The sequence below is a fragment of the Bos indicus genome, chromosome 16, assembly GCF_029378745.1.
Source record: "Bos indicus isolate NIAB-ARS_2022 breed Sahiwal x Tharparkar chromosome 16, NIAB-ARS_B.indTharparkar_mat_pri_1.0, whole genome shotgun sequence".
NCBI lineage: Eukaryota > Metazoa > Chordata > Mammalia > Artiodactyla > Bovidae > Bos > Bos indicus.
This window is the reverse complement of record NC_091775.1, coordinates 52,610,514-52,671,331: the sequence shown is the minus strand read 5'-3', so window position 1 is coordinate 52,671,331 and position 60,818 is coordinate 52,610,514. Positions and strand designations below refer to the sequence as shown.

Genomic DNA, 60,818 nt, shown 5'->3' with positions numbered 1-60,818 from the left:
CCTTGTCTACAAAATGTTCTTAGCACAACAGCCAGCATGATTCTGTTAGTTCATACCTTTCCTTAAACCCTCAGTGGGCCCTAATCTCAGGGTAAAAGCCTAAGTCCTTAGAATGCGTCCAAGGTCCCTATGTGCCTCTGACTTTTCCTTGATCTGGAATGTCCTTTCCCTGAACACCTCCATGGCTTTTTCTCTCACTCCCTTTAGGTTTACTCAAATGCCACCTCAGTAAGGCCTTCTTTAGCTAATTTATCTTTGTCAGTTTCCTTCATTTTTCTCAACACCGACACATCCTAGTATATTCTTCATTTTGCTTTTGTATCTCTTATCTCTTCCCCATTAAAATGTAAGCTTCATGAGAATACGGGTTTGTCTCCTTTTCACTACATCTCCCAATGCCTAGAACTTTGCCTTATGCATAGCAGGCCCTCAGATATGTGTTGAAGTAATAAATCTGTGAATACCATTAGGCTGACTCAAAGGCCCATGAGTGGAGTGACAAAAATGACCTGAAACCCAGCCAGGTCATTGAAGTTAGTGTGCAGGTTTAGGGGTTCGAGCCTGGGGTGACTGTTGACCTTGGGTTTGTGTGTGCTAAGTCACTTCAGTCATGTCTGACTCTCTGCGACCCTGTAGACTAGCCTGCCAGGCTCCTCTGTCCATGGGATTCTCCAGGCAAGAATGCTGGACTGGGTTGTCATTCCCTTCTCCAGGGGATCTTCCCAACCCAGGGATCGAACCCTCATCTCTTACATCTCCTGCATTGGCAGGCAGGTTCTTTGCCACTAGCACCACCTGGAAGACCTTGAGTTTAATGTGGATTAAGATGGGTGACAGATTCCCTGGCAGTGGTTAAGAGCATCTTCACTGCCATGGGCCCAGGTTCAGTCCCTCATTGGGCAACTAAGATCCCACAAGCCTCCCAGTGTGGCCAAAAAAAGAAGGAAAGATGACATTATGAGGTTAGTAAGTTTGCCGGCTTCCCTGTGAGGTAGTATTTTTATTACACCCACGTCTAAGACTAATTTGGGACTGGCAAACAGCACCTCTCCATAATGGTTGTACCGACTTGGGCCATAATTCCTCATCCATTATCTTCCTAGAATAGAAAAGGCCCAAATCACATGTAAAGAGAAGCAGCCTTTTATTTGGTGCAAGTTCTCTTTATGTGCTTTTACTTCTATGGTCAGCTGAAAATTTTTCTGCATCCCTATTGAATTAAAATTTAATCAGAAGATACTAAGTCAATAAACACTGAATGTCATGTGCCAGACACTGAGTCGGCACTGTGAACACAGCATTGCATGAACTGAGCAAAAGTGCACATTCTGCAGAGCTTACGTTCTAACAGAGTCTGAAGCCTGATCACGGACAAAAAAACACAGGTAATAATACATCCTAAAATGAAAATTTGGGAGGTTGGCATGCTATAAGGGACTAGAGGCTACTTCATGTGGAATAAAGCCATCAGAGAGAAAAGTCTTCTGAGAAGCTAACATTTAAACTGAGACCTGGCTGACAAGGAGGCTCCTGCCCTGTGAGGCTTTTAAAATATTTATTTGGCTGCACCAGGTCTCAGCTGCATCTTATGGGGTCTAGTTCCCCAACCAGGGGTCAAACCCAGTCCCTGTACTGGGATCATGGAATCCTAAGCACTGAACCACCAGAGAAGTCCCCAGGTGAGAATCTTGGGTGTATTGCATCAGGCTAGGCTGAGGAAACAAAGAGGCCAGAAATTCTAGTAATTTATTACAAACCAAGTTTTAATCTTGCCTGTGCTATCTAGTCCAAACAGGTGTTCCTGGTTGATAGATCTCATCCAGGCAGTGCTTAGGGAACAAGGCTCTTCTCTCATAAGTCTGACATCCCCTTGGCTTCATCCCACTTGGTGGAAGAACATGGAGGAGGAAGTGGATCACTTTATTTCTGTTCACATGCCCTGGGAGAGAACTTGATAATATTGTCATGCCTTCCGCAAGGAAGGCTGGGCAATACACCAGCACTGCCTGGCTACAGTGCTGTCACTGTGGAGCAAGCAGTTCTGGATGAACAGCCCAAGGCCTCTGCCACACTGGGGAAGAGCTTTCCCAGCAAAGGCCCTGAGATGTGAACACACAAGCTTGTGTAAGAAGCAGAAGGTTGGCGGGGGCGGGCACACACCAGCGGACAGATTGGAGATGAGTCAGAGACAGGCTGAATCAGATCAGCTCTGGCTTTGGAGGCCTGAGAAGAGAATGGATGTTATTCCAAATGCTCTGATGAGAAGCTGTTGGAGGCTCTGAAGCAGGGAGGTTGAATGACATCCCAGTTTTCACCAACACATCTTGCTGGCGGGACAATAAGGAGGAAGGGATAGAAAGTTTAACTTTTTTTTTCAGCTCGCACAACGTTAGTTCCCTGCCCCAGGGATTGAACCTGGATCCACGGTAGTGAAAGTGCCAAGTCCTAACCACTGGACCGCCAGGGACTTCCCAGGTGTTCAACATTTTAAAATAACCCCGCCTAGATTTAAAGTTGCCTTGTGTTAGCTTACCCAGTCCTAGAGTTGCAGATTGTCTGCACGTGCAGGTACCAGAGTTAAGGTATGGGAACCTGGACCATCGCTGTTTTTTACAATTAGTCCCTTCTGTTCCCTTCTTAGACAGAGAGCAACTTCACAAGCCTAATGGCCAAGGAAATATTTACTCCCTCCTCTGGGAATATAAATATATTTGCCTTGAGTTGGGGGGAAGGGAGGAATTGGTCCCTTAAACCATCTTCCACTTTTTTTTTTAACAGTCTTGTCCAATTGTCTTTTAAGGTTATAGTTGCTGGAATTTTTTTCTGTTTCCTCTCTCAGGCAGTACACACCTGGAAAGAAGAGCAGAGGAGCCCTGGTAGTCCAGGTCTGTGGTACTTCTATGATCTTGCCTGCCTTCCCAACTTCTTCCTCATCTGACAGTGTTCGGCAGTATATTTAGGTGCAGACAATATTATTTAAAAAAAGAAAAGATCATTTTTCCTGTGTCACTGGTTTGGAAACTAAGATTTTCCCAGGGCCCTAGAGTGACTCAGTTGAGGCTTTTGACTCTGGATGCCTCAGAGTCTCATGCCCTTTCCACATGATCAGTAAAGTCTTGTGTAATAAATGAATAAGTTTCAGTTTTGAACTTGAATGACTCCCAATAAGAGGATGGACAGGCACCCTCTCTTTGTTCTCTGTCTTTTCACAGGCAAAAATGGATTCCATATTTGAGCTCTGGTGCAAGCATGCCTGCTCAGTTGTGTCCAACTCTTTGCCACCCCATGGACCGTAAACCACCAGGTTCCTCTGTCCATAGCATTCTCCAGGCAAAAATACTGGGGTGGGTTGCCATGCCCTCCTCCAGGGGAATGGGATGCCATTTTCTCCTTCAGGGGATCTTCCCGACCCAGGGATGAACCTGCATCTCCTGCTTTGGCAGGCGGATTCTTTACCACTGAGCCACCTGGGCCTAGGCCAATTATCTGCATGTGGACACACACACTGGACTCCCTCCCTTTCCCTGCAAGAAGTCTTAAGAGACTAAAATCGACCTCACTTATCCCATCCATTCACATACCTATACAAGCCTAAGGAATTTGCTAGGTAGTAAGGCTGTAAGTTCCTCCTGAATGTTGTCAAAAATTGAATCTGACCATTCCCCAATGCATGAAGATAGAAACAAGCCAGAAATGCCACCGCCTTCATCAGGCCTTTTAATAACAAGTGATAATCACACCTTTTGAAGCTGTCATGTGCCCAAGCCATGAGTAAACTTCATAGGAAGGTGGCACCCAGAAGAAGATGCTGCCTGGATGGTGGCTTGTTATTATTAAAAGGAGGGAGGAGTCTCAAAGCTAGCTCATTCCTTGCTGTGGGCTGAATAGCTTCTCAGAAGCTGGAGTTGCATCAGACACGTTGGGGCCTGTAGGCACCCAGTCTGGGTGGAGTGGGAGGGCAGTGCAGCAAACCTACTAGACCAACAGGTCATCCGAGCCAGCTTTCCTCCTGCTTGCCACAAACACCTCTGGACACCAAGTTCTTTCATTCCAAATTCAAAGTGATGCTTCCTCTGCCTCCAGGTTTTTCTTCACCTGTCCAGTGACTGCAGCCTCAATCCCCACCTGTCATTCTGCCCTCTTCTATGCTCTACAGAGGCTGTTATCTCCTATTTTCCTGACCTCAGAAAATACCCTGGGTTTAGGGATTTTGCTTCTTTCTCTAAAGAGTTAGACCAAGTCCCTGTAGGGTTACCTCCTAGAATTGTTGTTCAGTTGCTCAGTTGTGTCTGACTCTGCAAGCCCATGGACTGAAGCATGCCAGGCTTTCCTGTTCTTCACTATTTCCCAAAGCTTGCTCAAACACATGTGCATTGAGTTGGTGATACTATCTATCACATCCTCTGTCGCCCTCTTCTCCTCCTGCCCTCAATCTTTCCTAGCATCAGAGTCTTTTCCAATGAGTCAGCTCTTCTTATCAGGTGGCCAAAGGACTGGAGCCTCAGCATCGATCCTTCCAATGAATATTCAGGGTTGATTTCCTTTAGGATTGACTGACTTCATCTCCTTGCTGTCCAAGGGACTCTCAAGAGTCTTCTCCAGCACCACAGTTCGAAATCATCAATTCTTCAGTGCTCAGCCTTCTTTATGGTCCAACTCTCACATCCATACATGACTACTGGAAGAAATATAAAGAGATCTTTGGCTCAGAAAAGGGTAAAAATGGTTTCTGGGCTCCACCATTTGCTTTATGATTTTAGGCAAATTACCCTTGTCCCTCAATTTCTTCACCTGTACCAGAAATGTTATTCAAGGATTTGTGAGACAAATGTATGGAAAGCACTTAGCTCAGCTCATGGCACACGGTCAGTACTCATCACTTTTCATCATCATCATTGGTGGTATTAAGAACTCTTGTCCTTGATCCTGATCCTGCAGTGGTAATAAAACACAGCAATCTGTTTCTCCCTCCTTTTCCTTGGCACATACTTTTTACCCCCTTATCCAGTCTCATAAAAACCAAAAAAATAACTATTACGATCTTGGGTCTCTCCTGGGAAACTGAGGGATGGAGAGGTATCATTTTTATGTGTATTGGGCGGGGTCCAGCTAGGATAGGCTGTACAGTCAGTGTTTCTGATCAGTGTTGGAGTGACTGAGAGGCTGAGGGAGGGGCAGCCTTAGGAGAGAAGAGTGAAAATCAGACACCTGTAGCTGAGAATTGGGGTATCTTGAGAGTAAAAAGGGTGCCAATCATCTTACAATATATACTTACATCAAATCACATCATATACCTGAAACTAATATATGACATATTTCTCAACTTATAAAAAGTGAAAAAAAAATACAATGAATATATATTGACCAAAAAAAAAAAGAATAGAAAGGAACTAATGAATGTATCAGGAATATACTTACTTGCGGACCAAATGAATGAGTGAGCCAGGTAGGGCTCTGAGAACTCTAAAGTGTAAGTGGCTTGCTTCAAAATACGAATTTGGAGAGGCGGGTGTGTGGGGAGAAGGGGAATCGTTATGGTGGGCTTCGGGGCTGAGGCTGTTAGGTCCTCAGGACATGTGGACCAGCTGAAGAAGTGGGATAAGGGTGAGAACAGGCAAGGGCTTCGGGACTGAAGATGAAGTTGAAAGGAGAGAGTGTTTTGGGGGTGGGGAGGAGCACCGAGGACCCGGAGTGGCCTAAAAGTTGGAGACTGGGCTGTGAGGGTGGGGAACCCTGGGCTGGTGAGGGCCAGTTGGCAGGGTTCTGTGGGCAGGTCCGGGAGGGGGTCTCCATGCTGCCCAAAGCCAAGGGGCCTGGGTTTCTGGGCTGAGAGCCGGGGTCTGAGCTTTGAGGGGTCTCGACTGTGTGGATCACAATAAACTGTGGAAAATTCTGAAAGAGATGGGAATACCAGACCACCTGACCTACCTCTTGAGAAACCTGTATGCAAATCAGGAAGAAATAGTTAGAACTGGACATGGAACAACAGACTGGTTCCAAATAGGAAAAGGAGTACGTCAAGGCTGTATATTGTCACCCTGCTTATTTAACGTATATGCAGAGTACATCATGAGAAACGCTGGGCTGGAAGAAGCACAAGCTAGAATCAAGATGGCCGGGAGAAATATCAATAACCTCAGATATGCAGATGACACCACCCTTATGGCAGAAAGTGAAGAGGAACTAAAGAGCCTCTTGATGAAAGTGAAAGAGGAGAGTGAAAAAGTTGGCTTAAAGCTCAACATTCAGAAAACTAAGGAAAAAAAAAGAAAAGAAAACTAAGATCATGGCATCTGGTCCCATCACTTCATGGGAAATAGATGGGGAAACAGTGGAAACAGTGTCAGACTTTATTTTTGGGGCCTCCAAAATCACTGCAGATGGTGATTGCAGCCATGAAATTAAAAGACACTTACTCCTTGGAAGGAAAGTTATGACCAACCTAGATAGCATATTAAAAAGCAGAGACATTACTTTGCCAACAAAGGTCCATCTAGTCAAGGCTATGGTTTTTCCAGTGGTCATGTATGGATGTGAGAGTTGGAATGTGAAGAAAGCTGAGCGCTGAAGAATTGATGCTTTTGCACTGTGGTGTTGGAGAAGACTCTTGAGAGTCCCTTGGACTGCAAGGAGATCCAACCAGTCCATTCTGAAGGAGATCAGTCCTGGGTGTTCTTTGGAAGGAATGATGCTAAAGCTGAAACTCCAATGCTTTGGTCACCTCATGCGAAGAGCTGACTCATTGGAAAAGCCTCTGATGCTGGGAGGGATTGGGGGCAGGAGGAGAAGGGGACGACAGAGGATGAGATGGCTGGATGGCATCACCGACTCGATGGACATGAGTTTGGGTGAACTCCGGGAGTTTGTGATGGACAGGGAGGCCTGGCGTGCTGTGATTCATGGGGTCGCAAAGAGTCGGACACGACTGAGCGACTGAACTGAACTGAACTCAACTGGGGCTAAGGAAGGGGAGGCTACCGGTGGCCTCTGGCGGGCGGGGGAGGGGTCTCCAGGTCCCGGGGGTCCGACCGGAGGGTCCTCCCCCGGGCGGGAAGGGCCTCCAGGGTCTCTGAGGAGAGGCCAGGGCGCCTGGGTCTGGAGGCCAAGGGGGTCTCCCAGTCCCCGGTTTCCCCGGCGCGACGCGGCGCCGGCGTCCCAGCCCGACCATCGGCCTAGGCGCCGCCCCGCCTGACATCAGTTCCTGCCGCCGCCGCCGCGCACAGCCTCCTTCCCCGCCGGCCGCGCTCCGGAGCCGCCGGGCCGCGGCGGAGCGAGGGGCCGGGCGAGGCGAGGGCCGGGCGGCGGGCGCCGGGCCCCGCGGCCGGCACGACGGAGCCCCCGCACGGCCGGCGGCAGCGGTTGGCGACGGCCCCGGGGCCCCGGCGCGGGAAGCGGCGGCGGCGGGGCGGCGGCGGCAGCGGCGCCATGGAGCCGCGGGAGGTGAAGGACCGGATTCTGGAGAACATCTCGCTGTCGGTGAAGAAGGTGAGTGTGGCCTGCCCGCCCCGGCCCGGGCCCCAAGGCCAACCCGGCCCGCCCGGCTCGGGCCCTCGACCCCACCCAGCGCCCCCTTCTTTCCTCGGGTCCCTCGCCCGGGGTCCTTCCTGTCACCGGGGCTCAGGACACCGCCCTTCCCCTCCGCGACCCCGGGGACGAGAAGCCGCCGGGAGCCCCGGGACGATGGAGAAGAAGCCCGGGCGGCTCACGTGAGCGCCCCTGCCTCTGAGCTATTTTTACAGAACAAAGTTGAGGTCAGCGTCCTGGGAGCTTCCACATAGCCAGGCCCAGGGGCCCTGCGTCACTTAGAGGGGCTGCCACTCGCCAGGACCCCCTCCTCTGAGCGTAGTGGCAAAAAAGCTCTGGGAGGGCCCCACCTGCCGCGCATCTCTGGGCAGCATCGCTGCATCCTCCATCCGCCCTGTGCCTGCATCTCGGGGAGTCCGCAGTCAGGGTGACGGCCCGTGACAAGCAGCTTCCAGCCTTCCCAGTTCGGGGTGACATTGCCTCTGGTCCTGGGAAGTTTCTTGAATAATCTTGCCCAAGGATGGCAGTTTAGAAGAGGCTCACTTCGGAGCTTTGATTGAGAACTAAAGTACTTTGCATTTTGGACAGAGACCTATAGAACTTGGTGACACCGGTGTATGGTGCTCCCTGCAGGAGAGATCAATGTCCCAATTCCAAGTGGAGAAAAAAATATGACCTATTAAAGGCATATATTAATAACTATCTGTTTGAAGAAGTCAGCTCATCTGAGAAAGGGTCCCCATGCCAAAAGGTAGGATTCATGTTCACTTAAAACCAAACCAGAATTGACCATCATTTGAGGAATATTGTTGGAGTGTTTTCCTAATTTGACTTCCTAGTTCACCCTATAGTCTCAGAAACTGGGGTAGGTTGTGGGGGGGATGATGTGAGGGGTAAAAGAAGGCTCATCAGATTGATTACTTCCAAAATGAAGAGAATTCATTAAATGAACCATTATGTTTAAATAATCATGTTCCCCTCTATCCCCACTTAAATTCCTCAAAAGCAACATAGACCAGCAATTTTACCGTTCATAAAGATCGATGTGGCTTAAAAAGAAAAGGAGATTCAAAATGTGCTCTTACTATAATGTTCCTCTAAAAGTAAAACTAAAAGCAGCATTGTAGACATCTGACAAAAGTTTTAGTTTTCCTAACTTTGCTTATGCAGTAGGGCATTGTTTTTTGCTTACTCAAGGAGCGTAGGATGAGCAAATACTTTGTCTAAAAGCAATCCATCTTTGGCAATGAAGACAAAAGAAAACAATTGACCTTTCTAATCTAATCTGGGCTGATTGTGGCTTCAGGTAGGCACCTTTCTAGTCTAATCTGGGCTGATTGTAGCTTCAGGTAGGCCACACATTTTGATTTTCAATCTCTAATTTACGAATAAATGGGGAAAGTCCGGGTAGAAGGAGGTTGGACATGTGCATCAGCATGAATCTTTTGAGAGCAGGGATCTACTCTGTAAATCAGCCTGCCACTTACGAAAGAGTTGGGTGTGTTGGCCAAGATTCTTATCATTGTATGTGCTTGGACAAGCATGACAAGAAGGTATGTCACACACTAGAAACTGGAAACTTGTCCCCAGGTACATCACAACAGGAGGCTTGGCGAGTGTCATGTTTAAGAACATGGATTCTGGAGTCTGGCGGCCTGGGTTCAATCCCGCCCTGCCGATGAATAACCGTGTAACCTTAGGTAGGTTCCTTACCCTCTCTGTGCCTTGGTTTCTCATCTATAAAGCAGGGATAGAATCAGGGCTCTTGGGAGTATTTGTTGAGAGTCTGTGTGTAGAGTGTTTAGCCTGGTGCTTAACCCAGTCTTCAAAAGTTGTCTTAGTCTGTTTGGGCTGCTAAAGCAAACCACCGAAGACTGGGGGGCTTATAAAACAACATAAATTTATTTGTCATGATTCTGGAGGCTGGAAGCCTGAAAATACTGAGTCCCAGCATGATGAGGTTCTGGATTTCCCTGGTGGCTCAGACGGTAAAAAATCTGCCTGCAGTGCAGGAGACCTGGGTTCGATCCCTGAGGTTGGGAAGATCCCCTGGAGAAGGGAATGGCTACCCACTCCAGTATTCTTGCCTGGAGAATCCCATGGACAGAGGAGCCTGGCAGGAGGAGCCTTACAGTCCATGGGGGTGGCAAAGAGTCTTACATAACTGAGTGATTGATCAACAACAAAAAAATGGTGAGGGCTGTCTTTATGGCTGAAGACTGCTGACTTCTCCCTGTGCCCTCACATGATTTGGGGGGAGGGAGCTCTCCTTGGTCTCTTATAAGAGCTCTAATCCCATTCTTGAGGGCTCCACCTTCAGGACCTAATCACCTCCCAAAGGCCCCACCTCCTAACACCATCACATTGGTGGTTAGAATTTCAACATCTGAATTTGGGGAGGGGCGTACATTTGGGCAGGAGGAGAAGGGGGCGCAACAGAGGACAAGATAATTGAATAGCATCACTGACTCAATGGACATGAGTTTGAGCAAACTCCGGGAGATAGTGAAGGATGGGGAAGCCTGGTGTGCTGCAATCCCTAGCGTCACAGAGAGTCAGACACTACTAAAAAGCAAATACATTCAGTGTGTAGCATAAGTGGTCGCTTCTTCTGTTTGTTTGTGGTCAGGCAGTTCTTCACTTTTACAGGGTCTGAAGATGGCTGAAGGCCTAAGCACCTAAATATTGCTATGTATCATTTAGACTTGTTACCCATTTCCTTTGTATGTCGTGTTTCAGAAAACTATTTTGATTCTCACACATGAAGGGCATTTGGTTTTCTGAGTCAGAGTATCTGCTTCTAATAGGAATCAGTTCAGCTACAGTGGTAGGCTTTGAGGGCTCACAGTCTTGGGGTCAGATTTGACCTTGAACATCAGTCTCACCTTCATTTTTATATGTCACCATGAGAGTTGCTTTGCTTTTTCTTCCATGCTACCTCTGGTAAGATGGTCTGACCCGTCCTTTTTAAGGATGTTTCATGAATAAAATGAGGTTTGGGTTTCTGCAAAAAAAAAAAAAAAAAAAAAACCACATGTGTAAGCTATATTTACACAGGATATTTGAGAACTTTTTATTGAAATAGAATATACCTATACTTCTAAACATACAGTTGAATGGGTTCTCACAAAGTGAGCACATCCATGTATCCAGCACCTACGGCAAGAAACAACCATAGCCATCACCCCAGAAATGATGCCCCCAAGCGCAACCACTCTCCCTAAGCAGCATTGTTGTTCAGTCACTCAGTCGTTTCCAACTCTTTGAAATGCCATGGACTGCAGTACACCAAGCTTCCCTATCCTTCACTATCTTCCAGAGTTTTCTCAAACTCATGGCCGTTGAGTTGGTGATGCCATCTAACCATCTCATCCTCTGTTGCCCCCTTCTCCTCCTGCCCCCAATCTTTCCCAGTATCAGAGTCTTTTCCAGCGAGTCAGCTCTTCGTATGAGGTGGCCAAGTTATTGGAGCTTCAGCATCAGTCTTTCCAATGAATATTCAGGGTTGATTTCCTTTAGGATTGACTGGTTTGATCTCCTTGCTGTCCAAGGGACTCTCAAGAGCCTTGTTGAGTTCAACTGTTCTCACATCTAGATTTTGTGATGCTGAACATGCCCTGTAACACGAGAGATGCAGTAGCTGATATGAAGGCAGGATTTGTGGGGGTAGGAGAGAACTGGAGAATTTAATAGTTGGCACAGGTAAATGACAATGATAACAATGAAAGGCACGTTCCTTATGAAACGTCTCAGGTGCAGATGATAAAGCTTGTGGTTGCCAATTTGTTAACAGCTAAAGAGAGACGTCCAAGTCAAAGGCAGTGTTAGCATTTTGAACTGGCGTGTGGTCTATTAAGTAGCATCTTCTCCAGGGGAGGGGAGGCTGTGGTTTTCATGAGAGTTTTGTTTTGTTTCTGAGGAGCATGTCTGTTGCATATGCTTGCAGTCTGAGCAAAGGTTCTGTGCTGTCGAAGGCAGTTTTTACCCTCCAACAGTTAATATATTGGTTGGAGGAAGAATTTTAACCAGGTGAAGAATTAATCACCAGGAGAAGAAGCTTCAGAGAAGGCGAGCTTGTACAGAGTCTTGACAAATCAGTAGAATTCAGAGACAGAGAAGAAGTGAGCATTTAAGATAGAAAATAGTGGGCATTTAACGTCCCCAAGGATGAGATGGTTGGATGTCATCATCAACTCAATAAGCAAACTCCAGGAGATAGTGAAGGACAGGGAAGCCTGGTGTGCTGCCCTTCATGGGGTTGCAAAGAGTTGGACACAACTGAGCGACTGAACAAAAACGACAAAGTATCCCAAGGCAGCAGGGACGTCCCGGTGGTCTTCTGAGGACAATGAGGAGACATACCAGTCTCAAGAGTGCTGAGAGTTCCCTTCACTATGGCTGGAAAGTGCTTTCCGTGGAAGCTGTCCAGCATGGTGGCTCCAAGCGCAAGTTTCAGAGCACACAGACCTCGCTTGGGGTTTGAATTAGATTTGTCACTGACTCTGTTGACCCTGGCAAATTACTGGACCTCATTTAGCCTCAGCAATCAGAACCTACTCACAGTTCTAATGAGAATTAAATTGCAGGAGACGATACACTCAGACCAAAATATCTTAGAGCACAGTATCTTGCACATAACAAGGCCTGACTAAGATATTAGCTACCGCTAGCACTGGCAAGTGTCTGTGTGAACCCTGCCGTTTTTTCTCTGGGGTAGTTTTCTAAGTCTTACACTACACTTCTGTTTCTTCACACTCACGGTTTGTCAGACTTTTTCCTCTAAGGCCAGATGGTGAATATTTTCAGCCCATGTGGTCTTTGTCGAAACTCTTCAGTTCAACTCAAAAGCAGCCACAGACAATCCATACATGTATGGGTGTGGCTGTGTTCCCCTAAGCCTTTTTTGCATATACAGGTTGCAGGCTGGAATTGGCGCAGAGCTACTATCTGTGCACAGAAATATCCTCCCTAGGGTAGGCTGGGGATCATGTTCAGAGAAATTGGTGTGATGGCTGGTTCCATATAGTTAATGAAATCTGCATTGTCTCTGGATTTTTGCACCATGCCAGGTTTGTGGAACCAATGCAGTCACTCCCGTAAATACTACCGGATGTCCATGTAATCCTGACTTTCAAAAACTTTTGCTGATCGCCTTCTGTCCTAAGTGCCCTCAGCCCTAAAAGGGTAGAAGCGAGCACAGCAGACAAGATCTGTGGAGTGGATATTCCAGTAGGAGGGGAGAGGGATACATTAGCAGACAAAGCAATTCAAGGGCTTTCCCGGTGGCTCAGCTGGTAAAGAATCTGCCTGCCAATGCAGGAGATGGAAGCAATGTAGTTTTGATCCCTGGGTCGGGAAGATGCCCTGGAGAAGGAAATGGCAACCCACTCCAGTATTTTTGCCTGGGGAAATCTCATGGACAGAGGTGCCTGGCAGGCTACAGTCTGTGGGGCTGCAAAGAGTCGGACCCAACATAGTGTGCATACACACAAACCAATACAAAGACCTTCTGGTTGTGATGTGGCTTGAAGGCCAGGCAGGATAAGGTGGTGAGCAGGAGGGATCTGCTGGAGGGAATGGGAGGGTTGGGGGGCAGTCAGGGAAGACTTGCCTCAAGAGGTAACATGACTTACGGGAGGGACACTGACTGGGATGGTTGAGTGAGACCTTAGCTTAGGAAAACGAGTAGTTGTGTTTTAAAAAACACACAAATACCTCAGAAGTGTATAAAATAAAAAGTAAGTGGCCCCAGTTCTCTACCTCCTCAGCTTCAATTTGGATCGCCTTAAACAGGGTGAATAAATGAATTTTAATGAAGTAACCCCTCTTTGAGAGAATGTTCCCGGGCTGGGACACCCTTCTCCTGCAGAGGACGGGCCAAGTCCCCACCGCCCTCACTCTGGGTGGATTGCCCCTCTGGGGTGGGCTCTGAATGGCCTTCTATTTCTGGCCAGACACACACCCTGTGCAGAGCAGGGGTCTCCCAGTTGGGGTCTGCAGATACTGGTCTTAGAGCTACAGCTGTTCAACCTCGCCTGGCCATGCAGCTGGCTCCGGTGGTGAGGCCTGTGTCATTCCTGTTTTCCACTCCTCCAGAGAGGTTAGATCTGCTTATACATTAAAAATGAGCTTGAGCATGTCATTCCCAGAGTGGGCCTGGTAGTTAGATCTATGTGGGGATTACACTGACCATTCGGTTTCAATCAATAGTTTTGTTCTCTTGGCTTCATGGAAAAACCCTTAAGAGTTTGAAAATCTTAAGCATTCTGAAAACCCCTAATGACCTGAGTCACCCTGGCAAAGAGCTTAATAAAATAATAAATATCCACACACACATTTTATAAACAGAAATGCTAAGGGCTCCCCGTCCCCTGTCCGAGTCCTGAGGTCACTGGTAGCTGTCTCTCTGTTCCTGTCCTCTCTCACAGCACAGAGGCTCCCTGAAGAGGGTGGGAGGGGCCCAAGGGCCCGCAAGCAGGAACCACTTAAGTGTACCCCTGACCCCCCGAGTGACCCCACCCAGGCCCAGCATGAGACGCCAGTGAGAAGTGGTCACTGCTCTTTCTTAGCCCTGCCTGTTCACTTCACCATGGCTCTCCTTTTATAAGACGTTAGGGCTCTGTTTGAAGCCTGGTAACATTGTGGTCCTTGCCGCCCCGTCACAGGCCACCCCAGGCCCTCTCTTTCTCCGTGCCTTGGCTCTAGCATTGGGCTTGTCCAAATTGAACGGCCCTGTGTGATGACTGGAGGCCACCCAGAAACAGGTCTCCATCTGGCAGCAGCAGCCCCCTTTAGTCAGGGCAGCCCCCAGCCATCTGTAGTCACAGTGGACACTCCGAGTGTCGGATGGAGCAGTGGCCATTTCTGTGGGTCCCCCTCAAACTCATCTAGCTAGAGCCCATTGTGGAAAGAAATTCCCAGCAAAACTGGAAGCCTGCTGCTGGCTGACGGAAATGTCAGGCCTAAAAACTAAGATTGAGTTAGGGTAGAATGGGCAAGACGTTTCAATGTGGAAAGAAAGGATCTGATATTCGGGGTGTGAGCATTGTGGGAAGAGAAAGTTGGCATTTGTAGGTGCCCGGGGGCTCTTGGGTGAGTCATTCTCACCGTTCAGGTCTTCACTGCTCATCTCTGGCATCACGATTTGCCACCATGGCAAGGAGAGTGTGGTGCCCCTGAGGCTGGGGGTGCCCTTATGTCCTAGGGGAGCAAACAGGGCTTTTCCTCCATAGATAAAAAGCTCTTCTGGGCGACCTCAATGCTGATGGAGCTGGGACCCCACAGTGCAAGGTTGGAGTGGGCGACCTTGGGCCCAGAGCTCTCTTCCCTGGGGTCTGACCTAAGGTGACCATCCCTTTCCAGCCCTGTCCTCCTCCTCACCGTGGCTTGTTTGTGGTGTGAATGTCCTAGAACTTCAGTTTGAAGCAGGAGAATAAGGACAGTTTCTGGGAGCGTCCATTTGGCTGGAGCTGAGAGGTCAGGTCATTGTTACAACCACCCAGGGTCATTGTTACCAGCAGGTCATTGTTACCAGCAGGTCACTGTTACAGGTCATACCACAGGTCACTGTTACAACCACCCAGGGTCCCGAGAGCTTCTCTGCCTTTTCAGCAAAGCAGCTGGCCCTGCACCACAGACATTCTTCCATCTTAGGTATTTGTAGTTTATCTTTTTTTCCTTTTGCTTCTAAGTATTCACAAACATTATAGAAATGTAGAAGGAAGAAAGTATTCCTTTCCTAAAGACTACCCTCCTCCTTGGGTGTCTGTACTTGAGAGCTGGAAGTAGAAGATTCTAAAAAATCCAATAATATGTAAGAACAAGGGAAGAACTAATGTAGACTTGGAATCTGCATGTAATTTTTGAAAGTAGTCAACCTCTGTTCACACTTCTACCCTTTGGTGTGTGTGTGTGTATCTTTTAATATAAAAATTGATTATATATTTATACTTATACTCTAATAAATCACTGTAAGTTCTTTGTTTTGGGGGGGTTGCAGACTGCTGACCTGAAGGGGAGTGAGCAGAGCAGAGGAATTGTTACACTTAATGCATTCAGTCCCCTGGATGTCCTTTAATAACCATTATGGGTTTGTAATCCATGGAGTTCTCAACACACTTCCTAACCCTATAGTTACACTTTAAGCCCCTAAAGTCTCTGACTGTTGGATTTGCCTGGTGGTCCAGTGGTTAAACATCCACCTGCCGGTGTGGGGGACATGAGTTTGATCCCTGGTCTGGGAAGATTCCACATGCTGCAGGGCAACTAAGCCCATGAGCCACAACTGCTGAGCCCAAGTGCTGCACCTGCTGAAGCCCCAGCACCCTAGAGCAGGAGACTCTGCAACAGTGAGAAGCCCGTGTACCACAAGTGCAGAATAGCCCCTGCTGGCCACAACTAGAGAAAGCCTACACGCAGCAGTGAAGACCCAGCGCAGCCATAAATAAATAACTAAATTATTCTTTAAATGATAATAAAGTCTCTGACTGTATCACACAGACCTTGGGAGGAGGCAGGAGTGTCCTCCCAACTTAAGTCGTGGTTTAGATGGTGACTTGATGGCCATTTTCCTCAGCAACAATCTGGCTGTCTGGGTGGGGGAAGTACTGCTGAGGTCACGTTGCAGGTACAGCAGGGGAAACGGGAAGTGAAAGATGAACCCAGAGCCAGCGAAGGCTCCCAGGCTTTGAAAAACTCCTTCCTCCTCCCACCGGTGCCACACACAACCCTGAATGTGAGCACTCGGAAAACAGCAGGGTCTCCCCCAGCTTCTGCCTCCAGCGCAGCAGCACATGGATGGTGGAGAGTCCTGCATGCCCTGTGTCCTTTCAGGCCCCTGCTTGGCTTCCAGGTCTCTGGTGTTTGCCCAGGGACCTCTTGTGAGGGCCTCTTGCATCTTCCTCTCCACTCTAAAGAGGGGCCTTGGGCCCTCCATCGGGGTCAACCCTGTGCTGAGTTCAGAGGCAGAACACGCAGGGTACCCAGGGACACTGGGACACTCCCTTGCCAGCACGGAGGAGCATTTAACTGCTTCTGGAAACATATTCTGTCAAATTACCCAAGAGATCTGTGCCCAACTAGGCCAGTTCCCAACTGCTGTCATTGTTCCAACACTCCAGTTCAGTTCAGTCACTCTGCCGTGTCCTACTCTCTGCAACCCCACGGACTGCAGCTCACCAGGCTTCCCTGTCCATTGCCAACTCCTGGAGCTTCCTCAAACTCATGTCCATCGAGTCAGAGATGCCATCCAACCATCTCATCCTCTGTCATCCCCTTCTCCTCCTGCCTTCAATCTTTCCCAGCATCAGAGTCTTTTCCAATGAGTCAAGTCTTTGCATCAGGTGGCCAAAGTATTGGAGCTTCAGCTTAAGCATTAGTCCTTCCAATGCATATTTAGGATGGATTTCCTTAAGGATGGACTGGTTTGATCTCCTTGCTGTCCAAGGGACTCTCAAGAGTCTTCTCCAACACCACAGTTCAAAAGCATTAATTCTTTGGCGCTCAGTTTTAACATCCTGAAAGTGAAAGTCGCTCAGTCAAGTCCGACTCTTTGCCACCCTGTGGACTATACAGTCCATGGAATTCTCCAGGCCAGAATACTAGAGTGGGTAGCCATTCCCTTCTCCAGGGGATCTTCCCAACCCAGGGATTGAACCCACGTCTCCTGCATTGCAGGTGGATTCTTTACCATCTGAGCTACCAGGGAAGCCCTTAACACCCCAGAGAAAGTACAAAAAATGAAATCCATGGATAATTCAAATACCTGTTTTTTTATTTTTTTGGCCATGCTGTGTGGCTTGTGGGATCCTAGTTCCCCAACCAGAGATCAAACGCAGGCCCCCTGCAGTGGGGGCAGAGTCCCAACTACTGGATCACCAGGGAATTCCCAAGTACCTGCTTTTTTTTTTTTTAATAATTTTATTCATTATTTCTTTTTGGCTGTACTGGGTCTTCACTGCTGCACAGGCTTTTCCCTCATTGCAGTGCATGGGCTTCTCTCGTGGAGCGCAGGCTCCGGCGAGCGGGCTATAGTAGCTATGTCGCACGGGCTTTGTTGTTCTGCAGCATGTGGGATCTTCCCAGATCAGGGGTCAAACGTGTGTGGCAGGCAGATTCTTTACCACTGGACCACCAAGGAAGCTCCCCAGCTACCTGCTTTTCTCAGCTTTTTCCCTGCATGTCTTTGAATAGAGCTGCCAGTAAAGCAGAGAGCCTGCCAACTCTGGCAGAGGGGCTAATAAGCAGTGATTTGGGAGGTGGGAAAGAAAGCTGTATAATTAGGTATATTTAGTGGTAAATGAATGGTTAAGAAGCATTGATTTCACCCAACTTGCTTCAGGAACAATGCAGGCCCATGGTAAACAAACAGCATACCCTTTATGTAGCCCTACAAGTAGGGGGTGCCAGTCAGTCCTATGATGCCACCAGCCTGGGCACAAGCCTTTCCCGGGAAGGGCCGTTGGCTACAGGACTGGGTTTTTCATGCCCACTGAGAAACCAGGCCAGTCATTTCTGAATCGCAGGCTTTCTGATTGGTTCTTCTGCGGGGATGATGTCTGGGTTAACAGTCTATTATAATTGATTGTCATTTGGAAATGAGCTGTTTTCAGGCTAAGGTAGGGTGGGATCTCAGGTGAGGGATTAAATGAGGACAGTGAGTTAGAATCATTGTGGTTGCCCGGGATTGGTGGGGCAGTGGGCACCAGTGGGCCTTGGCCTCTGTTGACATTATTCTCATGTTGTCTAGGAAGGAAGCAGCTGGGACATTCCCGACATTGTCCCCCAGCTCCCAGCTCCCATTCCACAGAGCCCTGGGAGTGGCCCAGCGCCTCCTGCTCTGCCCTCCTCAGTAAGACACTGGGATGAGCACTTTCCAGATGGTGGCAGCAGGTGTCCCTGACCTTTGCTTTATCCCTGAGGGAATGGGAGCAGAAGGGGCTCCAGTAATAGCTCCCTCTGTGGTGTCCAAGCACACCCGACCAGCACGCTGCAGTGAAGCAGGAGGACCGCTAGGCAAAGCCAGGAGGTCAGGGCCTGTCCTTACCTCTCGACCCCAGCCTCCCTGCCCGGGAGAAGAGGGTTCTGGCTAAGTGGTCATTTCTCTGATTTTCAGCTCATTCAGTAAAGTTCCATCACTGAGACCCTCTTCCTCACTCACTGTAACTACCCCCATACCCCCCTGAATGAGAGGCTCCAGGAGAGGAAGATGCCATGAGGCCCCCTGCCTCCAAGAGGTCCCTGGGCAAACACCAGAGACCTGGAAGTCAGCCAGCAGCCTGAAAGAACACACAGCAGGCACAATTCTGCTCCATCCTGGTACCGCTGCCATGGGAGCGGGAGCTGGTACCACTGCCGTGGGGCCACCGCGTCCCGCTGCCGTGGGAGTGGGAGCTGGTACCCTGCCGTGGGGCCACCACATCCTGCTGCCGTCGGGCCACCGCGTCCCGCTGCGATGGGAGCGGGAGCTGGTACCGCTGCCGTGGGGCCACCGCGTCCCTCTGCCGTGGGAGCGGGAGCTGGTACCGCTGCCGTGGGGCCACCGCGTCCCTTTGCCGTGGGAGCGGGAGCTGGTACCGCTGCCGTGGGGCCACCGCGTCCCTCTGCCGTGGGAGCGGGAGCTGGTACCGCTGCCGTGGGGCCACCGCGTCCCTTTGCCGTGGGAGCGGGAGCTGGTACCACTGCCGTGGGGCCACCGCGTCCCTCTGCGATAGGACAGCCACGTGTTTTCTAGGTCTCTTCCGCCCTTAGATTCCAAACTTCTTCATCCTGGCCCGCACCCAGGCTTGCCTTTAATTCCAGTGGAGCGTCTTTCCAGAAATGCTGTTGGCAGTAGCCTCTCATTCCTTGGATCATGTAAAGCAGGCATTATTGTTCTTAAGAAGCTTTGCTGAGACTTAGAAGACTCTAGCCTGCCTGCCTTATTTATTTATTTCTATTTATTTTTGAGAAGGTGGTGATAAGCCCTGGCCGTCTCTTCAGATCCATGAGAGGCAGTATCTGAAGCCAGAGCAAACTGCTGGTGCAGAATCAGGGTGGGCAGCCACCGCAACACTTCTCCTGCCATCTCTGCCAAGGACGAGCCCTCCTTGGGTCCCTCTCCCTGGGCATGTCCAGGCATCAAGATATGGGGCCATTCTGACCCCAAAGGTAATAGATGGTATCATACGTCCTGATGTCTGCCTGTCCTTGGAGTGTCTGCCTCGGAAAGAAGAGCAAGTGTTCCTAAGGACCACAGGCATGGTTTGACCCAGCAGGAGACCCTCGGTGGCTAGAATCCCAAAGGCAAGTCAGGCAGAAGCCTCTCACTCCCCACAGGCCTCGTCCATCGCCCTCAGTGCACCCACAACCCTTGAGAGGCAGCCCCAGAGATGAAGTGTCCCAGGAGGCCCTGTAGCTCATGGTGGCTCTGAGCCTGGGTTGAGCTTGTGTGACCAGGACCACCATCGGCTTAATAGGTAAAAGGTGCTCTGAGGTCAGGTGGCCCACCCTCCCTTCAGTTGGGTTCTCTTCTGCTTTTGGATTTCTACTTCCTAGACCTGGACTGAGGACGCTGCTCTAAACACTCTCGTCTAAATACATCTGGTCTCCATGGAGCCACTAGGGTGGCTACTGTTACCTGGCGACCTCCTCCCTGGCAGCAGGAGGGACTCCTGTGTTTGAGGTCTGTGTGTGCTGAGCGAGGATGGAGCCCCAAAGTGGTTGGGCGGTTCACGTGAGCATGTCGTCAGCCCTGGGTCTCTCCAGCCTCGCAGACTCTCCTGGCTTTATTGGGGCAGGGGTTTTATCCTGCTCTGAAATATAGGAATGGGATGCCCCCATGCCGCCCTACCCCCTCCACCCTGTACAGCCTGTGAGTAGCCAGCCGAGCAAAATTCCAGATTCCCTGTCTGTTTGCTGGGCTGCATCACAGCCTCTTTGGTCTTGACTGACCAGGGAGAAAGATGGGAGGACACTTGTAACCGGCTCATTTTCTTCTGGCTGTTTTTAACCTGTCAGAGCTGCCCTTAAGTTAGCTATCAGGGACCAATTCTGGAAGGATTTCTTGATACCAACCATAAAACTAAAAATCATTTCATGGCTACGCATCTATGAGAGAGGCAAGGCCGAGAGGGCCTGGCTGTTTCAGCTCGGAGCAGAGAGTGGGACTGACCCTAATTAAAATGCTCTGAGTCAGGCATTTCTTGGCTTGCAGGAGTGCACCACCCCCACGTCCCCTTGGCCACATCTCGTGATTGCCCGTCGTCGTCCCAGAGTGCTCTGCAGGGAGCGCCGGCCTCCCAGCCATGAGGGTCTGGGGTGGGCTAAGCCTGACTCTTCACGGCCTGGGTGCCTGAGCACACCAGGAGGACCCAGAGCAGCCTAGCCAGTCTGGGTGTGGTCTGGGAGCAGGAGTTGGAGATGAGGCCTAAGTTCAAGGACTCTCAAGAAACCATGGCTTTAAAAACAAAAGTTACTTTTAAATCTTACTGTTTCTCTCTTCATTCTCAGGGGACCTTGCTTATTTTTATAAATTTTCTTCTCATGAGAATTTTTTCCTCCCCCCACTATCAAGCTCACCAGCCCACCTGGGCTCCCATCTGTGGCCACCCCTCCCCTGGGCTGTGGATCCCACCCCATCTTTCCTGTTCAAGGACTTGGCTCCTTTACTCCACCCCCATTTTCTGGCCATCCTGTTGGCAAAGCTGGTCAACAAAGTTTTCTGTATTGCTGTCTCCTCTTTTTGCTTCCTTCTTCTTCCTCTTCTTTTCTCTCTTCAGTTTTTCCTCCATGTCATCATACATCCTGTTTTCAAGGTCCAATTGCCCCATCGATGTCAATTTACAAATACCTCATTTGCTTGAAGCAGGATCCAAAAAAGCTCTGACTCTCCCTGGTGGACCCCTCCCAGGCTTTTGTCTCTACCTCTTCACCCCTGTTGCTTTTCATCAAGGTTCGCGCCTCTCCCTTTATGTGGGAACATGACCTGATGGACTGATCACTCCCTCCCTTTGCAAACTGTCTTCACTTGGCTTCTGGAGTACACACTGTCCAGACTTCCCCCCTGCCTCGCTGGCTGTGCCTTCGCAGTCTAAAGCAGTGATCCTCCACCCTGGCTGGGTGTTAGGATTGTCTGCTGCTGCTAAGTCACTTCAGTCGTGTCCGACTCTGTGTGACCCCATAGACAGCAGCCCACCAGGCTCCGCCGTCCCTGGGATTCTCCAGGCAAGAACACTGGAGTGGGTCGCCATTTCCTTCTCCAGTGCATGAAAGTGAAAAGTGAAAGTGAAGTCGCTCAGTCGTGTCCGACTCTTAGGGACCCCATGGACTGAAGCCCACCAGGCTCCTCCGCCCATGGGATTTTCCAGGCAAAAGTAGTGGAGTGGGGTGCCATTGCCTTCTCTGTAGGATTGTCTGGGGAGTATTAAAAAGAATTGCTGGCTCCTGGGCCCCGCCCTCAGAGTTTCTGCTCTGGTTGATCTGGGTGGGGGGCGCCTTTGCCTTGTTCTTTTCCTCCAGTTCCCCACGTAAACCTGTTGTGCAGACTGGGGGAGGGCCCGTGGTCCGACATTGGAGCACCCTGGCTCCATGCTCAGATGCTCCTCTTTCTTCATTCCCAAGATGATCTCATCCAATTCCACAGCTTTAAATACCATCCAAAGACTGACAGCAAGCAATGACCTCTTTCTGAACTCCAGACTCACTTATACAACTGTCTCCTTGACATCTCGCTTAGATACCTGATAGGTATCTTTTTAATTAATTAATTTTCATTTTTGGTTGTGCTGGGCCTTCATTGCTGCATGTGAATTTCTCCAGTTGGGGCGAGCGAGGACTACTCTCTAGTTACAATGTGCAGGCTTCCTGCTGCGGTGGCTTCGGTTATTGCAGAGCACAGGCTCTGGGGTGTGCAGGCTTCAGTAGCTGCGGCTTGCAGGCTCTAGAATACAGGCTCAGTAGTTGTGAGTAGTTGCACAGACTCAGTTACTCCTCAGCATGTGGGATCTTGCTGGAGCAGGGGTCAAACCTGTGTTCCCTGCATTGCAAGGGAGATTCTTAATACTGGAACACCAGAGAATACCACCACCCCCCCAGCCCCCGCCCAACACATGGATATTTGGAACTTATTGTGGCCAATGTAGAGCTCTACCTGATCTGGAAATGGCACTGCCATTGAGTCACTCAGACCAAAAACCTTAGCATCCTTGGCATCGTTTTTTCTCCCCTACCCTACATCTAATCTATCAGTAAGTCCCCAGGGCACCACCTGCAGAATAGATGTTAAATCCAACCCTTTATCACGTCCACCACTACAGCCAGCTCCCAGCTTATCCACCCACACTGGGATAGCCTCTCAGCCAGTCTGTCTGCCTCCACCGTGGCCGTCCAGTTTATATAGACACCATATAGATGCTAGAGCAGCTTTGTATATTGAATTATAACATTTCCCTGTTTTCAATAATTTCCCATCAAACTAGGAATGAAATGCAGATTCTTTTACAATGGCCCGTATGGCTGCACGTGCTGTGGCCCTTGGCTGTTCTCTAATCTCATTATCACTCACATCGTTGCCATACCAGTTTCTTTAGTGTTGCCCCTGCCTCAGGACCTTTGCACCTGTTGTTCTTCTAACGAGAGTACTCTTCCCCCAGTTACCACTGTTGTCATGTCCTCAGTGAGACCCCATATTTATAGCAGACTCCTAACCCCTGCTTTGTTTCTTATGGCATTATTAATCCTTGGCATTACATTATATATTTGCATATGATTTACATTATACAAGGGCAAGGACTTCTGTGGAAGAATAGCATTTGATGGAAATTACCCGGAGGTCCAGTGGTTAAGACTCCAAACTCTCACCACTGAGGGCCCAGGTTCAACCCCTGGTCAGGGAACTAAGATCCCACAAGCCACATGACACAGCCAAAAGAAGAATAGCATCGGTATATACATGGCAGGTGCTCAGTAAACCTTTGTTGAAACATTTGAATCTTCAAGGCTCAAGCCTCCCCTTCTGGCCACTGCTAAACTGAGCATTGGGCAAGAGGCACTCCTGACCCAGCCTGTGACAGGTGTGCATTCCTTGTCACCTCTGCTTGAGGCTCTAGACCAGAGGTCGGGACACTTTTTCTGTAAAGGGCCAAATAGTAAATATTTTAGGTTCTGTGGGCCATACAGCCTCTGTCGCATCCACTTAGTTGGGCCCTCATAGCGCCAAAGCAGCTGTAGATAATGCAAAACCAATGGGTGTGGCCATTTTAATAAAACTTTATTTGCAAAAATAGGCAGACTCGCTGGCCATAGCTTGTTGACCCCTGCTCTAGACTCCTACTGATTCTGAAATTTTTGGCCTTTTCCCCAAATTTTCATGGGCATAAAAGAAGTACTCGACAATCTGATGGGCGGGATGAATTTTTTCCCAGAAGTGGGGAAGGCTCCTCCTGGAGCAGCTCTGGCTTGTTTAACCGACCATCCACTTCCTCACTACTGGGAAGATGCCCATGTGGAGCAAAAGGACGTGGAGCAAAAGGACGGGAGAGTATGTGGGCTTTCTCCTTAAAGGAGCCACAGCAGCCTTTTCCTCCTCCATCCATCTTCCAAAAAGCAGAGCTTCAGAAGATACGGCACTCGTGTGCACCATGGGCTTTTTACTGCTTGTGACTTAAAGAAGAGGGGACTGCATTTTGCTTTCTCGGGTTCTCCTACAACGTACTAGAACAGCATATAATGTTTTATATGCACCATTCGCTTGGGGATCTTGAAGCTAGGCTGGATGAAAAGACTTGGATTTAAAATCTGCCTCTGCCACTGACTAGCTCTGTGACCTACTTTATAGGGTTGCTGTGACGGTAAAGTTAAGTAGTGTTTGTAAAGTATGTCATCATAGCTGCTCACATTTATTAAGTGCTTTCAAGGCATTGTGCACTTTGATAAATACAATTAAGGTATTATCTGAACCTTCACACAACCTATGTTTTTGTAGATCAGGAAACTGAGTTTAGGGACTTCCCTGGCAATCCAGTGGTTAAGACCCTTTGCTCCCAGTGCAGGGGGCATGGATTCCATCCCTGGTCAGGAAATTAAGATTCCATATGCCACACGACACAGCTGAGAGAAAAGGAAACAGTTTAGAGAGGTTAAGTCCCTTGCCCAAGGTCGCACAATGAATGTGCAGCAGAGCCCACATTTAAATCCAGGTTGTCTGCCACCTTCATGGTACACATAACAAGCCTTCCATAAACGGTGGCTCTAGGGACTTCCCTGGTGCTCCAGTGGTTGAGAATCCACCTTGCAACGTGGGGGGCGTGGGTTTGATCCCTGTTTGGGGAACTAAGATCCCACATGCCACAGAGCAACTAAGCCTGTGCACTGCAACTATTGATCCCGCATGCCACAACTAGAGTCTGTGTGCCACACAGATGCAAAGACCCCGTGTGCCACAACTGAGACCCGATGCAGCAAATAAGTAATTTTTTTTTTTTTAATGATGGCTCTAGTTACAGCCAGTGGTAGCTGCTCCAACAGGTTTTGTGTCTAACTAAGGAGTAATTTTAAATACGATTCGGCAGTCGTGCATCCGGGCAGCGCTGTGTTCATTAGCCCCATTTCACTCATTCTCTTGCTCAGGGGCCCTCAACTGAGGCTTCAATATTTGCTCTCCTCCCACTTTCAGAGCCTGTGACCTTCCTGGTACCATGAGTAGCTCCTGGCAGCTGCCGCTCTGTGGCCAGGGCAGGGGTGGGGGGAGGAGACCTTGGTTGTTCACCTTGATGTCGCACTTTCTGAACAGCTTCCAAAGTATGAGCTCAAGCTGTTGATGAGTTCCTAAAATTCTTTCGTCACTGACTCAGAGACATCCCCAGCCTCCTTCCTGTTCCCTCTCAAGAACTGTGCTGGGTTGTCGCATTGATTGAAGATCTCCTTGTCCCCTGAGATGATGGAAATGCTTTGTCAACCTGCTGTAAAAGAGTGGTGAAAGGCTAGGCTTGGAGCCACCTGCTAGTGAGCTACGAATACTAGTTCTTGAGAGCAGAGAGCGTTACTGAGTCTTCTTTAACCCTGAACTGATGTTTGGCTAAGTGCTGTGCCATCGGTGTAACTAAGAATATAGACTATTCCTTCCATTTATTTATTTGGAGTATAATTAACTTACTATATTTGTTTCAGGTGTGCAACATGGTGATTCAGTACTTTTATTCACTATAAAATGATCACCACATTGTCACCATACAAAACTATTATAATATTGACTCTGTCCCCTTCCCGTGAATTATTTTATAACCGAGAGTTTGTAACTCTTGATCCCTGTCACCTGTTTTGCCCACCCATTGCCCCCGCCCCCCGCCCCAGGAATCACCGGTTTGTTCTCTGTAGCCATAAGTCTCTGTTTCCTTATGTTTGTTCATTTTGTTTTGTGGCTGAGTAATATTCCATTGCATATATACCACTTCTTTATCCGTCCATCTGTTGATGGACACTGAGGCTGCTTCTGTCCTGGCGACTGTAAACAATGCTGCATGAACTATCACTGTGGTTTCATTATTCTTAATAATCTTGGCTAATGCTTACTGAGCATTTTTTGCTTATCAAGGTCCATGCTAAGCCTTTTCATGCTTTATATCATTTGGTCCCCTAAACCAATAGACCTTTCTGCAATAAGGAATGTTCTACATCTGCACTGTCCAATACAGTAGTCACTAGCCACGTGTGGTTACTGAGCATTTGAAATGGGGCTAGTGCAACTAAAGAACTGCATTTTTACTTTTGTTTGATTTTAAATTTAATTAAACTCAAAGAGTCACATGTAGTTCATGGCTACTGTATTGGACAGCTTAGCTCTAAACAATGTTCTTAACCTCTTTTACAGATGAGAAAAAGTGAGGGTTAGAGGGTTAAGTAATTTGCCAGAGATACTTAACTTTATAGTAGCAGAGCCAGTCTTTGGACCCGTGTTTCCTCTCCAGAGCCCTGGCTCATCACCACCACACTATACACTCTTTCTATTATACCTTTTGCAGAAGTTCTTCCCTGGTTGCAGACTTTTCCCTAACTCTTCCTACCATGTATACGTATGCAACACCCCCTTGAAATGTACAAGACCTATCCAAAGAAAGTTGGAAAACTTAACCAAAGGATATAAAAGAAGACCTGTGTAAATGAAAAAAAAAAAAAAAAAAATTTCCAGGGACTTCCCTGGTGGTCCAGTGGCTAAGACACCACACTTCCAATGCAGGGGACCCTGTTTGATCCCTGGTCAGGGAACTAGACCTCGCATGCCATTACCAAAAGAGTTCCCATGCTACAGCTAAGGATCCTGATACAACTAAGTTGATCCATGATACAACTAAGACCTGGCACAGCCAAATCAGTTAAAATAAATTTTTTTAAAAAATCTCATGTTCCTAGTGGGAAGACTTGGTATTGCAAAAATACCATTTTTTCCCCCAAATAATCTCTGGACTGAGTATAATTTGCTTCCAAATCCAGAAAGTAATTATAGGGAAATGTTATTCTAAAAAAATATGCCAGGAGAGTCAAAACACTTTTGAAAAAGGATGGTTGCGGATGGAGTGGCCTCATTCTGTCCATAGCAAGATGTCTAGAAAAATGTTTTATTAAATCACAAATCGGTAAGGGACTACCAGTAAATGTGGAAAATGGGCTATCCATCCAGAAATTAATAAAGCTGAATCCTTACCTCATCCCATACATAAAAATCTAAACATTAAAAAAGAAACTAAGAAAGTCCTAAAACTATAGAAGAATAAAGGTACTTTTTATAATATTAGACCAGGGAAAATGGGAAATTATAAAGGAAAAAATGGACAGATTTTACTATACAAAACATAAGAATTTCTCAATAGGTAAAAAAGCACCATAAGCAAGGTTTAAAGGTCAGTTGAAAAAGAAAGGAAAAAAGAAATGTCAACTCACACTGGGCAAAAAATGAACAAATACAAAAGCACCCCACATAGCAACACACAGGATTAAAACCTTAACTAACAGAGAGTATCAACAGAGCAATAAGAAAAAAGACAAGCAACCAGAAGGTTGGGCAGAGGTGTGAACAGGCAATTCACAGAAAAAGAAATACAAATAGCAAATAAGGGTGTTCCACTGCATTAGTGATCAGAGAAATACAATTTAAAACAATTAGATACTGTTTTTCACCCACTGGATGGGTGGAAATTAGACTAATTATCCCCAGTTTTGGCCTGCATGATGGGAGTGTAAATAAGTCCAACATTTTAAAAGGGCGCATAGCAAGATCCAGCCAAATTGTAGTTATGCATGTTCTTCAGCTCTGTGGTTCCACTCTGTATACTGTTCTGTTCTACCATACAGAAATAGCCACCCAGGCATCCCCAGATGTGCACTGCAGTATTCTGTGTAATATCAAAGAAGTGAAGACAATAGCTGTATCTAACAATGGTTAAAGCATGGTGCAGCATATTTTAGAATACACTTGTGGCTGTTAAAAAAGAATGGAGTGGATTTCTCTGTAATGATATGGAAGTATACGTTTGATATATTAAGAGAAAGCAAGTTTCAGAGCAATGAGTACAGCATGATCCCATTTCACTCTTTTATTTTAAGTCTTTGTATGCAGGAAAAGAGTTGGAAGGGCATGCATACAAGCTGTTAACAGTGGGAGCAGGGAGAGGAGGTCTTCATATATATGTGTGTGTATGTGTGTGTGTATATATATATATATATATGCATGCATATATACAGGGCTTCCCTTGTGGTTCAGCTGGTAAACAATCTGCCTGCAATGTGGGAGACCTGGGTTTGATTCCTGGATTGGGAAGATCTCCTGGAGAAGGGAAAGGCTACCCACTCCAGTATTCTGGCCTGGGGAATTCCATGGACTATACAGTCCATGGGGTCGCAAAGAGTAGGACACAACTGAGTGACTTTCACAACAATGCATACACACACACACACACACACACACTTCCATGTGGCTTACAATTTTATGATGAGCAAATAATGCTTTTAGAATATATCTTGTTTTAAGGTATCTTGACCTGAAAAAAGAGTCTGAGTTCCAGCCATGGCTCCCTCACTTAGCTGAAAATCAAAGTGAAGGACTTACCCTTCTTTGACTTTAGTCACTTTCTCTGTTTAAAGATAAATAAGTAAAATTTTAAACTTTTCCATATTTTTCAAGTGTTACGATGGGTATGGCTCCTTTATATTTAAACAAATGAATAAGCCTGTGTTTTCCTTCCTTAATACAGTAGTTGCACTAGATCTCTAAAGATTCTTCCAGTTCTTACATCTAAGAATCTCTGATCTCACATTTTCTTGGATTTTGAAATTAAAAAAAAAGTTGGAGAGGGGGCACTTCCCTGGTGGTCCAGTGCTTAGGACTCCACACTTCCAATGCAGGGAGCCCGGGGTTTGATCCCTGGTCAGGGCACTAAGTTCCCACATGCCATATGGCATGGCCAAAAAATAAAAACGTAAAACAAAAAAAGCTGGACCTGATGTCATGGTTCTTGGTGGGAACCCATGCAAGCGTACCTTCAGCCACTGCAGTTTCTGGAAGCCCTTTGCTGTTTCTTTTAGGTCTAGGAACCTCTGCTCCTGGGGCTTGCCTCTTGGGAGGAGGGGCGGACCCTGCAGGACGGAGGCCCGTCCAGGGCCAGCAGGGCCGCTGGGTTTACTCTGGGCCATGGAGAAGAGAAGCTATTTTTGTTGTGGGGGCTGAATGGTTGGCCTCTGGCCAAGAGCGCGTGCTTGCTGGTGTGGTTGATGTGTCTTGCCTACTGAGGCCGTTTCTGCCACTGCTTCCAGAAAACACTTGAGAGCACGTTTGTCCAATGCCAGGAGCTTAAACCTGAGATGAGTGTACACAGATGAGTGTTCTTCTTTGTGTGTCCTTCCCCACTCTGGCCTTTAGAAGGGCAGCAGTAGACCAGAGGGAAGTGGGAAAGACTTTCCTCCCAGAGCTTTGCTCCTTGACAGAGGCCCCCCTCCTCACGGCGGCTTTTTCAGAGAACTCAGTTCTGATCTGGGCTTTCTTGTCCTTATTGGAGCTGAGCAAGCGGCCCTTGCCTCCGTCAGTCTGCTGAGGTTACTCCATGCTGCAGCTCATCTCACCTACTGGCCAAATCTATTTTTAATATGAGTTTTATTGCTGTTCAGTCACTAAGTCATGTCCAACTCCATGGTCAGCAGCAAGCCAGGCTTCCCTGTCATCACTGTCTCCCCAAGTTTGCTCAAACTCACATCCATTGAGTCAGTGATGCCATCCAATCATCTCCTCCTCTGTCATCCCCTTCTCCTCCTGCCTTCAATCTTTCCCAGCATCAGGGTCTTTTCCAATGAGCCAGCTCTTTGCATTAGGTGGCCAAAGGGTTGGAGCTTCAGCTTCAGCATCAGTCCTTCCAATGAATATTCAGGGTTGATTTCGTTTAAGACTGACTAGTTGGATCTCCTTGCTGTCCAAGGGACTCTCTTTTCCAGCACCACAGTTCTAAAGCATCAGTTCTTTGACACTCAGCCTCCTTTATGGTCCAACTCTCACATCCGTACATGACTACTAGAAAAACCATAGCTTTGATTATACAGACCTTTGATGACAAAGTGATGTCTCTGCTTTTTAATACTCTGTCTAGGTTTGTCATAGCTTTTCTTCCAACAAGCAAGCATCTTTTAATTTCATGGCTGCATCACCATCCACAGTTTTGGAGCCCAAGAAAATAAAGTCTGTCACTGCTTCCATTTTTTTCCGCATCTATTTGCCATGAAGTGATGGGACCAGATGTCAAGATCTTAGTTTTCTGAATGTTGTCTTAAGCCAGCTTTTTCAATCTCCTCTTTCACCTTCATCAAGAGGCTCTTTAGTTCCTCTTCGGTTTCTGCCATTGGGGTGGTATCATCTGCATATCTGAGGTTATTGATATTTCTCCCAGCAGTATTGTTTCTAGCTTATGATTCATCCAGCCTGGCATTTCACATGATGTACTCTGCATGTATAATATTAGGTTATTTCTTTTTTTTTTTTTTTTTTTTAGATTTATTTATTTAGTTTTGGTTGCACTGGGTCTTTGTTGCTGTGCGCAGACTTTCTCTAGTTGCCGTAAGCGGGGGCTGCTCTTCACTGTGGTATGTGAGCTTCTCACTGAGGTGGCTTCTCTTGTTGTGGAGCATGGGCTTTAGTTGCTCTGTTGCATGTGGGATCTTCCTGGACGAAGAATTGAACCCACATCCCCTGCATTGGCAGGTGAATTCTTAACCGCTAGACCAGGAAGGCGCCCCACTCCAGTACTCTTGCCTGGAAAATCCCATGGACGGAGGAGCCTGGTAGGCTGCAGTCCATGGGGTCGCTAAGAATCGGACACTACTGAGCAACTTCACTTTCACTTTTCACTTTCCTGCATTGGAGAAGGAAATGGCAACCCACTCCAGTGTTCTTGCCTGGAGAATCCCAGGGATGGGGGAGCCTGGTGGGCTGCCATCTACGGGGTCACACAGAGTCGGACACGACTGAAGTGACAACATAGCATAGCATAGACCAGGAAAGCCCCCAAATCTTTTTTTAGTCCAGCCTGGGAATGGTGTAATTCTTGGTGTAGGGCTCAACCTGGGCCTGGCGGGTACCTGGATCCATATCCAGCCAGCTTCCTCAGGTAAACCCAGTATCCCATGTCAGCCTCTGACAAGAAGGCCATCGGAGCAGGTGCCCACGTCCCTCAGCCCTTGGTTTGTGCAGAGGGGCAGCTTCAGGCAGGCCACCGTGTGGCCAACTCCAGGGCGGAGCGAGGGAATTTACTGGGCAGTGTGTGTTCATTTGTATACATAATATTGTAGGTACCCTGGTGGCTCAGATGGTAAAGTGTCTGCCTGCAATACGGGAGACCCAGGTTTGATCCCTGGGTCAGGAAGATCCCCTGGAGAAGGAAATGGCAACCCACTCTAGCACTCTTGCGTGGAAAACTCCACGATGGAGGAACCTGGTGGGCTACAGTCCATGGGGTTGCAAAGAGTCAGACACGACAGAGCAACTTCACTTTACTTCAGAGCTCCTAGAGTTATATAGCTTGGTGGCGCAGGCTGGAAGCGTGGTGTCACCTGAGACCCACATGTAGACCATGACTTCCTCGCCAGCATCGAGCTGTCATTGTGACAAGCACACAGGAGTGCCTCTTGGGGACTGGGCTCTAAGTTAGCGCCCTTGCCATGCCCACTGACACCTGTGGTACAGGAGAAGCAGCTGGTGCAGGCAGTTCGAGGTTGATTCTATTGGTCATCGTGGATACATCCTTTGACTGATGTTCTTAGCTACTTTCTTTTTTCTTTTTAATTTCATTTCTTTCTTTATTTGCCTGCATTGGGTCTTTGTTGTGGCATGCGGGATCTTCTCTGCGGTGAACAGGTACATGGGATCTTAGTTTGCCAAATTGGGATTGAACCCACATCCCCTGCATTGGAAGGCAGGGGATTCTTAACCTCTGAACCACCAGGGAAGTCCCTTTAGTTACCTTCCTGATTACAGACCTCCTGTGGCCCTCCTCTTCGTCCATTTCTAATCTGGGGGGATTTTGTTTTTCCTTTCAGTTGCAGAGCTACTTTGCTGCCTGTGAAGATGAGACCCCTGCCATCCGCAACCACGACAAAGTCCTGCAGCGTCTATGTGAGCACTTGGACCACGCTCTGCTCTACGGGTAAGGGGACAGCAGTTTCTGGAGAGGACTATGCGGCTGGACAGGGCAGGACCAAGGCCATGGTAACCTCCAGAGGAAAGTCCCTAGCCTTGTCTGCCCTTTATTTCTTCTTTCCTGGCAGAAAGACATTGGTCTCACTCAAGGGGGCTGCAGACTGTCTGAGGTTGTCCCAGCAGTCCGTCTCTGAGCAGGCATGAATGATGGGGGAAGGGATTAGCCACAGATGAAATGATGGCGTGAAGGCCTGGTGGTGGAGGAGGAGGAGGAGACCTGTGGGTGCCCTGGGAATCCCAGCTTTCAGCCTTGCACTTCCCGCTGACACAGAGGCTGGTGGGCCCGCTGACCACAGCGTCCAAGGGTGGCCCCATCCAGGTCACAGCAGCTCCTGTCCTACTTTCTCAGGCTGCAGGACCTCTCATCTGGTTACTGGGTGCTCGTGGTTCATTTCACCAGGAGAGAGGCCGTCAAGCACATCGAGGTGCTACAGCACGTGGCCACCAACCTGGGGCGCAGTGAGTAGAGCCAGGCTGACTCGGGGAGCTTCGCCCTCCCTGCAGGTAGCTTTGGGACTCAGGTCAACCTGGGAGGCCAATGCCTCATGGTGTCCAGTGGCGGAGGGCTGTTAAAATGCCAGCGCTATCCACAAGGCCTTGCTTCTCCCCGGCACATGACATCTGGCTGCAGCCTCGTGGCCGTGGGGAAGGAGAGTAAGATGCTAAAGAGAGCTGGGCTCCTCCTGAATCCCAGCCCGAGCATGAGTGAGGGGTCTCGCCTCTCTCCCTGAGCTATGATCAGTGTCAGCTACAGGATCAGTGCAGCATCCTTACATTTCTCAACCCATGTGGGGTTTGCAGTCTACCCTGGGGTTTGCAGTCTGCCCTGTCAATCCAAGTTTCCTGGCCAGTTACAGGCTCGAGTTTGATGAGGAAGGTCAAGATTTCAGGGCATGGCACTCCCACAGGAGAGAAGGCTGTTGGGGTGCTTACTGTCCTCGGCCACTCCTCCTCCCTCCGCTCCTTGCCAGGCCAAGGAAAGCTGGCACCTGCTGGACCTTCCTCCCACTTACTCCTGCCCTTCATTTGCAGGCCGGGCCTGGCTGTACCTGGCCCTCAATGAAAACTCCCTAGAGAGCTACCTGCGGCTGTTCCAGGAGAACCTGGGTCTCTTGCACAAGTACTATGTCAAGTGAGTGTCCAGATGCGGGGTCTCATGCACGCAGCTCCTGCGTGCCCCTGAACTTCATCCCAACATCTTACCCATGCACATACCACACTGTGTCCGGCCCCCAGGGGCCTAGTCCAGCTGGGCAGCCTGAAGACACACCAGTGATGGCCTGAAAGCCAGTGGAGCTTGCCTGTGATGGCTCTGGCCAGGAGTCCAGGTTCCAGCTGGGCTCCACGAGTTGTTTGGTGCCTGATCAGCCTTTGCCTAACCCTCCAGCCAGGCCTCAGACCTGACCAGAACGCTCAGCTTTTGCTGGCATTGCTGCAGCAAGTGTTCGGAGCAGCTGCCGAGAGCTGCCACAGGCCCCATATCTGAAGACACAGGCAGTAAAGTGCCTGTGGCTCCAGACCCAGGCAAGAGTGCTGGAAGGGGGTGGGCAGAGGCTGCATCCAGCTTGGGGATGGAGGGAGGAGGTCACACATCAAACTTCAACATAGCTGGCTTGTTGGGGAGGCAGGGCCATGCTGGAAACCAGGCCCAGGGCCACCATGAATGACCCTGTCTCACGCCCCGCAGGAATGCCCTGGTGTGTAGCCATGACCACCTGACCCTCTTCCTGACCTTGGTATCCGGGCTGGAGTTCATTCGGTTTGACCTGGACCTGGTGAGACGTCCCGGCTCTCACGGGGCAGAGGGGTGGGCAGGGTAGCCGAGGTCCCGTCCAGGGAGCCTGATGGGCGAGGCTGAGTTTGAACATCATCCTGTTTGTTCAGGTGAGGGAACGGCTCAGGGGCTGCCGAGGGGAATTGAGGTGACTCTCTTGGCCAGAATTCCTGGTTTGGGTGGCTCCTTCCTGTCTCTGTCCCGACTTGGAGAAAAACCACATCACCTAGAGTATTTTAGCACTTAATACTCCTTCATGTTCAGAACATGAATCTTTGAGAGTCGAGGCAGATTCATCCTTGTGCCTCCTGGGATCCTGGAAGCCTCTCAGCTTCCTGCTTCCCAGCCTCCCTCCTGGTCATGGTCAGTCATGGTCACGGTCACGCACTAGAGCCATTGCAGTGCAGCCCAGGAGCTCCAGAGGCACCTCTGCAGCCTCGTCAAGATGTAAGAAACTGCCCCCTCTTAATTGGGTCACCAGCCTAGATCCAGACTCCAACAGCACAGACCTAAAAAGTAGTAGAAACTGGGGAAAATGAGTACAGGAAGTTACGGAGGGTCAGGAGGCCCAGCAGGCACTGTCATCCCTGACCCTGAGCCCACAGCCTTATGGGCCACTACCATTCACAATCCTCCTCTCAGCAGTTTATTTCTGGATTTAGTACCGTAAGCACGTTGATTTCCAAAGAAAAACCAGCCTGGGAGAGTGTGAAGGCCGGTCCAAGGAAGGCTGTGTATTCAGGCCCCTGTGGCCTGCTGGCACCCCAACCTGCCTCTTCCTCTCTCTCCCCAGGATGCCCCTTATTTAGACCTGGCCCCCTACATGCCCGACTACTACAAGCCCCAGTACCTGCTGGACTTTGAAGACCGCCTCCCCAGCTCAGTCCACGGCTCAGACAGCCTCTCCCTCAACTCCTTCAACTCCGTCACCTCCACCACCCTGGAGTGGGATGACAGCGCCATCGCCCCGTCTAGTGAGGGTGAGTGCCAGGGCGGGAAGGGGCCGGCCTCTGTTGTGAATGGATTCTAAGCCGCGTAAGCCTGGCCGGGGGACATCTTTCTCGGCTGGTCCAGTGGTGGAAATTCAGAGTTAAACCAGGCCAGTCACTTCCCGGCTCTTCTCTTTCTCAAAGTCCCAGTGGTGGCTCAGAAACTGATTCTGGTGATCAAAAGCCACGATGAGATCTTATGAATGTTAGACCCCTTTTCAGAAGGCTGCAGACACGCACCAGGGCAGTTGTCTGCGGTCAGGAAGATCAGGAAGGCAACCTGGAAACTTCCTGACATTTCAGGGGTGAGCACTGCCCACTTTGGGGGTGGTCCTACCCTCGATTCTAGGTAGAAAAGGCTAAGCAACCCCTGGAAGGAGGGAGAACCCAATGGGTCTCAAAGTTTAGAGGCAGACTCGCCCCCATTTCCCCTGGTCCATCGATTTCTGAGTCACTCCTGTCCTTGACAGCGTGTCAGAGGCAATCACACACGTGGCAGCAAAGACCAAAAAGAACATCCTCCTGTCTGTAGTCATTTGTTGTCTTAGTCCAACGGCTGGTTGGAACAGCCTGGTTTCTTCCAAACCTTTGGCCTCTGTTGATTTGTAAAACTGGCTGTTGCCCCATGTGGGAAACCAGAGCCGTTTATGTACTGCACCCCACCTCATCTCCAGCGAAGGGGCTCCAAGCACCAATTCAGCCCCAGGGGCACCCAGAATTGCATCAGCATTGAGACCTTGACCTTCTTTGTTTCTGCCTGTGATGTGGTCCTCTCTCCCGGGGAGGGCAGTTACTTTCAGTCTGGTGTTAGCTAGATTTGTATTACTCTCATAGGAGCAGGAGATGGCAGCTCAGTCTGCTTGGATCGGGCTCAGGGAAGTCGGCAGGACAGGCCTCAAGGGAGCAGCCAGACTGCCCAGCGACAGAGGTGTCCCTTGAGCCCACCTCTTCTTAGCTGCTGGGTTTGGCGGGAAGGAGAGCAAGGGGTAGGAAAGGAGGTTAGGTGCAGGGGAGCCATGTTCTTCCGGGCTTGGAACGGATTGCCCGCAGGTCTTCCTAGGGGTCAGAGGTCACTGGGCCAGTGCCGAGCTGAGAAGCAGGTGGGCTCCTTGTAAGTTCCCCTGAGGTGGTCAGAGAAAATACGGAAAGTTGAATTTTTCCTCTCTTGTGTTCTTCCCATGCCTCCCACCCTGTTGCCCCCACCCTCCCTGTCCTGCCAAACTACCTGTGTTTCTAATCTTCAGTTTTGTCCCTCGTTTTTGTAGATTATGATTTTGGAGATGTGTTTCCAGCAGTGCCGTCTGTACCCAGCACAGACTGGGAAGGTGGGACAGAGTCCGCTGTTACCCTCTTTTCCTGTTTTGCAACCTTTCCATACCAAGCTTGCTGCATGATTCAGAATCAGCTTGTTATTTATGATAATGTCAATGATCGTAATAAAGCCAAGTCTGGTGTTCTGACAGATGGAATTCTGCAGTAGAACTTGACCTTGAGGCTTAGGCCAACCCTTTCTCCCAGTGCAAGATTCTTCCCTTTATGCCGTGGCCTTGAGTCGCTGAGCGCATTTTGGGGACACACGGATCACCCGTCCCGATTGCAGTGCCAGTCATGCACCAGACGTGTACGGGGACTACCAGCTGTGGGGCCCTCGTGGGGAGATTGTTCAGGAAAACACTGCCTTTGAACATGGGGGTTGCGAGCTCCTTTAGGTCAGACGCGCTTCTGTGTTACAGACATCAGGAGGCAGTGCAGACAGCTTGATCCACTTCTTAACGGCTTCCTCGTGGGTGTTTTTGGAGGAGATTGAGGTCTGAATGAGGGAAATTGCCCTAGCACGGCTGAAACATCCTCTTTGAATTTTTAAGGTCAACTAAAGTGAAATCTGTCAGGCACTTCCCTGTTGGCCCACTGGTTGAGACTTTGAGCTGCCAATGCAGGGGGTGTGGGCTTGATCCCTGGTCAGGGAACTAAGATCCCAAATTTCACGCAGCGTGGCCATAAAGATTAAAAAAAAAAAAAAAAGAAATCTGTTCATCTTTCCACCCTGTCCACTAGGTGGCAGCAATGCTTGGGCCTTTTTCTACTGGTGACGCCACTTCTGGGCTTGAGAACAGCCCTGAAGCTATTCTTGGGATTCCCATGACTATTCCAAGCAGAGGACGTATTTCTGAGAAGGTTAATCCTTCCTCCTTAAAGCTGAGGCCAAAACCAGACCCCCTGTTAATAAACAGCCCTGCCCTGAGGGCCACTTCTGCCCAGGATGGGTGCAGGGTCGGCCTCCGGAGGAGGTGGTGCCGGCTGGTCACCCTGAGCCAAGGGACGGCGGTTCTGCTCAGAGCTGGCCCCTGTGTTACAGCTGTCATCTGAGTCATGGATGATGGAGGCTCTTTTCCCAAGTAATGTGAGTGTGCAGTAGCTTTGGTTTGAGGAAAATAAGATATAGCTTTGAGAAAAATAAATTTATGTTATCTGGCCAAGAGAGTAGCATTAAGGAGTCCCCCATTTTAAGTTGAGATTAGCTTGAAATCCAGAATTCCATCATAACATCATTTATCCTTTCTGCCTCTCTTCTTGCAGCTCACATGCTGGGCATTGATCCCCACCCCCCCAGGTCTAACAACTAACCCACTCCTGACCCAGCTACTTTCCTGTGGCAGTCACTCGACAAGCAGGGCCTGACCCTCTGCAGCCCTCCAGAGCTCCTGTGGCCTGAGAACTAACAGCCCAGTCGCACTGCTTGCTCGGGCTGGGCTGGGCTCTGGGGTGGGGTGAGGTTGTCCCAGCAGTGACCACCCACTTTCCTGGTTCCTGGAGCGCTGACGATGCCCTGAGCCGGTTTGGCAGCTCCCCTGAGGTGGCTCTGTCTTCTCACACCTGGAGAAGAGCAGGATTTGGAGGCAGCTCCGGGCCCTGGGGTGGGGACTGGGGAGGCCTTTCCAAGAGCCCTGGCTTATGTACAGAACTGGTGGGTATCCCAGCCGGGACCCCACCACGCCCAATGATCTGCTTGCTCCACTCCTGGGACCCCTCCCCTGGACAGCTGCACCTCTCGGGGTCGAACAGGAACACGTGGACTTAGCAAGAGCCTCCTCTCAGACTGAAGGGCAGGCTTTTCTGCATCTGAGAAACAAGTTCTGGGGGTCCCTGGAGATTTGAAGAAAGGCTCCTATTTCACTCGTGTTTCTCTAGCAGAGCTGGCAGCTGCTCTTTGCCCCCTCCTTTGGCCTTATATTAAAAGACAGTGTACTTTTGATGCCATGCTGCGTCAGCAGACAGCTACCCCGTGGCTTCCCAGATTGGGCCCTTCCAGATGAGGCTGAGGGTGGGAAGCCTGTGCACCACGTCTCCTCTGGCAGATAAGGGCCAGCAAGATGTGCGCAGGCTGGCAAGTGGGGCATGAACATCCTGTGTCCTTTGCCATCAACCATCACCCGAGCTATCCTGCCAGCCTGGGCGGCCTTCCATCTGCCACTGGATAAACACCCCCTATGCTTCCATGCTGACACTCCCTCCTCTCAGTGTCCCGTTCCAGGGACCTGGGATGGACAGTTGAGGGTGGGAGGGCTGAGAGGGGGTGGGAGGGGGTAAGAGACCAGCTCCTCTCCAGAGGGCCTGTCTCCCTGGGGGAGAGTGCCCAGGGAGGGCCAGTAGGCAGGCTGAGGTTTGAATGAAATGAAGTTCTCAGCACCTGACTCTCAGGGGAGAAGGGCCCACGAGGCATCTCTGTGGGGGCAGCGACTCTGCACATCTTTCTCCCCACTCTGCCCTCTTCACTGTGCTCTAGGTCCTTCTTCCTGCCCTTCTCCCAGCTCTTCAGCCTTAGACTCCTTGTCCTGGCCTCTCAGCGTCTGCAGCCCTCATTTTCTCGGATCCTGGTTCTCTTCTCTCCTCCTCTGTCCCTCTGTATCTGCCACCGTGGGGGTCCCTTCAGAGGACTTTGGGTATCTCAGTCCTGTCAAGGGCGTGTTGCGCTAATGGAGGCTCATGTTAGCCTGCGAGGCGTGCGGCCCATCTTCTGAGCCATCAAGGTCACCACCCCCGTAGGGCTTAAACCTGGAGCCTGCTTAACCTTGAGGCTCTTGACTCAAACTCGGCCAAATTGTTGAGATCTGTGAGAGGGGGGAACCCAGAGGGGGTGGCGATGGCGTTCCTCCAAGTTGCTCTTGAAGCACAAATCCCACGTCCTGCTGGCAGGAGGCTTCCACTCCTGAAACGGGGCCACCCCGGTCAGAATGCTCTGGGAAGAACTCGCCTGCCTCCCTCCCGAGATAAGGCATGCTTTGGGGGCCTGGGGTCCCCAGCTGGTGTCTGAAGGGCTGTCTCGTGTTTCCTGTTCTCCCAGACGGAGACCTCACAGACACTGTCAGCGGCCCCCGCTCCACCACCTCAGACCCAACCAGCAGCAAGGCTTCCACCAAGAGTCCCACCCAGCGCCACAACCCCTTCAATGAGGACCAGGCCGAGACTGTGTCCTCCTCCGACACCACCCCTGTGCACACAAGCTCTCAGGAGAAGGGGGAGTCTCACACTCCAGACCTACCGGACACCTGCACAGAGCTCGAGGTCATCAGGTCAGCGGGGAGGGGGCCCGAGAAGCTGGGTGAACGTCCTGGTGTCCCTCCTGTCTGCTCCTAGCATCACTTTTTAGTCCACACAGACTAGGACCCACCCCCTTTCACCCCGAGGACATTTGGCCCTCTTCCTGGAGACCAGGTACCCCTCCCTGTTCAGTAGTTCTTTGATCAAAGGAAAAAGAGGGCCCGAGCCTAGAAGATGGGTGGCACAGGCAACAACACAGACGGCTTCAGGGGCCAGGCCCAGGCTGCCGGGGGCATTTGTCCAGTCCATCCAGAAAGCACCTTCAGCCTGGACTTCTTTCCAAGGGAGTTCTTGGACATCAATGCACAAGTTCTGAAATCTGTACCAATTCTAGTTGAGCATGGCTCACTGAAAGAAGAGCATCTTCATCACATTGACGGGGATGTAGAAGGAAGGAGGAGGTGGATGACAAGGTTGGAAACTCTTGGCCAAGAGCCTCCTCGGCTCTCTGACCTCCTCCGGCTCCTGCTCTTGAGTCCCTCCACCTGAATAAGAGGGTTCCCGGCCCAAGGTGGGGGGAGTTGCTCCCCAGTGATTGGAGCCAGGAGTCCCACTTCCAAAGGCTGGTTCAAATCCAGAGCAGCTAGAGAGGTTCAGACCTAGAGTTGCTTAGCCAGGTCCATTCCAGCCAACTCGGAGCCAGGAATTTGAGCTCAAAAGAATTTGAGTCTTTTGAATTATCCATTTCAATACCTAATGTAAAGTGAGGTCAGCTCAGGGTCAGCCCACCTCCTGCGGGGAGTCTGAGTAGAGGGGTCACTGGTCTGACCAGCCATGGTCTGTTTCCATTCCTGAGAGCACTTTACCCTAGTGTGCCACCAGCTAGAACTCACAGGACCCACTCAGGGGTTCCCCTGTGCCTTCCTCATGCTGGCCCTGCCTCTGCCAGCAGCGGGAGGTACTCGGCGCCTGAGCCGCGGTTGGCCCCTGGCCCAGGGTCCCATGCCTAGTGCTGCCTGGGACTCCTGAAGCTCTGATTCTCTGAGCTCCTTGCGCAGGTTCACCTGTTCTGACCCAGCCCACCTTGTTGCCCTCGGTACCGGTTACCCAGCTTTAAACCTCTCCCAATCACTACCATCCAGGGTCACCAAGAAGAAGAAAACAGGCAAGAAGAAGAAGCCCAGATCAGATGAGGAAGCAAGTCCACTCCACCCAGCCTCCACCCAGCACACGTGTGCCCGGCAGGGCAATGGCGACCCCGTGGTCAGCAGCCCAGGCCCTGGCCAGGGCTCCCCAGACACCACCCTGGCCTCCCCGCCACAGGAGGGACAGGGGCCTGGCAGCACAGTGGAGGGCAGCGAGCGCTCAGAGCCCGGCCAGGTGGGCCTGCTTATCCCCGAGATGAAGGACACCTCCATGGAGCGCGTGGGGCAGCCCCTGAGTAAGGTCATCGACCAGCTGAACGGGCAGCTGGACCCGGCCACCTGGCGCTCCCACGTCGAGCCCCCGGACCAGTCCTTTCGGACCGGCTCTCCCGGGGACGCCCCGGAGAGGCCGCCATTTTGCGACTTTAGTGAGGGGCTTCCAGCCCCAATGGACTTCTACCGCTTTACCGTCGAGAGTCCAAGTGCTGTTACATCAGGTGGCGGCCACCATGACCCTGCAGGGCCTGGCCAACCGCTGCATGTTCTTGGTAGCCCTGCGGCTGCTGGCCAAGAAGAGGCGGGGGGAAGAGGAGGACCAGGACAGACGCCTCGGCCCTTAGAGGACACCCCGGGGGAGGCACAGAAGCCAGAGGCCCAGGAACTGGACGCCCAGCTGCCCCAGGACGGTGAGGGGCTGGAGCCAGAGCCTGGGACCCAGGAGGCTCTTTGCAGACTCAAGGGAGACCAGCCCAGCCCCTGTCTGAGCAGCGCCGAGGACTCTGGGGTGGAGGAGGGCCAGGGGAGCCCTTCTGAGATGACCCACTCGGCAGAGTTCAGGTGAGCCAGGCTGTCTGTGCCACATGTGTGAGCCATGGCTCTCCTTGATCAGGGCACGCTGGGCATCTGCCCTCCAAGTAGGCCAAGCACAGCTCCTGGAAGACCTAGCCTGGGCTGGGAGGTAGGAAGGGGTGTGGCCCTCTGGTGTCGCCTCACCTCCGTGCGCGCATCATCTCCGTGCTCCCTTCGTCTCCGTGCGCCTGTGTGGGCCCTGCTCTAGCTGACGCCTCATCCTCCCAACACTTGTCCCCCTCACAGAGTAGACAACAATCACCTGCTCCTGCTGATGATCCATGTGTTTCGAGAAAATGAAGAGCAGCTCTTCAGAGTAAGTCCTGGGATCTCAAGAATGAGCAAGAGCCACACAGGGAGGGCACGGCTGGATGGGCCCTGCGCCTGCTCAGAAGGGGGCGCGGGCTGTCCAGGGCGGGGTGTGCACCTCGGGGTCTGACCTCTCTGCTCCGGCCCCTCAGATGATCCGGATGAGCACCGGGCACATGGAGGGCAACCTGCAGCTGCTGTACGTGCTGCTCACAGACTGCTATGTCTACCTGCTCCGGAAAGGTGCCTGCCGCCCCGGGCTGGGCCAGGGCACGTGGAGGATGAGACTGACTGCTTCCTCATTCCCTGCACCTGCCACCCCCCACCAAAAGCCTCTTGCCTCCCACCCCTCTACCCCCACCCCGCTGGCCCCGAGTATCTCTCCGCTGCACGTGGGAAGGGGCTGTCAGTATCCCAGGACGTGAGCCTGGGGGCCCCTCCATGAGTACCCCATGTCATTCTCCTACCCCATCATTTCAGATAGCAGGGCGAGGGCGGGTCCTCACTGAGAAAAGATCTTGGGAAATGGGGCACGGGGAGGGCAGAGAGGCCCCCAGGGGTAACGAGCACTGGGGTCTCCTCTCTCAGGGGCCACAGAGAAGCCATACTTGGTGGAAGAGGCTGTTTCTTACAATGAGCTCGACTACGTGTCGGTGAGTTCGGGCTCCGCGGCTGGTGTGTGCTGTCTGTAGGGCTCCGCAGGCCACCCAGCCTCAGAGCTGCAGAGCAAGGCCGGCCCCTGGCCTCAGTCCCGGGGGGGTGCCAGCTCTCATCTACCCCCCGGATGCCAAGGATAAGAACCAAGCCCATGGGTCCCTCTTCCTTCTCTGTACATCCGAGCATCCCTGCCCACTGCTTGGTGACCCCAGTCTGTGCTTCTTCCCTCCCCAGCCCGCCCTCTGTCTGGCCATGGCTGCCCCTGTGGCAGCCGCGGCCAAGCTCCGTGTGCATGTGGGGTGTGGTTTCCGGCAGGTGGGCCTCGACCAACAGACGGTGAAGCTGGTGTGCACCAACCGCAGGAAGCAGTTTCTGCTGGACACAGCGGACGTGGCCCTGGCAGAGTGAGTGACACGCCCCTTCTGCCGGCCAGGAGACAGAGCATGCACTACTGGCCTGGCCACACCCCTGGGGGTGGAGGGTGGGAAGTGGGCTATGAAGAAGTAGAAAACAGAGACGTGTTTCGTTTGGAGCCTGCGGTCCGGGCAGAGAAGCAGGGGGGTGACAGACACACTGACCGACTGGTGACCTCAGACCCTCAGTGGCCCCCACAGAGGAAAAGAGGGCTGTCAGAATCACCCCCACAGGACAGAAAGCACAGCCCCTGCTTTGGGGCCACGGGGCCACTCCTGCCCCACGTGCTTCCGTGGGAAAACTGTCTGTCCTGAGGTCGGGTCTTCATCTGAGTCCTGCTGCATCACCTCATCCGGGCTTCCCTTGTGGTCAAGACCCAAGGTCCCTTGGCCATTGTGAAGGGTTAGGTTTCCCAGACCACCGTTTAATGACCAAGGACTCCTGCCACCTCATTGCCCCACCCGCCACCTTAGCCACCTTAGCTCTGGTTCCAGATGGGTCCCTCCCCTCAAACCCTGTGACCCCTTCAGGTCAGACATCCTCAGGACTAAGCCCTGTCCCTGTGAGAGGTGGGGGCCCCAGGCCTCTGACAGCAGACCCCACTCCCCGCACAGGTTCTTCTTGGCTTCTTTGAAGTCAGCCATGATCAAGGGCTGTCGGGAACCCCCCTACCCCAGCATCCTGACTGATGCCACCATGGAGAAGCTGGCTCTGGCCAAATTTGTGGCCCAGGAATCTAAGTGTGAGGTAAGAACCCGGGGAGGAGAGGCTGTTGTCCCCGAGATGCGAGCCCTGGTGTCAGGGTCACGAGGTGCAGACAGCGGTCTTTCATGTTTCCCTTCATCTGCCTGCAGCAGGCTCTCCCCTCCACCCCAGCCTAGCCGCCTCCCCAGCTGGGGTGTGTCCTCACCCTGCCCCCTCCCTCCCCAGGCGACTGCTGTTACTGTGCGCTTCTATGGGCTTGTGCACTGGGAGGACCCCCAGGACGAGTTCCTGGGCCCCACCCCCTGCCACTGCTCACCCCCCGAGGGCACCATCACCAAAGAAGGCATGCTGCATTACAAGGCAGGCACCTCCTACCTGGGCAAGGAGCACTGGAAGACTTGCTTCGTGGTGCTCAGGTGAGAGCTCTGGCCGGAGGTTGGGGTGGGGGACAGCACCCTCCTTCCCACGGGGATCCTAGAACTTCTCTGTGGTGTCAGCCACATAGGGCCAAGGAAGCCCAGGCCATCTCAGGTGCAGACTAGGGCTGCTGTCCCCAGGTCTGGGGGTACATGTTCCCTGCGGTACCTCTGTAGATTTTCCACCCTCCCAGCCACCCCAGCCTCCTTGGCCTCTGGGTTTCAAGCCCCAGCTTGCAAGGATCCCCAGGATGTAGGCTCTGCAGGCCCCCAGATCCCAGCCCAGACTCACCCCTGCCCCATTGTGCCCCTGCAGCAACGGGATCCTCTACCAATATCCTGACCGCACCGACGTGACGCCCCTGCTCTCAGTGAACATGGGGTAAGTGTCCTGGGCAATGGGGTTGCTGGGCAGGTATTGGGGCCTGTGTGGCTGCTGAAGGTCAAGGTTTAGCTGGGCCTGGGGCTCAACTCAGCCCCACCCCCACTCAGTGCCCTGGGGTCTGCTGAGCTCTAGGGGAACCTGGGGGAGGCAAAAGGAGCTCCCTGCCTGGAAAGGATCCAGTCTGATGGGGAGGCAGTCCTTTCCCTGGGAAGCGCCTGACCTAAGGGGGAGATGAACATACACACACCTGGAGGGACCATCAGGCCCACGAGGGGCAACATGTGCTGATTCGGAGAGGGTGGGGCTGAGAGCTGATTCTCCACCCCTCACCTGGCCCTGTTCAGTATGCGGAAGGACTTTGGTAATCCTGGAGATTAAAGGCGCTACACAGAAAAGAGTTGGGGCAGGGCTGCCCAGCTGTGGGGTCTGGACCACCCTCTGGTGTCCTCCAGCCCCAGACTCTGGGGCAGCCCCAGGTCTTCAGGCCTCGACCAGCCCCAGGAGCTCCCCTGTGCCACCTCTGCCTCCTCGACCCGTCTCACCCTCCTCCTCTGGCCCAGGGGGGAGCAGTGCGGTGGCTGTCGGAGATCCAACACCACGGATCGGCCCCACGCCTTCCAGGTCATCCTCGCCGACCGGCCCTGCCTTGAGCTGAGCGCCGACAGCGAGGCTGAGATGGCCGACTGGATGCAGCACCTGTGCCAGGCCGTGTCCAAGGGGGTGAGCGCCTTCTCCCCTACCCCCAGCCCGGGCCCCTAGGGGCCCTTCCCTAAACCCAGACGCATCATAGAGCAGCCTCCGAGGACCAAGACAGGACCTCCAAGGACCAGCCCAAGAGTCCACCCTGGAGCTTAGGGCCACCCATGGCCTGACACTCCCACCATCACCGGGCCAGCCCCTGTACTCCTGAGGTGGGCGGAGTCTGCTTGACCTCTGGAGGGCTGGGCAGCGGGGCTGGCTGGCCCCTGAAGCAGGGTGTCCTGGTGCAGACCAGCCCTGGAGAGCTCCAGCTTGCCCCTCCCTCCCCCCTCATCCCCCCCAGGTCATCCCCCAGGGGGTAGCTCCCAGCCCTTGCATCCCTTGCTGCCTGGTAATCACCGATGACCGCCTCTTCACGTGCCACGAGGATTGCCAGACCAGCTTCTTCCGCTCCCTGGGTACTGCCAAGCTGGCTGACATCAGCGCTGTGTCCACTGAACCGGGCAAGGAGTACTGCCTCTTGGTGAGCCGGGTGAGGGGGCAGGCGATGGAGGCAGGCCCTGCCACAGGAGTGCTGGGTCTGCTCACCTGGGGCCCCTGCTCTGCCCAGGAGTTCTCCCAGGACAGCGCGCAGCCCCTCCCACCCTGGGTCGTCTACCTGAGCTGCACACCTGAACTGGACCGATTCCTATCTGCACTGAACTCGGGGTGGAAAACCATCTACCAGGTACCCAGCTGCCAGAGCCCTGCAGAAGGGAGTCCTTCCGTGGGCAAAGGAGCCCTGCACGGCACAGACCAAGGCAGGGGTCAGGGGCCCAGGGAAGCACTGAAGTAGGAGCTCCGGGAGAGACATCTGTAGGACCAAAGGGACAGGACACTAACTCCCCGGGAAGCTGAGGCTAAAGCTGAGCATCGAGCTCAGGAAACGCCATTCTTAACCTTCTCAGTCCCCATCAAAAAGCAGGAATTAAGGGCTTATAGTGGGGCTAGAGCTGTACTCAGATGGTGGGGGCATAGAGCTCAGAGCCAGGCTGAGGGGGCTTCATCAAACTCCTGGACAGATCCTGGTATGAGCACATGCTATGCTGTCCCTCAGAAGCTTTGGACCCACCTTGGGCAGAGCGCACTTCCACAGGGAGACTCCCAGGCACAGAGCCTGCCTCCTGGTGCCACCCCCAGCCCCCATCCCCAAGAGCTGGTGCACCCCTGTAAGGAGGAAGCTCAGGGAGTATCGTCCGGTAGGCTGGAGCCCTCCTTTCTCAGCAACATGGACATAGTTCCAGGGCAAGGTTACACCTGGTGCGGAGGGACCCCTTGGCTCCCTGAGAGCTCTTGGCGCAGCCCTCAGATTCCTGCCACACCCCACACAGGTGGACCTCCCCCACAAGGCCATCCAGGAAGCCTCCAAGAAGAAGTTCGAGGATGCCCTGAGCCTCATCCACAGTGCCTGGCAGCGGAGTGACAGCCTGTGCCGGGGCAGAGCCTCCCGGGACCCCTGGTGCTGAGGCTGAGCTGGCTGGTATCCTGGGCGGGTCAGGAGAGCGGGGCACGTGGACGGTACACAGTCATCGCCGTGTCACTGAGCTGCTCGGGGCCAGGCCCCCACCCGTGTTCCCGGGCAGCCAAACCACTGAGTGGGGCTTGAGACCCGGTCTCCCTCCCAGGGACCCAGAGTGGGTGCACCACACCCTGGGCTTCCTGCCTGGCAGGGGACAACTGGAAAGCGCTGGGGCAGAGGGTCCGAGCCCTATGGGCTCTGCAGATGCATGGCCTCCTCCCCGCGGCCACTGCCTCAGTCCACGAGGGGGAGTGGAAGGACTGGGAGGGCAGGAGCCCCTTCCTCCCCTGGGTCAGGGGCCCGGGCAGAGGCTTAGGCTGCCCTGGGGGCTCTGAGTGCCCGGCCATCCCTGTTCATGTTTGAACATTGACCCGGCTGGGAGGGAAGCTGGAACACCGAGGTCTAGTGCATGTCTGCTCCTCACTAACTCTATTCCCAAGCACACTGCTGCCTGCCTTCCAGACTCCACGGGTGACAGGGGTGGGGGGGCCAGGCTGGCCCTCCCTGGCTTCCAGGAGGCTCTGCATGTCCACGGCCCCTCCCTGACTCCTTCCAACCTGGCAGTGCCTGTGGGGTCCGAGACTCAGGCTGTGTCCTTCTGCCGGGAGTATGGCGGGGTGGGGAGGAGGGCTTGGAGAGGAGCAAAGCCCACCAGCCTGTGACAGCTGCTTGGCTGGAGCCAGGTCCTTCCCAAGAGGGGCCCTCTGGGGAAGAGGGTCAGGTGGCCTGGGGTTTGTTTTTTAAAATAAAATAGACATGTTATATTGCCAAGACTTGTCACTGGCCCTTTTTGACCAGGGTGGAGGTGAGGGATCTCCGACTCTTCCTCTTAGGCCCCTCGGCCCTCACTCCTCATTGATCCCACAATTGCTCTTCCGTGAGATGCTTCTGGGCCCTCCCTGGCAACCACAATGCTCTGCGGAGGAGTTCAGGCACTGGGAGCTTCTGGGCCTCACCTTTGCCCTCCCTCCTGCTTCCTGCAGTGGCTGGGTGGGTGGGGAAGCCACCAGCTCCAGTCCCAGGACTTGTCTGCACTCCCCGGGCAGGGCACTCCTCCCCTCCTCCCCAGCTGTGGGACCTGAGCACCCGCCACTCGGGATAAACCCAGGAGAACCCAAGCTGTCCCCAAGACCTCTTGTTGGCTACCACCCTGGGGCTGGCCAGCAGGTGCCCAGCCTGCCCGGTCTGGGAGGAGCTCCTCAGCCCTTAAGCCCCTCAGCACTGTGGCCTCCAGGGCTTCAGGAGGAAAAGGGTGGACACGTGGAAGAGGCAGGTTGTGGAGGCCATGAATGCGGAGTTCTGGGCAGCGTGGCCCTGCCTCTGGTTGTGATTGGAACTTGGTGATGCGGGGTGGCCCCGGCAGGAGAAAGGTCCCCTGGAGCAGAGGTTGAGATGGGCACGGTGGTGCTGGCTCCCCCTAGGCAGCCTGGCACTTGGCAGTAGTGCCCAGAGACGGGAGGCTCCAGCTCACCAGACACCAGGGGCCATCTCCACGCCTGGGCCTCTGCTCCAGAGAACCACAGCCCAGGAGCGGCCCCACCAGGAAGAGGGGAAGGACTAGGAGGGCAAGTCCTGGCCAGGCGAGCAACCAAAGCCACAAAGTCACTCGGTGAGACACAGCGGCTCTTATTTTTCCATCTCCTACTCACCCAGGGTGATTGGGTGAAGTATTGTGCTCGGAGTTCTTTACACATCTATAATTCTTCAAGGAACTTCTGCAGTGGGTGTCCATACCCCGACCTTAAAAATGGAGAGACTGAAGCTCAAAGAAAGGAAGTACTTGCTTGGGTCACATGTAACAGTGGAGCCTGGGATTTCAGACCAGTTTCACAGGCCTCTGGAGCCCTCTGCTGTCACTTGGCAGTGGGAGCACAGGGCACGGGAGCCAGACCAGAAGACCAGGGCTGGGAAAGGGGACATCACACGGTGGCAGCGGTGGGAGGAGCAGTTGCTGAGATGTGGAGAGAAGGTCCCAAGCAGCTGCCTCTTGCCCAGGGCCCCGAGCTACAGCACTGGCCAAGCCAGAAGCAGGCACCAGCCCTTTGCCCCAGGGCCGGAGAGAAGGCTGGAGGGCCAGAGGAGCAGGAAGAGGCTTCTTGGTTGATCAGCACTCTCTGCTCGCCCACAGTCTCCCTTGGGGCCCAGGTGACCTTTCCCCCAGATCCCAGGGTCCAGGCCCTCCCCTGCAGGGAGGTGTGGGGGATGGAGGCAGCTGGGATTGGTTTGGAGCTGGCAGGGGCGGGTCCTGGGCTCCAAGGAAGGAGCAGAGCAGGTGGACTCCCGAGATAGACCAGGAGCCGCCTGCCAGCCGGCGGCTTCTCTGACCCAGACCTCTGCCCTCCAAGACATGGCCCCAGGCTCCCTCGATCCCCAGCCCTGTGGCCTTGACGGGGTGAAAACAGCCTAAGCACCGCCACTCCAGGGCCTGTGCCCACACCCCCTGGCCCCTGGCCCTCAGGCCATGGAGACAGTGCCCCCAGCTGTGGACCTGGTGCTGGGTGCTTCAGCCTGTTGCCTGGCCTGTGTCTTCACCAACCCCCTGGAGGTAGTGAAGACGCGGCTGCAGCTTCAGGGGGAGCTGCAGAAACGGGGCACCTACCCTCGGCTCTACCGGGGCTTTGTGGCCTCCGTCGTCGCGGTGGTTCGTGCAGATGGGCTGTGCGGGCTGCAGAAGGGGCTGGCTGCCGGCCTCCTCTACCAGGGCCTCATGAACGGCGTCCGCTTCTACTGCTACAGCCTGGCGTGCCAGGCCGGCCTCAGCCAGCAGCCGGGAGGCACCGTGGTCGCGGGAGCTGTGGCGGGGGCATTGGGAGCCTTTGTGGGGAGCCCTGCTTACCTGGTGAGTGCACTGTCTCCATCCGCCCCCTACCCTGTGACCCAGCTTGCATGGGGGTGGCAGCCTCCTGGGCTGGCCTCTAAGGAACAGGTGGGGTGGGGCAGGCTGGGTGGGGCAGCTCCCCAGAACATCCCCACCCAGGCTGCCTGGAATCTGCCCTTTGGTCCAGAGCACCAGGGCTTGGCCCTGATCCTCACTCCCCTGGGGGCCCCACCCCACCAGTCCTGAGCCAGGGGAGGGGGCGGAGAGTGACAGAGGTCCCTTGTCTTCCTATGCAAGAATGAAGCCTCCCTCTGGTGAGGGCCCCCTGTCTGAGCCTGGATGCTGTCATTGCTCTTGGTTCTCAGAACAGCTTTCTAAGGGTGAGCAGAAAGGTCGCGAGAAGGTGAAGGAGCTTGTCCCAGGTCACACCTGATGGAGACGCAGGCTGCCTCCAGAGCCTCACCCTCAGCCCTATTCCACACATCGGGAGGTGGCAGGTGCGGGCTCAGGGAGGTCTGGGTGTCAGGGCCCAGCGAGGCATGCCCTCGACACACACAGCTCCTCCAGGCTCTCCCAAGTTACCATCCCCAGGCCCTGTGTCACCTCTGCCCTCACAGGTCAAAACGCAGCTGCAGGCTCAGACGGTGGCCGCAATGGCCGTGGGGCACCAACACCATCACGAGGTAGGGACTGTCTCTCCTCAGAGCTCCCTGAGCTGGGTGGGCTGAGTGGGCTTGGCGGGCTCCTGGACAGGCAGGGGCTGCCCAGTGACCCCATGCCCTCTCCCCACAGAGCCTCTTGGGCGCCTTGGAGACCATCTGGCGGCAGCAGGGCCTGGCAGGGCTGTGGCGGGGCGTGGGTGGGGCCGTGCCCCGGGTCATGGTCGGCTCGGCCGCTCAGCTGGCCACCTTTGCCTCTGCCAAGGCCTGGGTGCAGGAGCGACAGGTGAGGCTCTGGGGACACCTGTGTCCGCCTCCACACACAGGAGTAGGAAGGGCTCCTGCCTTCCTTCTGTCTGTCTGTCCAGGTCTGCATCACACCCGCCCGTCTCTACCTGGACCCTACATAGGGAAGCCGAGGTCATGGTGACAGACGGGGCACCTTAATAAAGCTGAGGGCCCTGGCTCTGCCCTCAGGCCATGACCCTGGCTTTTGGGTCCAGCAAGAGTGGGGAGTCGGCAGTGAACCCTGAAGCTCAGGGGGGATGGGGTGGGGAGGGGAGTGGCTGGAGGGGCCTCCTCTGCCCCCCAGGTCTTCTAGCCCCCAGGTGCTGAGATGGTGGGGTGATACCACGTGGGTGGGTGGAGGGCAGCTACAGGGGTCAGCAACCTGTATGTCCCCACAGTGGCTCCCGGAGGACAGCTGGCTGGTGGCCCTGGCCGGGGGCATGATCAGCAGCATAGCTGTGGTTGCTGTCATGACCCCCTTCGACGTGGTCAGCACGCGGCTGTATAATCAGCCAGTGGACGGGGCAGGCAGGGTAAGCAGGGGACAGAGTGGGGAGGGCTGGGTGCTGGCGAGCACCCCTCAACACACACACCCAGGGCCAGGGACATGTGGACATGTGACCTACACGCACACACATTAATTCGGCTTGTTTGCTGAACACCCATGTCCCAAGCATGTGCTAAGCATTTTCACGTCCACATTTTAATTCTCTCCTCACAACCACCTTCATTTTCCTGATGAGGAAACTGGGGCTCAGAGACATCAAGTGACTTGCCTAAGGTCACACAGCTTGTAAGTGGAGGAACCTGAACTGGAATCCAGGCCTGACCCCACAGTCTCACTGACACACACAAGTCCTCATATACACTGGTACAGGATGTGTCCAGCACAAAGGTGCCCTCCACAGGCTGCATTAGGGATGAAATCCACCTGCATGCCAGGAGCCACACTGAGCACCTGTCCTGGGGCAGGGGCTGCCTGGAGGAAGCAGCCCCTTTTGAACTTTCACACCCCAAAGGGACACCTTTATGTGATTCGCGGAGCTTGGGGGCAGTGCCTTTTCCTGAAGTACCACAAAGGCCTCACACAGACACATGCCATTGTGCCAGCCAGGGCCCCACAATGCCTGCAGTGATGTCTGCCCTGTGTCTGTCCCCAGGGCAAGCTATATGGCGGCCTCACCGACTGCCTGGTGAAGATCTGGCGGCAGGAGGGCCCCCTGGCGCTCTACAAGGGTCTGGGCCCCGTCTACCTGCGCCTGGGCCCCCACACCATCCTAAGCATGCTCTTCTGGGATGAACTCCGGAAACTGGCCGGGCGGGGCCAGCACCAGGGCAGCTAGGTGGTGTCCTTCACCCCAGCACAGCCAGCCACTTGGCAGGTCGCGATGGCCTGCTGCAGCTGGGAATGGCTGTTCCATAGCCAGCCCAGGCCCAGGCCTTGCCCCAGGACCAGGGAGAGAGTGGTCAGACAGCTGTGGTCAACCCAGCCCCTGGGCCCACCTAGGGCCAGCGGACCCACCTGGAATCACCACCTACTCCATTCTCCAGAAAGTGTTCATCCTTCTCTGTCCCAGGTTACCTTATCCCAGAGCCTTACTCGTCACAATAACCACTCCAAGGTGTGAACAGTGCTGTGAGCTGGGTCACATACAATATCAACTTGCTTACACAGTGAAAGTGAAGTCCCTCAGTCGTGTCCGACTCTTTGCGACCCCATAGACTGTAGCCTATCAGGCTCCTCTGTCCATGGGATTTTCCAGGCACTAGTACTGGAGTGGATTGCCATTTCCTTCTCCAGGGGATTTTCCCAACCCAGGGCTCGAACCCGGGTCTCCCACATTATAGACAGACGCTTTACCGTCTAAGCCACCAGGGAAGTCCTGGGAGGTAGTAAAATTCTGTAACCGATGAGGAAGTGGAGGCTCAGAAAGGTGAAGTGCTTTGACGAAAAGCCACGTAGCTTTGAAGGGTCAGAGCTGGAACTGGAACTCACCTCTGCCCACCCCCAACCTGTGTGCCCTTGGCGAGAGCCAGGACCATGGGGGCTGGAGTGCCCCTGAGGGATCACTGCACACGTGGGGAGGTCCTGGGGAGCACCGTGAGGCATTGGGGCCATCATCTGTGTTAGTCTGCCAAGGCCACCATTACAGAGCTCCTCAGACTAGGCAGCTTAAAGAACAAAATGTTCTTTTCTCACAGTTCTGGAGACTACATGTCCAGGGCTCAGCAGGTTTGGTTTCCTCTGAGGCCTCCCTTCTTGGCATGTAGACACCTGTCTTCTCCCAGGGTCCCCACACCGTCTTCCCTCTTTGTGTCTGGGTCCTAATCCCCTCTTAAAAGAACACCAGTTATATTGGATTAGGCCTCACGCTAATGACCTCACGTTAACTTAATTACTTCCTTAAAGGCCCCATCTCCAAATACAGTCACCTTCTGAGGTTAGAACTTCCCTACATGAATCTGGGGTGGGGGAGGGGACACAACACAGCCCCTCAACTAAGGGCTTTTACTGAGGGTCTCCTAGACGCCCAGAACTGTGGGCATTTGCACAGATTCTCATGACAATTCTGAAAGGTCGCTCTTGATGTGCCCATTATTCAGATGAGCAGACTGAGATCCCAGGAAAGGAAGCGACTTCCCCAAGGTAGTAGAGCTGGGTATCCTCATCCCAGACCCTTTCCTTTGTCCAAGCTGCAGCCACACTCCCCCCATGGGCGTGTCCCTAAGGCACTGACCTTCGTGCTACAGAAGTGGGCGCTGAGTGCCTGAAGAGGCAGGACTGGCTGCGGTCAAGTGGCTTGAACTGCCTTCCCCGAACACCCCATGTCTGCAAAGAGCTGCTCCCAAGGCGCAGCCCTACTGCACACTCCAAACCAATAAAGTTTTTCTATTTTGTCTACTTCAACGACTCCGCACTGCTGGCAGCCTCATTCTCTGGATTCCCGAACCCCAACCCGTTGCTGGCTCTTCTGTCTGGGAAAGGAGAGTCCAAAAAAACTGGGGCGGCCCCACCCCTCAGGCCAAGCGAGGCCTGCCTGCCGCCTAGTGGACGCGAGGAGGATCGTCACGGCGGGCGGCTCTGCGGTGCAGGGGGCGAGGGCCTGCAGCTGGGTCCTGACGCTGCCCCACCCCACCCCCACCCTACCCCACCCCCACCCTACCCCCCCCCCACCGCCACCCTCCCCCCACCCCACACTCCGACCCTACCCCGCCCCCGGCAGTGGGAGGAGAGACACCCCTTCCAGGCCTTGGGCTGAGAAAGAGAAGCCTTAGGCTGTGGGGGATGGAAGCCCCCTTCCAGACCTTGGGCGGAGCGGGGAACCCCACACTTCAGGCCGAGAGGGAGAACCCATAACAGAGGCTGAGAAGGACAGATGAGGCCTGGGGCTTCAGGAAGGCGCTGTGGGGCAAGGCTCAGAGGAGGGTGAGAAAAGTGAGCAGGACCGAGACAGCCCACCAGAGATGCCCTCCACCCCATGCTGCCCAAATGGCACGCGCCTGGGCAGCGGTCTTAACTCACAGCGCCGAAAGTTTAAGGCCCTAGCTCTCATCCCTTCCCCTCCCCTGGGCTTTTGACCCCTCCCAGCTCCTCCCCTCGCCTCCATCACCTTTGCCCGGTGGCAGTGACGTTGCGGTCTCTCCGGTTCAGACCTGGCCGGAGGCTGGGCTTGATCCCCGCGGCCATGTTCTCCCTACTGTCCCCCACCTCCTGGCTCCCCAGCCTCCCCTCCCTCGACTGGGGCTCCGGCCTCCTCGACGCCCTCCTGCAAGGTGAGCGCCTCCCCCTTGCCCCTCAGCCCCGCCCCCTGCGGGACACCTGCTCAGCGCCCGGCTATCCCACCCACGTGGAGTACCCCGCCGCCTCGCCTGCCGGCTCCTCTAACCCTACCACGCCGCCCACCCTCCCTACTGCCCCCGTCAGGCCTCGTCGGGGCCTGCGCAGTCTCCATCCTGAATAACCTCCTGAAGGTCTACTTCTTCGTGGGCTGTGCCAAGTGAGTGCTCACCTCCCCGGCCTGCTCCCTGCGCCCTGCAACCCACACTGAGAAGAGGCCTCTGAGAGGAGGGCCGGGAGGAAGAGGCCGCCCCTCCCTCACCCCAGGGAGTGGCTGGGAGCACCGGGACCCCCTCCAGGGACCAGGCTGGTGGTTCTGCACCCTCTGTCTGTCTCCTCTGCCCGCGCCCCTGTCTGTCTCCACAGCCACCCGGAGCTTCGTCTTGAAAAGCAGAGGCTGCAGGCCCGGTGGGCGTCGCTGGAGACCGTGCATCTGGCAGGGCTGGCCCTGATTCTGACCGTTGTGGGGGTCCGGGTGGCTGCCCTCGTAGTGCTCGAGTTCTCCCTCCGGGCTGTCTCCATGCTGCTTTCCCTGGACAAGGTGAGACCACAGGGAGGTGTGGGTGAGGACGGCCTGGCCTTGGGCCCTAGTTTTCACCCCGGAATGAAAAAACTGGGCAAAACTGTGATTGCCAAAGCCCAGTCTCCACTCAGAGTGGACACAGCCCCAGGCCAAGAAGATAACACAGCAGCTTGAGGCTGTCTGAAGCTTCCCACCAGCCAGGCACTGGCCTAGATGCTCTGAGTGCATCATCTCATCCTTTTAACCACAGTGGGTAAAAGTTCGCTGGGATCCCAGTTTCACACGTGAGAAACTAAGGCTCAGAGAGGCAGAGTGGCTTATCCATGGTCAACAACCAGCAAGAAGTAGAGTCAGGCTTTGAACCCAGTTCTTCAAGGCTCCGAGCTGCCACTCTTCGGCCAGCAGACCAGTCCCAAGTAATAACCATGACTGAAATTAAGCTGAAAGAAATGATACAGTATTGAAACTTGCCTGGCAGTCCAGTGGCTAAGACTCTGTGTTTTTAATGTAGGGGCTGTGATGAGTTCAATCCTTGGTCAGGGAACTAAAAATCACACATGCCTTCATGACCTGGCCAAGAAATAAATTTAAAAAGACAAAAGAGACGATCCCAGTAGGCTTGACCTGAAGGCAATATTTCCTCTTTGGGAACAATCCCTGAGGTTCCTTCAGGCTCCAGCCTCCTACAGAGTGGAGCATCTGTACTGTGACACCCTCTGGGTCCCCCCAGGATGACGAGCAGCCTAAGCCCCCATCATTGTCCCCCCTACCCTCCCAGGGCTCCCAGGGCACCGAGAAGCTGCAGCTGTACCTGCTGTGCCAGTACTCGCTGGGCTGCGGGCTGATCTGCGGCCTGAGCTTCCTGCAGGAGGGCGCTCCGCACGGCACGCTGAACCTGATGCTGGGCCTGGGGCTGGCAGCGCTGCTCAGCACGGGCGCCCGGCGCCTCCGCCACCACATCTGCCAGCGCTACGAGCTGCACGGCAGCCAGCGCTACTGTGGGATCTGCCTGAGCCTGCTGGCGGGCGCGCACCACCTCCCCCAGCTGCTGGGCCGCACCCTGGCCGTGACCTTTATAGTGGGCAACCTGGCCGCCGTGGCCCTCATCAACCGGGACTTCCTGACCACCTCGGAGGCCGTGCGCTTCTGGACGCCTCTCACCATCTGTTACACCCTGCTGGTCATCTACATGCAGGGTACGGGCCATGGGCAGCAGCTGATTCACTCAACACTCACACCCTCCCGTCTGACCCGGGCCCGGTGCTGTGCTAGGCCCTGGGGAGGACGACAACACTCAGATCTGGCCCCTGCCATCCCAGAGCATCCAGTCTGGTAACAACAGCCATGCAGTGGACAGAGAAGGGTACAGGGTGCAGGGGGATGCCAGTGAGACAGTACTTGAATTGGGCCTCAAAGGATAAGCAGGAGCCCCTGGGAGAGATCACGACAGAGGGAATCATGTATACCAAAGCCCAGAGGTGATTCAAGGCCTGAAAACAGCAGGGAGGGGACGAGACTGGCCGGGTTCACAGGGCCCAAGGGAGAGCTGTCATCAGCCAGGTGAGGCAGTCTGTTCAGACACCGCTGCAGGGTTTTAAGCAGGGGCGAGTGACCTGTTCAGATCTGGGCCTGAGGAGGAGCCACCTGGCTGCAGGGTAGGGATGGGGCTGAAGAGACAGGACAAGGAAGGGCAGTCAGGCAAACAGGGCAGAGATGCAGAGGCCCTGATGTGGGAATGAGCCTAGCACGCCTGATGGACCACAAGAAAACTGGGATGGTTGGAGGTAGCGAGCCTGAGATGAGGTTGGAGAGTGGACTCCGATCAGATGGGGCAGGACCTCCTTGTAAGGTAAGGAGTCTGGAGTTTATTCCAGATGCAGGGGGACGTCCTGGGAGGATTATAAGCAGAGGAATGATTCCATCTTGTTAGTGTGTTTCGAAGGCTACTGGCTGCCGAGTACACGCTGAGTTGTGGGGTCCAGACTAGAAGCCCGGAGCCCAGTGAGAAAGCTGATTTGAGAGATGAAAGCAGAAAGAGCCTGCAGGGCTCACTGATGGATCCGACGTGGGAATGCAGGAAAGAGAGGAGTCAGGACGACTCCAGGGCGAGACCCTGGGTGGGCAGTGAGGCCCAGGAGGAAGAAATGCCTGGTGCCCTGTAGTTGCAGAGTGGAGATGGGGCGCAGAGGAAGGGAGGGGGGCTGCTTGCGGAGGGAAAGGCTCACACCTTCCTTGGGGAGGAAAGCGGTGGGGGAGCTGGGAGGTCCAGGCCCCAGCTCAGCCGGACCTCAGGGTGGGGCCGCGGGGATCAGGCAGGCGGCCAGTGACAGGGACCCTGTGTTTGCAGAGGAGCAGCGGCAGCGCCCCGGCCTGAAGAGCCACGTCCAGACGGTGCTGGTGCGCATGTGCGGTCTCTTCGTGCTGCTGCTGACCGTGGGCCGCTGGCTGGACCTCCTGGGCATCTTCATCTCCCTGCTGGGCGAGCTCTGGTGCCTGGTGGGCGTCCGCACCCTGCTTGATCTTTGCCAGATACAGGTGGGCACCCCCGCCCTGAAGGTCCCCCAGACACTGAAGCCCTGCTCCAGACAGCCCCAGGAACCTCACCAAGTCAGAGTTACCTTTTGACCCCTCAGAATCCCAGGTCACTAGGAATGGAGCGATTGAGGGGCACCCCCACCCCATCCATAGCGCACCCCATCCTGTGCCCCAGACCCCCAAATGAGAGAAAATTGGAGGCCTGAGTGCCCCCATGGGATGGGGAGATTGAGTGGCACCTCCATCCTTTCCTCCCTGTCTCCCCTCAGGATTTTCCACCCCAGAGGCCTTCGGTGTCAGCTCCAAGCCAGCCCCAGCCCTCAGCCCCTGCCCAGCCCGAGGAGGGGACGGCCACCTCTTGAGTGACCTCGGCAAGGACTTGGGAGTCTCTCAGGTCCGCTCAGGCTCACCTGGAGGCCTTGACCCCCGCATACTGCCTGGAGGCAGAGTGGCAAGGCTGCCCCCAACCTGGAGCACTGGGGATCCGCAGGAGGGCCAGGAGGTTTTGGGGCTGGGTCCCTCAGAGGGTGGGATAACCTGGAGGCCGCTGGGTTAACCTTTTCCTTTTTCTCAGGGCGGGGGAACAGATACAGGCCCCCTAGACCTTCCTTCCCAGGAGCACTGGGGGGACTTGTGTCCCCATGATGGCTTCCCCCGTTCCCCACCTCCCTGCCCTGTCCACAAACAATAAAGGTGACTTCCTCAGATTTTTCTTAGAATTGTGAACACACTGAGAGGTGAAGCGGCTTGTCTAAGGCGACAGAGGTCTTCTGACTGGGGCGGGCTCCTGGGATGTGTGCCTAGCTGGGTCCATGGGATTCAGGAATTTGACGTGGAGGTGGCTGAAGAGGTGACAGGGATGCAGTGGCATGGATGGGCACGTGGTCTAGGACCCCCTGGCTGTCTTGGGTGGAGGATACCCGTGTCCTGTCCCATCCCAGGTTGAGACCAGTGGAGGGGGTATGATGCTGGGCCTCTGTTGGTGCCCTTGGGTCCCCCACCTCTGACCCTTACATGGGGATCCTTCCCATCTCAGCCGTGTCAGCCTTGTATCCCCTGCAGGGCCAGCTCACAAAGGCAAGAGTATATGGAAGAAGGGTTAGGCACCAACAACTCTGCTTACCTGCTGTGTGGCCTTGGGTAGGCCACTGCCCCTCTCTGAACCTGGCAGAACAACTATCATCTGTTGGGCACTGTGCTAAGCATCTTTATTATCTCATTTCATTTTAACGCAGACCCAACAGACAGGTACTGTTATTGCTTTTTACAGGGTTAGGGTTAGGGCTAGGGTTCAGAGAGGTTAAGGAAATTACTCAAGGGACCACAGCTAGTTAATGGCAAAGCCAGGATTTGAATTCAGGTAGCCTGACATTCAGAGTTCAAGTGCCACACAAGCTCCCTGCTCCTCACTTCTTATAGAAGAATTGGAGCCAGGGAAGTTAACAGAGGTGGGCATAGTAAATATGGCAGGTCCATTCCTGGTAAATTCTGGAATGTGGCTCCCACCACCTTTTGTCCAAGTTAACCTGAGGCTGTACTATACCTATGATCTCCTGGTCCAGGCACCAGCCCACAGAGCAGTTTGCATCCATGGGGATTGAGGGCCCCAACTCAGGGGTCCTTTTCCAGAAGAGACCCCATAGGGCAAAGGAGACTCCCAGCCAAGGGACTTCCAAACAGGTTGTGAGGGTCCAGTTGTCTGGGAGAGGCAGGGGAGGCACCTGGGAGGAGGCAGGACCTGGGGAAGGTTCTTGGAGGATTCCAGGTTCTGATGGAACTTCTCAGCCAAAGCCTGGTGCTTTGGAGCAGACAGAGTCCGGCCTAGGATTCTACTCCCTGTCCTGGGTGCACCTGAGATCCAGGGACCGACTGGCCCCAAGGCTGGACGGTGGTTCCAGCTCATTCCTTGAACTCAGAAGCTCGAGCCCAGCTTCTGATCCCCTGCTCTCCATCCTACTCCCAGGAGGCACATTGCAGACTCAGGGTAGCTGAGGTGGGGGAAGTGCCTGTGGATGCCCTTCCCCCAGTACAGGACCCAACCTCCCTCTGCCTGGGAGTGTGCTTGTTCCCTCTGGGCAGGAAACTTGCCAGTCTAGGAGGAAATGGGCCAGTCTAGGTGGGCACAGGGCCAGCCCCTTGCCAGCCCCAGATTGGACAACTGGGTTCCAACTCGGGCCTGATGTTTTTCCTGGAAGGTTCCCCAGCCTCCCAGTCCCCAACTCTGCCTGTGACCTGGTGGGAACAGAGCTGGGAGGAGACTGGGCTTGGCGACCCTTTCCTATTTATGGGCACAGGGACTGTTTTTCAAACAAAAAGTGAGCCACGTGAGCTGAAAAAGGATTCTTTTCTTATCTATTAAATTATTTTTGTAAAAAGTCTGACAAGGGTATAAAAATCAGATCATTCTACTGAGACATACCAAATAAAGAGAAATAGGCCTCAAGTCTGGAGGGCAGAAGAAATCCAGAAGGTATGATCTGGAACAGGAACAGGAAGATAAATTTGTTAGGCCACAGACCATGAGATACCAGATTGTGGGCTCTGACCAGCATCCTCCTGAAGAGGTGGGAGAACAGAGCCCCACATCCTGCTAAGAGGGGACAGTAGCCTCTGGACCACCTGAGATTGGGGTAGGCCTGACTCCTTGCTCCTAAGCAACACCCAACCCCCAACCTGTGGCTTTTCTGAGCTATGGCATTGTCCCTCTGGCTGCCCCTTCATTCCTTCCCCCATTACTGAACATCGGCATGGGGCAAGGCTCTGGGCCGAGAGCAAGATGCACAAGTAGCAATTGCTGCAAAAAAAAAAAGCTAGTAAGGGGATAGAGTAACGGAGGGCTAGGGAAGATATATTTGGTATCAAAAGCCACATAACAAATGACCCCCAAATTTAGCAGCTTAAAAGAACAAACACTGGGACTTCTCTTGTGGGCTGTGGCTAAGACTCCATGCTTCCAATGCAGGGAACCAGGGTTCAAACCTTGGTAAGGGAACTAGATCTCGCATGCCACAACAAGAGTTTGCATGCCACAACTAAAGACCCTGCACGCCGTAACTAACACCCAGTGAAGCCAAATAAATAGATAAAAATATTTAAAACAGGGAACTTCCCTGGTGGTCCAGTAGCTAAGACTGTGCTTCCAGTGCAAGGGGGCCTGGGTTCGATCCCTGGTCAGGGAACTAGTCCCACATGCTACAACGAAGAAAGAAGATCCCCTATGCCACAACTAAGACCTGGGGCAGCCAAATAAATAAATATTTTTTTAAAAATTTTAAACAAAACAACACACTTACTGTCTCACTTTTTCTGTGGGTTGAGAATCCAGGTGCAGCTTGGCTGAATCTTCTGGCTCAGAGTCTCTCACCGGCCACAGTCCAGGCGTTGGCCAAGGCTGTGGTGTCTACTGGGGCAGCGTCTACTTCCAGGCTCACTTACTTGGTTGTTGACAGGATTCAGTTTCTCATGGGCTATCGGCTGAGAGGCTCAGT

The 60,818-nt window shown here is 53.3% G+C and overlaps 3 protein-coding genes across 8 annotated transcripts; all 3 read left to right on the top strand.

Annotated features, from left to right (window-relative positions):
* The first annotated feature begins 7,181 nt into the window (after window positions 1-7,181).
* PLEKHM2 (pleckstrin homology and RUN domain containing M2) lies at window positions 7,182-47,440 on the top strand. Of its 5 annotated transcripts, none has more exons than XM_019976306.2 (20): window positions 7,182-7,485; window positions 32,071-32,177; window positions 32,580-32,689; window positions 33,263-33,362; window positions 33,918-34,005; window positions 34,798-34,984; window positions 36,259-36,318; window positions 39,336-39,564; window positions 40,675-41,514; window positions 41,773-41,842; window positions 41,988-42,078; window positions 42,424-42,488; window positions 42,808-42,896; window positions 43,521-43,653; window positions 43,837-44,027; window positions 44,344-44,409; window positions 44,973-45,132; window positions 45,455-45,634; window positions 45,722-45,838; window positions 46,482-47,440. In XM_019976306.2, exons 1-20 carry the CDS (start codon window positions 7,426-7,428, stop codon window positions 46,614-46,616), a joined length of 3,078 nt encoding a protein of 1,025 aa, XP_019831865.2. In that variant the 5' UTR covers window positions 7,182-7,425; the 3' UTR covers window positions 46,617-47,440. The 5 variants fall into 5 exon arrangements, with proteins under 5 accessions (XP_019831865.2, XP_070624549.1, XP_070624550.1 ...); XM_070768449.1 differs by lacking the exon at window positions 32,580-32,689 and adding an exon at window positions 9,115-9,224 and having other exon boundaries at window positions 7,251-7,485; XM_070768448.1 differs by lacking the exon at window positions 36,259-36,318 and having other exon boundaries at window positions 7,244-7,485.
* A 132-nt stretch (window positions 47,441-47,572) lies between these two features.
* SLC25A34 (solute carrier family 25 member 34) lies at window positions 47,573-53,342 on the top strand. 2 transcript variants are annotated; one of them, XM_019976308.2, is made up of 5 exons: window positions 47,573-49,508; window positions 50,105-50,170; window positions 50,280-50,432; window positions 50,833-50,967; window positions 51,595-53,342. In XM_019976308.2, exons 1-5 carry the CDS (start codon window positions 49,131-49,133, stop codon window positions 51,775-51,777), a joined length of 915 nt encoding a protein of 304 aa, XP_019831867.1. In that variant the 5' UTR covers window positions 47,573-49,130; the 3' UTR covers window positions 51,778-53,342. The 2 variants fall into 2 exon arrangements, with proteins under 2 accessions (XP_019831867.1, XP_019831868.1); XM_019976309.2 differs by lacking the exon at window positions 50,280-50,432.
* A 309-nt stretch (window positions 53,343-53,651) lies between these two features.
* TMEM82 (transmembrane protein 82) lies at window positions 53,652-58,037 on the top strand. The gene is made up of 6 exons (XM_019976922.2): window positions 53,652-54,208; window positions 54,360-54,432; window positions 54,639-54,813; window positions 55,574-55,991; window positions 57,143-57,330; window positions 57,600-58,037. The coding sequence occupies exons 1-6, from the start codon at window positions 54,121-54,123 to the stop codon at window positions 57,690-57,692; spliced, it is 1,035 nt and encodes a 344-aa protein (XP_019832481.2). The 5' UTR covers window positions 53,652-54,120; the 3' UTR covers window positions 57,693-58,037.
* Window positions 58,038-60,818: the final 2,781 nt, after the last annotated feature.

Excerpts from the sequence above, each read along its gene's own strand:
- SLC25A34 (XM_019976308.2), top strand. The coding sequence starts at position 49,131 with ATGGAGACAGTGCCCCCAGCTGTGGACCTGGTGCTGGGTGCTTCAGCC. Across the intron at positions 49,509-50,104 it reads TGGGGAGCCCTGCTTACCTG|GTCAAAACGCAGCTGCAGGC; the intron begins GTGAGTGCACTG and ends CTGCCCTCACAG. Across the intron at positions 50,968-51,594 it reads CAGTGGACGGGGCAGGCAGG|GGCAAGCTATATGGCGGCCT; the intron begins GTAAGCAGGGGA and ends GTCTGTCCCCAG.
- TMEM82 (XM_019976922.2), top strand. The coding sequence starts at position 54,121 with ATGTTCTCCCTACTGTCCCCCACCTCCTGGCTCCCCAGCCTCCCCTCC. Across the intron at positions 54,209-54,359 it reads CCTCGACGCCCTCCTGCAAG|GCCTCGTCGGGGCCTGCGCA; the intron begins GTGAGCGCCTCC and ends TGCCCCCGTCAG. Across the intron at positions 57,331-57,599 it reads TTGATCTTTGCCAGATACAG|GATTTTCCACCCCAGAGGCC; the intron begins GTGGGCACCCCC and ends GTCTCCCCTCAG.
- PLEKHM2 (XM_019976306.2), top strand. The coding sequence starts at position 7,426 with ATGGAGCCGCGGGAGGTGAAGGACCGGATTCTGGAGAACATCTCGCTG. Across the intron at positions 7,486-32,070 it reads TCTCGCTGTCGGTGAAGAAG|TTGCAGAGCTACTTTGCTGC; the intron begins GTGAGTGTGGCC and ends TTTTCCTTTCAG. Across the intron at positions 42,079-42,423 it reads TGTCTACCTGCTCCGGAAAG|GGGCCACAGAGAAGCCATAC; the intron begins GTGCCTGCCGCC and ends CTCCTCTCTCAG.